Source organism: Bufo gargarizans, chromosome 11, assembly GCF_014858855.1.
Source record: "Bufo gargarizans isolate SCDJY-AF-19 chromosome 11, ASM1485885v1, whole genome shotgun sequence".
NCBI classification, from domain to species: domain Eukaryota; kingdom Metazoa; phylum Chordata; class Amphibia; order Anura; family Bufonidae; genus Bufo; species Bufo gargarizans.
In genome coordinates, this window is record NC_058090.1 from 65,805,415 (window position 1) to 65,866,362 (window position 60,948).

General features: G+C 44.5%; 2 protein-coding genes across 3 annotated transcripts; one reads left to right on the plus strand and one right to left on the minus strand.

Annotated features, from left to right (window-relative positions):
- Window positions 1-5,330: 5,330 nt before the first annotated feature.
- Window positions 5,331-48,067, minus strand: NUBPL (nucleotide binding protein like). 2 transcript variants are annotated; one of them, XM_044271178.1, is made up of 11 exons: window positions 47,904-48,067; window positions 32,555-32,702; window positions 31,502-31,536; window positions 29,436-29,526; window positions 29,116-29,155; window positions 20,312-20,402; window positions 20,116-20,209; window positions 16,829-16,914; window positions 15,450-15,570; window positions 7,137-7,219; window positions 5,331-6,475 (listed from the first exon to the last, which is right to left on the minus strand). In XM_044271178.1, the coding sequence occupies exons 1-11, from the start codon at window positions 48,009-48,011 to the stop codon at window positions 6,422-6,424; spliced, it is 951 nt and encodes a 316-aa protein (XP_044127113.1). In that variant the 5' UTR covers window positions 48,012-48,067; the 3' UTR covers window positions 5,331-6,421. The 2 variants fall into 2 exon arrangements, with proteins under 2 accessions (XP_044127113.1, XP_044127114.1); XM_044271179.1 differs by lacking the exons at window positions 29,116-29,155; window positions 29,436-29,526; window positions 31,502-31,536; window positions 32,555-32,702; window positions 47,904-48,067 and adding an exon at window positions 27,095-28,308.
- DTD2 (D-aminoacyl-tRNA deacylase 2) lies at window positions 48,050-59,444 on the plus strand. The gene is made up of 4 exons (XM_044271180.1): window positions 48,050-48,157; window positions 52,148-52,258; window positions 55,410-55,479; window positions 57,996-59,444. Exons 2-4 carry the CDS (start codon window positions 52,148-52,150, stop codon window positions 58,319-58,321), a joined length of 507 nt encoding a protein of 168 aa, XP_044127115.1. The 5' UTR covers window positions 48,050-48,157; the 3' UTR covers window positions 58,322-59,444.
- Window positions 59,445-60,948: the final 1,504 nt, after the last annotated feature.

Sequence of the window (60,948 nt, forward strand, 5' to 3'; positions counted from 1 at the left end):
CACACCACAAGTAATACTGCTCCTGATGAAGGGACATCGTCCCAAAACACGTTGAGCCAGATTTTATATACAAGAATAAAATAAATTTGAACAGAAGCTTCCTGACTGTGGCTGCCTCATCTTTCACCATCTTGAGGCGATCCTGGCTGGGGGGGAATTGGTTTACCCGTGTATTATGCTTATCCGAGTAACCCCCCCCCCCCTCCCCCTTGTGAAGTGAGTAGCATCTTAATGTTTCATACATACACAGAAGTGTGTGTGTGTGTATATATATATATATATATATATATATATACACTATATATACACACACACACACACACCTATTCCCCATGACCAGTGGTGATTTTTTTTGTTTTTACTATTTTCTTTTCTCTTTTTATATTCATTGATTTTAATCCTTACCATTGTTTTTTATTGTCCTTTATGATCTTATACTGTTCCCCATACCTTTTGTACCTTATTCCAACCCCCTTTCTGTTAATCCCAGCGGCCACCCCACCCAGTTGATTGGCGCTTTCCCAGGGTCACCTCTGAGGGACATTGGGAGTGTCCACACACCCAATTCCTACACCCTTTTTATTCATCTCCATTTACCTGCAGACTAGGCTGCAGGGTTGACCCTGCCTAGCAGCCTCTCCACAGCCCCCTACTTTTTTTTTCCTTCCATCACCTGGCGCCTCTAGTTACTTCAGATCCCTGGACACCCGCTCCATTGGATCCCTGTAACTCTTCCCCCCCCCCCCTCTCTCTCTCTCTCTCCCCCCCTCTCTCTCTCCCTCCCCCCTCTCTCTGGGGTATAGACTGGGGTATGATACCACAAACCCCACGATTAGAACCTTAAAACCTTTTAGTGCACTGGCGCTCTCTTTGGGTTATTGGAGTAGGTTGTATTGAGTGTTACCCCACCACTTTCCAACCCTCCTGTCTCCTCTATATACCTTGATTAGGTGAAGACATCTGTGTAAAAAAAAAAACACAGATGTAAGAACCAGGTATCTAATAAGATACAGTTAGGAAAGAGCATAGGCAGCGCTTGTGGCAGAAAATAAACATCTCAGTAATTCACCTTACTTACCTCAGTAAGCAGAGGGGATGGCAGAGCGTGCTAGCTGTAAAGCGTGCTGGAGGTTTATAGCCTGGGAAACCCCAGTGACGTGCGGCGTCTCTCTGCGCACGGCTCTGGCTCTCCTGGCCATACTGCGCATGCACCGGATTGCGAGCCTTCTCTTTGGCGCATTTGTGTGAGCTGTTTACAGGCTGGCATTTTACCAGTTTAACTGGAATATAAAAAAGGCACGGCTAAATAATGTGACCAAGGCCTCCATATATACTTACCGTAGATTCACTTGGTACACCTTCAGGCCAGGAAACACATGTATACAGCCTGAAATAAGTTTTTTTTTTTACGAGCAACGAACTGTTGGGCGTACAGGTTCGTTTGCTCTACCATCGGATTTACAAAGTGATCACTGAAAAAAAGACTAAAATAGTCATATTCAGTGAAGCCCACTGTGGAAATTTGGATTCCTGGTTGGCCTACAAAATCAGGAATCGTGGGCTCATAATGCTCTGGGGTACACCAGACAAGTTCACCGGAAAACTAGTACAAGCCCCAGAGCTGCTCGTACTAGTATGATCCACAGGGTCCCTAGCATGGCGGTCCCCTTGCTCCGCCGCCTTGGGGGCTCATCATCATCGCTAGATGATGAGGACACGGATGACAAAGTGGGGTCATCCTCATCCTCACTGGGGCTCTCGGACTCGGAGGCAAGCTGGGCGTATGCCTCCTTGGCCGAGAACATCCGGCGGGCCATAGGGGACTGTGTGTGTGCGTGTTAAACTTTATTTGGTGTGCGTGTGTGTGGGGGCACGGGTGTTCACGAACTTACCCTAAATCTAACAGACAAAAAATAAATAAATAACTGCTTGCGCCCCAAAAAGAGTTGGGGTGGGGGGGACAAGCTGCAGCCCCCCTGGGGGGTCTAGGGTCACACAGCTGTGCTGTGGACTCCATCACTCGATTTAGGGTGATGCAACAAAAACATTTATTTATTTATTTTTTCTCACTAACTTTCCCTGAATATCCCTGCCTAACCTAACCTTTCCCTAAATACCTTGGTGGTGCAGGGGGGCACAGATGGGGGTGCTGGCTCTGGAGATCGCCGTGCAGCTCTCCTCGGCTCCCTGACTGAAAAGGCGGTAGAGAGGAACACTGATGTAATTTGAACTGCCCGCCCGCCCAGCCGACCAATGAGAGCCGATCATGAGAGGTTTGTCACCATCACCTCTCAGGATCGTAGGATGGTGATCGGTGGTGTATTATCACACCACTGCTCACCATCCTGTTCCGGGTTATCGGGTCCCCAGAGACTAACCCAGAAATGCTGCGATCGCCAACATGGGGGGGGGGGGGGGGGTCACAGGACCCCCCGGCACATTGTCCCAGGGTGCCTGCTCTGAGCAGGCAATGATTTGAGCAGGCACCCAGTTCCGAACACCGCCCGCCGGGTGGCAGTGATCGGAACTACACATGACGTACTGGTACGTCATGTGTCCTTAAGTACTGGGACAACATGCCGTACCGGTACATCATGTATCCGAAACAGTTTAAAGATCCAACTTCTCATGCCGCCATTGGTATACCATTAGTAATGATCTCCTTGTGGTTCTGCACTTTAAATATCTGGAAATAGTTATTACCAAAGACACTTTTCATGTACACAATACTCACCCTGTATTATACTACTGCAGAGACAAATTTAGTTCATAGAAAGATCTGCCTCTGTCGGTCTCTGGTCGACTCAATCTCAATAAGATGATTCTATTACCCAAGTGTTTGTATGTTCTTGAACATGGCCCATATACAGGCGAAACTCGAAAATTTTGAATATCATGCAAATTTCATTTATTTCAGTATTGCAACTTAAAAGGTGAAACTAATATATGAGATAGACTCATTACATGCAAAGCAAGATATTTCAAGCCTTTATTTGTTATAATTTGGATGATTATGGCTTACAGCTTATGAAAACCCCAAAGTCACAATCTCAAGTACCCTTTGCTCAGGGGGTATGGATTAATTAGCTGACTAGAGTGTGACACTTTGAGCCTAGAATATTGAACCTTTTCACAATATTCTAATTTTAAGTTGCATTACTGAAAAAAATTAACTTTTGGATGATATTCTAATTTTTTGAGTTTCACCTGTAATGTCCTTAAATTATTTTTCCAACAGCTGCATTATCTTAAGACCTGGCTTTCCCCATATGAGCAACTCCCGAATTCAGAGGCCCATTTGGCCTGGTACCTGAATATTTAAATCTTTGTGGCCGATGCTGGAACAACCACATCTATTCCCTTAGGTACTCCTGCCTATACACAGGGGGGCTATACAGGTATGGGAGGCTAGTAAGGGCGTACATGACTTTTGGGGACATATGGCTGAAACCTCTTTGTGAGATAACGCAGTATTCTCTTCTCTACTGTCTCTCAAAAACTCTGGGTTTTGGAAAACCATGTGGTACAGTCCCTGGGGAATGTGTTTGCGAATAATTGCAGTCATTTATCAAGCTGGTGTAGAACTGGCTTAGTTGCCCATAGCAACCAATCATATTCCACCTTCCAAAGGAGGTGTCAAAAATGAAAGGAGGAATCTGATTGGTTGCTATGGACAACTAAACCAGTTCTACTTTACACCAGTTTGACAACTGACCCCAAAATGTTTTCTGCACCTTTGATGCCTTGTGGGAAACTTTTTCACTGCCTCGCAGTGGTGTCCCCAATTCATGAACACCATCACCACCCACCCGCACTCTACAGCGCTCTCTGCTCTATCTCAGTCTCCTCAAGCCAAAGCTCCAGCATTATAGCTAGTAACTGTCCCTCACACCAGTGGCAAGAGTACACTGCGTTATTATGGAGATACCATATGAAGACTTACCAAGGGTTCCTACACTAGTGCACTATTCATTGGGTTGGACCGCTTCCACTGCATCATCCTTGCTATGTTTCCACCAGGGCAACTTTCTATACCCTGTCCTTGGAGATGTACTGGAATAATAAGGCTCTGGTAGCTGCTTCCTAGAGGGTCTGGCAGGTTAAATCAAAGACGAGTTGACATATCAAGTCTGGATGACTTTCACTGTTGCCACTCGCACAGATCTATGCTTTAAAAAGTGTCTGAATGACCCTACTCGGGAGAGACCTTATTGAAGAACATATTGAACTACCGTATATAGAGTAAAGCGGTCTGAGAAGGAGCATCAGACAGCTTTGGCTATACTGTGGTGCTAGGGGCCATTATGTGAAGAAAAAAAGGCCCTCTGAACCTAGGAAACTTCAGCGCCTAGGGTTGAAAGGAGACAACATTAGGCGAAGATGATTACTGTGGTTCTCTCCTGCGGTAGCATCCTTTCCTCTAAACAAACCTTTTTGGACTCTTGTTCTGCAGACAACTTTCTGCATCTGGGCTTAAGTGCTTGATACCACAAATGCACTGTAACATAGTAACATAGTACATAAAGCCGGAAAAAGACATTTGTCCATCCAGTTCGGCCTGTCATCCTGCAAGTTGATCCAGAGGAAGGCAAAAAAAAACCTGTGAGGTAGAAGCCAATTTTCCTCACTTTAGGAGAATAAAAATTCCTTCCCGACTCCAATCAGGCAATCAGAATAAATCCCTGGATCAACGATCTCTCTCTAGTAGCTATAGCCTGTAATATTATTACACTCCAGAAATACATCCAGGCCCCTCTTGAATTCCTTTATTGTACTCACCATCACCACCTCCTCAGGCAGAGAGTTCCATAGTCTCACTGCTCTTACCGTAAAGAATCCTCTTCTATGTTTGTGTACGCATGGAGAAGTCTGACTGTGGCTTCAGTTAAAGGTATACCTCTTCCTGAACCAATTCTGTACTCTACAGTGCCCAAGGAAATCCAGGTGGTGGTTCTGCACAAGGCAAAGATCTCTATTTTCTCCCAAATCTAGTTCTCTACTGCTAGGATTGCCTTAGATATGACTCCATGCTCCTGTCAGCGATCAGAACACTAGACACAAGGCAAAGATCTCTATGCCAGTCAAATAGGCCATCTAATGTTCATCCTATCTAGAGGCCTCAATCCCTCAATGCAATACCTCCTTCTAACATAAAATATGCAGATCTATTCAACAAGGAGGCAAAAAACACTCTTCCAAACCACAGGGCCTATGACTCTCCCACTGACCTTCTAAGATAAAGTGCAACATGGATCAGCTCACCTGCATACAGTAGTATAATGGTGATGAAAACAGGGCTGACTTCCAGGCAAAGTGATCTATATGAATAGTTGCTCAGCACTGACATAAGTCTTTATTAATTCCTGGACACAAGGATAAAAACATTGCTGACACATTTCGAGTGGTAAGACCGCTCTTAATTAGAGCAAAATGTATTACAGTAAATGCAGCTGAACAGGAAAAGGAGGAGACACTTCAGGATGGGAACCAGGTGGAAGACGGTGGCATCAGTGGAGCCAGGGATGGGTAAGTACTATGTAAAAGACCTTCTTTTTAAAAGGTTAGTAACATCTTCCAAAGAATTAAGTGAAATGCCTGTACAACCCCTTTAAATGATTATATACATATACTTTATCTGGAGGGATATAACACATTGCTACTTCTTTAAAAACAACATGCTTAAACGAAAGTACCACATATGCTACCAGGTTCCAACATTGTTTATCTTGTAGTATTGTGGTTTTGGAAACTGAGACATTGTACAACTATGTTAGGTATTTTATTAATAAATATATTTTAGGTTTTCATATTATTATGGTGTTTATGCCTAGAGAGCCAAGCGTTTCTTGCCGTAGGAAATGGTAGAAAAAGGCGCTTAATTTTCAAGAAAACCTTTGATGGATAAAGTATGTTTCACCCACATAGTGTGAATGTGATTTTTAAAATCACATGCATTACAAGAGAGAGATAGTCCTTATCAAATAGATAATTGAATTATGCTTCTCCAGATTTTACTCTACTTGAGCTTGTCATGCAGCAGCCTACCAACAAAAATCATCAAAAAAAGTATTTTACCATGTGTCCAATAAGGTAACTACATCGTATCAAAAGTGGCAAATATGGATTTACTCCCTCGTTTTCTATTAACAAGTTAGTATACACTTCAATTTGGCCAAATAGCATAACAAATAATTTGTAAACATAGTGTGAATAAACCATGAAAGTCACAGAGAACATGCCATTCATAAAAGTCTTCCTCACAACAGAATAAAACACACTCCTTTTGTGTACACCTTTTTGGATTCATATTCATTGTACATTCATTTTCTGTCCCGGTCTTCACTTGCTACCGCATCTTGCCTGCCGAGTACCTGATAGACAGCTCTTTTTTGTAGATTTCCTTGAGGAGGACATTTGACCATCAGTTGGAGAGTCTTATTATTATTTCCTGCGCAATATCCACATACGCCTTGGCCTACGTTAAATAAACAAAAATATCAAGAAACAGAAAAGCACACCTTAATAATAGAGGGTGGTCCACGAAAAAGTAGCCCATCTCCAGCAAATAGTATGACAAGATGAACAAGCAGGTGGATTGTTTCTTTGTGTTTTTTTTTTCCATTACCCACAAGTCACAAAAGATGCTGAAAGTGGTTTTTGTTCGCGTCTATGCATCTTTGGGCACATCGGATTATGTAGGCTGATACGGCTTGTGATGCTGCAGATAGTGAGTGTGATGTTATCCTCGAGTTCATCCAGGGGATGTGGATTGTTAGTGTATACTCTTCTGTTTTAAATATCCCAACAGATAAAAATAGCACGTGGACAAGTCCGGGCAACGTGGTGGCCATAACCTTTTGCCCACAGTTCACTCCTCTGTAAACACTTCATGAACCCATGTCAATGAGCTCCGTGAGGTGCGGCATGTTGCCCCATCTTGTTGGAAAAAGCAGGACATTTTTTCTTCTGCAGCATCACTGTTGAAGAGTTGCAAGCAGTATCTGCCAACATAATCCGACCTGCCCAAAGATGCATAGACGGGACCACTTGCTTGTTAATCTTGTCATACTATCGCTGGAGGCTACTTTTTAATTGGCCACCCTGTAGAAGGCGACCAGATTTACACAAATACTCACCTCACTACTCTCTGGATCAGACACAACTACTGGTTTGCCCAAGTCGCAGGTTTCTCTAATGTTAATATGCAAAGGAATATCACCTGTATGAACATAGAAAAGTTTAATATGCTGTATATTGCTTTTTTGTACACATGCAAGATTAAAGTAGTTGTGTTTTTTTTTTACCATTACTGCAATCATGGCTGATTCAAAAGAAATCCAAAAGCACACAATGTCTTTTGTTTCTATTAAAAAAATTAATATACATAAAGTTATGGTCTTACAACTGTCCCATGCTGAAAACGGTTTTCAATTTGAGTTTTCCACCCATGCATTCTGAATGGAGAAGGATCCGCTCAGAATGCATCAGTTTGCCTCCTATCAGTCTCCATTCCGCTTTGGGGGCAGACGCCAAAACGCTGCCTGCAGCGTTTTGCTGTCCGCTTGACAAACTGATCTGTCCTGGCACACAATGTAATTCAATGGGGACGGGTCCATTTTCTCTGACTTTATTGAGAAAACTGATCCGTCTCCCATTGACTTTCAACAGAGGTCATGATTGACCCGTCTAGGCTATGTTACAGATAATACAAACGGATCAGTTCATGACGGATGCATGCGGTTGTATTACTGTAACGGATCAGTTTTTGCAGATCCATGACGGATCCGCCCAAAACGCGAGTGTAAAAGTAGCCTAAACTATCGGACATCAGTGCTGATAGTTTAATAATGCTTATTACCAGCTGTTTCCAGCATGTGTAGCTAGCAAATAGAGGCCAACCTGTTTAATTAGTTCTGCCAACCCTGTATGCCAAATTGCTTTTTTTAATACAATCTGGAAAAACTCCATTAACTCCTTCAGGACACAGATTTTCAATTTGAATCCATTTTTCCAGTAACAAAGCAAGGGTTAACAGAAACAAAAAAGGGATTTTTGTGAAACTCGCCTGTAAAATCTTTTTCTTGTCTTTTCCATTGGGGGACACAGACCATGGGTATAGCTTAGGCCATTACTAGGAGGAGACACTATGTAAATAATAAAAAACAGCACCTCCTCCACTGGCTATACCCCCATGCTCCAACAGGAGGACCTCAGTGCGTGCAAAAGCAGTAGGAGAAGGAGATCAGAGACCAAATATTAACAAAGAAAAGCAGAACCAAGGAACACCGGGCCGTTAACCATAAGGTCCCACTAGAATAGAACCAACCTCTCCTGCAACAGACAAGAACGGGTGGGAGCTGTGTCCCCCAATGGAAAAGACAAGAAAAAGATTTTACAGGTGAGTTTCACAAAAAATCTCCTTTTCTCACCCATTCCATTGGGGGACACAGACCATGGGACGTCCTAGAGCAGTCCATGGGGTGGGAAGACCAGCACCTCCAGAGGGAAAACGTCCAACGGTTAAACAGGAACCACAGGCTGCAATACCTTGCGCCCTAGGGCAGCATCAGCCGACGCCAAAGAGTGCAGCTGGTAGAACTTTGTAAAGGCATGAAAAGACTACCTGGTGGCCGCCCTACAAAGTTGTGATGTAGAAGTTCGATTGCGCCTGGCCCAAGAGGCCCCCACCACCCTGGTGGAGATGCGCGCTAACGCCCGCTGGGGGAACCCTACCCTGGGATCGATAGGCCATGGCAATAGTCGACCGAATCCACCGAGCTACAGTGACCTTGGAGGCCGCCAGACCCTTACGAGGCCCCTCAGGAACCACAATAAGGGAGTCCGAGCGGCGAAATGGGGCAGTAACTGACAGGTACACCCGTAAAGCACGGACAACATCCAGAGAATGAAGAGCGCTCCTTGGGGTTCGCCGGAGCGGGGCAAAAGGATGGCAGGACTAAGTCCTCATTAAGGTGGAAGGCGGAGACCACCTTGGGCAAAAAGGAATGGACAGGGCGCAGTACCACCTTGTCCTTGTGGAAGACCAAAAAGGGCTCCTTAGAGGAAAGGGCGGCCAGCTCCGATACCCTCCTGATAGAGGTGATGGCCACCAAAAAGACAACCTTCCAGGTGAGAAAACTCAGGGAAATGTCCCTCAGGGGCTCCAAAGGAGCCGCCTGGAGAGAAGACAGAACCAGGTTCAAATCCCAGGGGGGCAGAGGAGGGACATATGGAGAGACTGAATGCGCCAACCCCTGCAGGAAGGTCCTCACTGGACCTAGCAGCGCCAGAGCGGAGACCTGACCCTTCAGAGAGCTCAGGGATATTCCAATCTCAAGACCTGACTGGAGAAAGGAGAGGACCACCGGAACGGAGAAATGAAGGGGAAAAAATCCCATCTTCATACAAAAGGCAAGAAAGGCCTTCCAGGTACGATAGTATATCCGGGAGTAAGCCTGGAGTAGTTTCCTGGCTTTGATCATGGTCTTCACGACAGAGTCCGAGAAGCCCCTCTTCTTCAAGATGGTGTTCTCAACAGCCCCGCTGTTAAATGAAGTGGTTGTAAATTCTGGTGGAAGAGAGGTCCTTGAGACAGTAGGTCCTCCCTGAGAGGAAGAGGCCACGGAACGTCCGCCAGCATCCAAGTGACCTCCGAGAACCAGGCGCGGCGAGGCCAATCGGAGGCGATGAAGATGGTCGGGATTCCTCCTGCCGCGACCCTGCAAAGAACCTTTAGGAGTAGAGGCAATGGTGGGAAGACATAGAGGAGTGCGAAGTCTTGACACAGAGACACCAGAGCGTCCACCCCGTACGCCTCTGGATCCCGAGCTTGGGCCAGGAACATGGGAACCTTGTTGTTGAGCCTGGACGCCATTAAGTCCACGTCCAGGCGGCCCCAACGGCGTCAGAGGTCCTCGAATAGGTCCGGATGCACAGACCACTTTCCCAGATCCACCCTGTTGCGGCTGAGAAAATCCGCCGTCCGGTTTTCGACCCCTGTGATGTATACTGCAGACAATATTGGAACGTGAGCCTCCGCCCACTGGAGGATCCTCTTCACCTCCTGCATCACCGTCCGGCTGCGGGTTCCGCCCTGATGATTGATGTAGGCCACGGCTGTGGCATTGTCTGACTGGATCCTTACCGGGAGACCCGTTAGGAAGTGGGTCCAATGAGACAGAGAGAGGAAAATTGCTCCGAGCTCCAAAATGTTGATCGGAAGGCGGGCTTCCACTTCTGACCACACCCCCTGAACCATCCGAGCCTGGAGAACGCCGCCTCAACCCAGGAGACTGGCATCGGTGGTGACTACTGTCACGAGATTGGGAGGAAGGACAGCCACCACGGGAGTTCCATGCGAACCCGAGGAGGAAGGCAGATCCGAGAGTCCAGACCCCTCGATGTCCTGTCCCAGAAGGACAGGATCGCCTGCTGCAGAGGCCAAGTGTGAAACTGGGCAAAGGGGACTGCCTCGAAGGAGGCCACCATAAGCCCCAGAACCTGCATGCACTCCCGGATGGAGAGACACGGGGAATGTAGAAGGCGAGACACCGACTCCCGTATCTGTGAGAACTTGCAATCCGGGAGGAATACCCGGGCTGCAGTAGTGTCCATAATCATCCCCAAGAAAGTCACCCTCTGGGAAGGTTGGAGAGAGGACTTCGGGAAGTTGATCAGCCAGCCGAACTGTTGCAGAGTCTGAACAGAGATACTGACGCTGTCTTCGGCCTGGGGACAAGAGGGAGCCTTTATCAGAATGTCGTCCAGGTAGGGCAGCAGAGATATGCCCCTAGTACGGAGAAGCGCCATGATCGGTGCCAAGATCTTTGTGAATACCTGCGGGGCTGTCGCCAGCCCAAAGGGAAGGGCAACGAACTGATAATGATGGTCTCCAATGGCGAAGCGCAGGAACCTGTGGTGAGATTCTGCGATAGGGACATGTAGATAGGCGTCGCGGATGTCCACCGACGCGAGGAACTCCCCTGTAAGAAGAGAAGCAATAATGGAGCGGAGGGATTCCATCAGGAACCTCCGCACCCACAGGGACTTGTTTAATAGCTTCAGGTCTAGGACCGGACACACTGATCCCTCCTTCTTTGGCACTACAAAGAGATTAGAGTAGAAACCTGCCCCCTGTTCCTCCAGCGGAACTGGGACAACTACTCCCCTGACCAGAAGGGAAGAAACTGCTTGTAAAAGGGCCAAGGCCTGGGCCGGATCCCCCGGAACACGAGACTGAAAGAAACGTTCCGGAGGTCTGGAAACAAATTCTATCTTGTAACCGGAATTTACAATTTCCAGGGCCCAGGCGTCTTGAACGTGAGCTCTCCAGACGGAGGACTGTTTGGGAACCGCGGGGCGGGCAGAACTCCCCAGGAACCGTGCCCACGGGCGCCAGGAAGGTTGAGGCCTAAAGGAAGGCTTCTTGCGGGAGTCCTGAGAGCCGCCAGAGGAGGGGGCTGTCGCAGACCTGGAGGAGGAGGAGGAGAAGCGCCGAAAGGACTGGTTTCTAGAGCTAGAGGGGCGAGCTCTGAAGGCGCGCTTGGATCTAGATCGGGGCAGGTGTGTACTCTTACCCCCTGTAGCGTCAGAGATAATCTCATCCAGCTTAGCACTGAAGAGCCTGGAGCCTGCAAAGGGGAGGTTAATGAGGGAGCGTCGGCGTCCCAGACCTTCAACTAGACCTCACTGCGCTGCGTGACCGAGAGGGCAGAAATACGCGCAAAGAGAGTGCTGACATCCAATGAGGCCTCACAGAGGAATGTCGCCTGGGACATCTGGAAGATGAAGTTTAGTGTGTCTGCAGAGGCATCCTGCTCCACGAGGTCCTGATGATGGCGCTGCAACCACACCGAAAGTGCCCTGGCTACCCAGGCCGAGTCTAACGCAGACCTGTGCTCGCCAGAGAGAAGATGGCTTTGGAAAGAGAGTCCAAACGCCTGTCAACGGAGTCCTGTAGGGAGGACCCATCCAGGACTGGTATTGCCGTATTCTTAGCCAATCTGGCCACCGGCGGGTCGACCTTAAAAGGAGAAGACCACTGCTGCACATTATCTGCCGGGAAAGGATAAAGAGTATCCATGCGCCTTGTAGCAGAAAAACGGTGATTAGGGCGTTCCCAAGCCTTAGAAATGACCTTGGCGAACTCACCATGAATGGGGAATGTGACAGCCTCCAGTTTTCTGGAGTGGAAGAGGGGGAATTCCTGGCTACTAGTAGAAGAAGGTTCCCCCTGGATTTTAAAGGTGTCACGTACCGCCATGACCAAGTCTGCCACCATGGTGGAGAGCTTAGGTGAGGGTTCCAGCTCTGTTTCCTCGTCCGAGACGGTCCTTTCCCCTTTAGACCTGTAATCCCTGTGAGAGGGAGAGGCTGAACACGCCTCCAGGCGAGGGGGGGGAAGCAGAGACATCCGAGGAGGGATGTTGCTGCGTATGCTGCCTCTTAGTGGTCGAGCGTCCTCTGTGGGGGGCACTGGGAGGTGGAGCGGTGCTAACCACAGGCGGAGGATCAGTGGCCGTCATGCGTTCCATAAAGGCCATGGCCGCACGCGAGACTTGGGCCAAGTCCGCGGCCGCCCTAGCTATGGCAGAGGCCCAGGAGGGCTCCGAAGGGGCGGAGGAGGGACTGGGATAGTTTGGTGGAGGGGGAGGAGGCGGTGGATGATCCTGTCCCGAGGCAAGGCAAGAGTCACAGGAGCCTGTAATCGATAGTGGCAAGCAGCAGACCTTACAGGATCCCAGTGGGACCTGAAGTGTCGCTTTCGATTTTTGGGAGGCCCCAGGTCTTGGCATGGTGGCGGCAATCCGGGAGTCAGGGTCTCCTAAAGTTTTGCAGAACACTATCAGTCCTACCGTGACCTGTGAGGAGCTGGAGTAGCAGTCAAGCGTGGAGAGGCGCTGATGCAAAGCGAAAGCGTCGGAGCTGACGCGATAGTCTCCGCCCCCCAGTCGCAACAGGAATCACGGGGGGAAAAAATCGCGCAAAAAATATAAATAAAAATCGCACTGAAAAAACGAACGCGGGAATATGAAAAAAGGCAGACCCCGTCTCCGAAAATGGCACCCACCGTCAGGATACAGGGGACAAGAAGGAATACCTCCTCCCTCTCAACCAGCCGGCCCTCTCACAGGTAAGCCCTAAACAACCGTGTCACAGTGTGAGCACGGGGGGAGGGGGAGCTGCAGGAGAGCCGATGTACTTATCGGAGTCCTGCAGTCTTCACCCTCTGTTGCAGGGGGTCATCTCTTCAGTCATCTGGCACAAGGAGTGGCAGTGCACTGGATAGAGGGCAGGACTAGGTGACCCAGGATCTGGTAGGCCACCGAAGCTGCAGGTCGAGCCCGGTTCCACTTATCTTCTGGGGGAAAAGGAGGTAGCCGGGGACGGCCATTCGACCCCGGCGCTCGCTCCACTGAGAGACCAGGGACGCACCATGCGACCCTGCGTCCTCTGTTTAGAAAAAAAAACAAACAGGAGAAGAAAAAACTACAGGGACAACCATGCAGGAGCAGGAGTGTCAATTCCTTATCCGACACTAAGCTAAAAACTGAGGTCCTCCTGTTGGAGCATCCCATTTGTGATCATAAACTGCTGTATGGGGCAGATTTCACTGGGATAATTTTAAGTTTTAGTGTCTCCATATTCTGAAAGCCATAGTTTTTTTTTATTTTTTGAGCAACTGTCTTATATAGGGGCTCATTTTTTGCAGGATGAGGGTTTGATCCCTGTTTGTCACAACCAGACAGCTGAGAAGCTCTGACAGAAGCCTTTCAGAACCTCCTCCTTGAGTTTTCTTTGTTGTGGTGTTCAGTTCCTCATCTCGTTAGCCTCTCTCAGCTGTCATGTAGTTGGACTGATTGCATCCCTTTAAATTCCGCCCCATAATGCATTACTGGGCGGCTTATACTTCTTCCTGGAGTGTGTGTGCATGCTGATCCTGTTTCCCAGTCTTCTACAAAGTTAAGTGCTGTACATTTATCTGTTATTTTCTGTTTGCTGGATCCCAGGTGACCCCGACTCCCTCCGTGTCTGGTGTAGGGAGCCGGTGGTCGTGTCCCCTCACTATTGTAGGGTGTTCAGGGGCTATATAGTTGAGGTACGTGGATATGCAACCATCCACCTTTGGGATCTTTGCATAGGCTGAGCAGCCAGGGAAAGTGCCAGGTCTTGTGCAGGGGTCTCCCTTTTGGTTCCTTAGCTTTGGATCCAGTGAGTCATATATGCATGTTGCTTTGTCTTGTTTCCTGTACACCGTCCGTGACACTGTTTCAATTCAGTACAATACATTCTGTATTGTACTGAATTGAACTGTCAGCGTCTTAGGCTACTTTCACACTGGTGTTTTGGTTTCCGTTTGTGAGATCCGTTCAGGGCTCTCACAAGCGATCCAAAACGGATCAGTTTTGCCCTTAATGCATTCTGAATGGATAAGGGTCTGCTCAGAATGGATCAGTTTCGCTCCATTCCGCCTCCATAGCGATTTGGAGGCAGACACCAAAACGCTGCTGACACACAATGTAAGTCAATGGGGACTGATCCGTTTTCACTAACACAATCTGGCACAATAGAAAACGGATCCGTCCCTAATGACTTTCAATGGTGTTCAAGACGGATCTGTTTTGGCTATGTTAAAGATAATACAAACGGATCCATCTGAACAGATGCAGGCGGTTGTATTATCTGAACGGATGAGTTTGTCCAGATCGATGACAGATCCGCACCAAACGCGAGTGTGAAAGTAGCCTTACACAGTAAGACGCTGACAGTTGCCTAGAAGACCCAGCCCTCAGGCTGGATCTCCTGGGCTTCCGTAGCTGGCAGTCTCCGATGCCTGTCCAAGGCATTGGGGCTGCCATGGCAACTATCGGCCCCCTGCCAGCGCGGGGAGGCCGATAAAAATCAGAGGGAGCCCCCTTCCCTCTGTTAACCCTGCACGTGCCGCAGTCAGCGATGCCGGCGGATGCAGCAGGGGCCCGGCTATCAGTAACAGCCAAGCCCATGCTGCGGATCGGGCAGGTGCAGCTTCTGCACCGGCCCGATCACATCACGTACATGCACGTCGGAAAGTGGTAAGGCACCACCATTCCCTCACGTACATGAAAATGCGGGAAAGGGTTAAAAATGTACAGTTATGTACCATAATATTTCAAAAATAATAAACATTTTTCTTCTACATGGATACATTTCATAAATTAAATGAAAATTAAATTCATAATTCATTAATTTTTTGTTTTTTGCCTTACTCTGGATCCACTTGCAGGATAACAGGCTGAATTGGATAGACAGATGTCTTTTTTCAGCCTTGAAAAATATGTTACTATAATACATCCCTTTTCAAAGAACACTAAACCTAAAGTTCATGTGTAACCTGACCATGCAGTTGTGTTCCTCCCTGGGCAGAGAAATGGCTGTGGATGATTATGGTTGAAAACTAGATGGTTTTGTACCTAAAATATCAAGTCCCATAGTAGCAGCAAGTTGCCTTGCCCCATCTGCTCCAAAGATATGGGTCTCATGTTCACATTTTGGACAACGAAAAACACTCATGTTCTGTACAAGGCCCAGCACCTGTTAAGAGAAAACAAATCTATGTACAGCAAAGTAGTCAACATGTAAGGAAGAACTCCCTTCTGATTCTGGAGTGTAGCCTTTAGTCAACTGTAAATCCAAACTTCACAGGGGTCCCCCCTCCCTCACAGTAGCTGATCTGTAATAAGCTGCATTTTTTTCCATTTTGTTAGCATGTGCCAAATACATAGTTTCACATATGTAGCACACCTTCTGCTTATCTGATCTGTTCTACAAATAAAACAAAAAGAAAGCGCCTGTCTTGGACAGGTCAGTTGGGTTTCCGTTATGGTGTCTGCCATCCTGCTGGACAAAATATGGCTGCATGCTTTGTCCTGACTATTTCTAGAATCTGCAACAGATGAACCCAAGTGTGCTGCCACACACTACGGATTTCTGATGCAGTTTTTGAAGCCAAAATCAGGAGTGGATCATAAAAGGATAGAAAGCATTATGAGCAGATACTACTTTCCCTCCTTTTCGAATCCACTCCTGGTCTTGGCTTCAAAAACTGAACATGTGGCAGCACCCTAACTGAATTTGCTAGCCTGACACGCAATACAGATAAAGACGGACAGCCCTGTTCAATTATCAAATGAATCGATGCCAGGAGGGAGAGAAGGCTCTGCGGCAGGTTAAAGGTTCAAGCAATGTTTTTTTAGCTTTTGGGCACAGTTCCAGTTTTACATTTCACCTAAATGGCTACATAATCTATGCAATTAAAACATCATCAATATTCAAAAATGCATTAATTTGTTTACGATATAATTTGATGCAGCAGTAAATTGATGGTTTTAGATTTGGTTAATACAGCAAAAATGTGAAAATCTTTAAGGAGTTTTCTGGCAGAAAGGGATTACAGTGTAAACGTCTGATAGAGCTGTGCCCCACCGCTGCCCACTCCCCCACCACTCTCCGTTTCCTGGTTCCAACACAGCAGGTGATAGGTTGCAGTGGTTACTTGTCCCCGAGTCTGGACATCATTATTGGACCAAGTAGAAGAGAGTGGCGGAGCACCAAGCAGTGTCACTACAGGAGAGGCGGGAAATTTGTCAGTTTAGTACTGTTTTTTATGATTCTATAGCACCAATAATTTCTTTGTGCTGGAAAACCCCTTTAACAAAAACTGGATTAAACCACAGTTTCAGAATGCAACTGGAACCTCCTCTGTCAAAGGTGTAGCCAAACAAGTATCCATCAGTTTTCCTCCTCTATGATAAGGATAGAATAAGCAAGGCATAACAGAACTGCAACTTACAGGAACATTGACTTTCTGAAACATTTCAGCCCCCCTGCGAGCATCCAGCAATGCGATATCCTGAGGAGTTGAGACTATCACAGCCCCTGGGAAGATGAATCATTCAGTTATTCTGCTCCCACTCACTGACTGGAATGAGCCTCCTGCTAAGAACATGTAATGACCAACCCTAAAGGCCATGGGGCGGAGAGGACACAGTGAATATGTTCTGTAGTGATGCATGAAAACCCACGGCATTGTGATAGAACACAAACAGTTTAAGAACAAAAATGAAAATAAGATTCATACAATTTGGAGAACGTTATAAAGAGAAGATTTCAGAGGCACAGGTTGTACATTTTGCTGTATAATCATACTGTTTCTCCGATAGATAAGAGGAGCAAGGGGATCTGATAGTTAAAGATTGGGCACAAAGACCGCTAACACACAAATAGGGAAGGTAGCAGGAACCAGGGGTGAGTTGATTGCCAAAAATCTAACCAGATGAATGTCTAAATCGGTAGAGTAAGGCTAGGTTTCCAGGTTCAGGATTTTTATGCAGTTTTTGAGCAAACAGCTAAAGGAGAGGCTATGGGGAGACTGCCGTTACCATGTGCCAGTCTTGATTCCCCTGCGCTGACTTAAGATGCAGCTAATTTATTAAGAGGAAAATGTCTTCTGAAAAGTGTAGAGAAGCTCAAAAAGTCCAATTTATGTCGCAAATAGCTTACTTAAAGGGAATCTGTCATCTATTTTGACCATATAAAACTGTTAACATAGCAATGTGCAATAAAGTACCTTCATTCCTGCATGTGTCCTCTTTCTTTTATTCAACTTTTCATTCAGATGAAAAAGCAATTTTTCTGATATGCTAATTAAGCCTCAAGGTGCCCAGAGGGGCGTTATTACTCTGCTTTAGTGCCCAGTAACGCCCCCCGGCAGTGCCCAGCCCGCCTTTCTTTCAAGCCCAGCACGCCTCCTAAGAAATAAATGTACTCCCCCATACTTGCCGAACAGCGCCACCCCCTGCACTACCTCATGTAATTTATTCACCCCACCATCCTTGCGTCCTCCTCTCTTGGCCTCCGAAATCCCGCGCAGGCGCAGTATCGCTGAGTGCCTGCGCCTGTACGATACTCCGGCTCCTTAGAGCAACAGCCTCAATAGTGTCACTGGGCATGCGCAGAGCGCTGTTGCCTCAGAAGCCGGAGTATCGTACAGGCGCAGGCACTCAGCGATACTGCGCCTGCGCGGGATTTCGGAGGCCAAGAGAGGAGGACGCAAGGATGGTGGGGTGAATAAATTACATGAGGTAGTGGAGGGGGCAGCGCCGTTCGGCAAATATGTGGGAGTATATTTATTTCTTAGGGAGGCGTGCTGGGCTTGAAAGAAAGACGGGCTGGGCACTGCAGGGGGGTGTTACTGGGCACTAAAGCAGAGTAATAACACCCCTCTGGGCACCTTGAGGCTTAATTAGCATATCTGAAAAATCGCTTTTTCAACTGAATGAAAAGTTGAATAAAAGAAAAGAGGACACATGCAGGAATGAAGGTACTTTATTGCACATTGCTATGTTAACAGTTTTATATGGTCAAAATAGGTGACAGATTCCCTATAATGTCCCCATCTGTCTTCTCTCCCTTTTGAATCCACTCCTTGCTTTGGCAAGTATCAGGGAAATGTGAAAACAGAAAACCAGCCTAATGATTGATGGTTTTCTTCCTGCTACCTCTCCTAAAGCTAAGCTATAAATAAAACAGCCCAATTGCCGGGTTAACCTTGGCTAATGATCAGTCAATCTGGACAGGTTATAAGTGGCACCAAGAATTTCCGAGGCAGCTGTGATGTGCAAGTGTTCAAAAATCAATTACTGGTTGTAAATACATTTTCCCATCTTAAAAAACTGATCTCAGACAAAAATAGCTCAAACGGATGCCAAATGTGCATAACTGATGCACAGGATCCATTTATTTTATTTTTACAGGATCCAGTTGTCTTTTTGCTGTTCTTCTGATGGATCATCAGAATGGAAAAATAACACTGAAATCTCCCTTACTGATCTGTGCTCACTGTTCTGTAGACTATACCACGTTCCAAATTATTATGCAAATGTTATTTTCTCTGAATTTCTTAAACTGGTCAACCATTAGAGTATAAATGAAATTTTATTGAACAAACCTCCCAATGATAGTAATTTTTTCACAAATTAAAAAAATTCTAAAAGCTAACTATTCTGGTCATTTGTTGAACTTGCAGCATTAAGAGGTCACAGTTACTGAAATCAAAAGCTATTTCAATCAAAAACATCTTAACAGGCCAAGTTACATGTTATCATAGGACCTCTTCTTTGATATCACCTTCACAATTCTTGCATCCATTGAACTTGTGAGTTTTTGGAGAGTTTCTACTTGAATTTGATGTCAGAATAGCCTCCCAGAGCTGCTGTTTTGACGTGAAGGGTCTCCCACCCTCATAGATCACAACTCCAGTGGGAATTCGGGCCGTTACCACAGCATGCAGCGTTTGTGTCCGGCCGAAAATCCGCTGGATCTCCGCCCAACCACATTATACTTAAAATCTGTCACCAGGATAATGGCTATTGAAGTAAAGCCATAGCCTAGTAGCAGTAACTTCTTTCCAGATGTGCCTTTGTTTTAGCAATTTTGTTTCTATCTTCTAAAAATCCAGTTTATTTGATATGCAAATGAGCCAGTAAGGTGCCCAGAGGGGCGTCACTCTTGCAGGAAGGAGCCCAGACACACCTCCTGCTAGTGCCCAAGCCCACCCCCTCCTACATCACATTCAAGTCATAACTCCGCCCCCCCCCTCTACATCACATTCAAGTCATAACTCCGCCCCCCCCCCCCCGCTGTATTGCATTTCAGTCTTGTACATAGCAGTGCCTTCTTACTGGCTCATTTGCATACCAAATAAACTGGATTTTCAGAAGCTAAAAAACATCTATTGCTGATCCCTGCCAGCCCTCCAGCTGTTGAAAAACTACAACTCCCAGCATGCCAGGACAGCCTACAGCAGTGAATGATGGGAGCTGTAGTGTTACAACAGCTGAAGGGCCGCAGGTTGAGCATCCCTGGGCTATGGCTTTACTTCAATAGCGATTATCCTGGTGACAGATTGCCTTTAATGGGGTCGGCGGGCATTCTGTTGGCATCTGGCAGTGCCAGAACCGGTTAATTCAGCAGGCTGTTCTCTGCCGGGACAGCCTTCCAGAATTCACACCACAGGTGTGAAACTAGCCTTAGGCAGTCATAAACGGATAAGCATTTTAGATTGTGCTTCACTCATACCTGAGATGGGGACATTCTGGGAGATTGACAGCTGCACATCTCCAGTTCCAGGTGGCATGTCTATAACCAGGTAATCCAACTGCCCCCAGTCTACCTGCTCAAAGACACAAATATTACTACAAGGAAGACTTTAGAACAGATTTGTAGATCAATTACAACACCTGACAATAGTGGTAATATATTTACAGTGACCCACCTGTCTTAGTAATCGCTCAATTGCAGACATGACCATCAACCCTCTCCATACTATTGGATCAGTCTCTTCCACAAGGAAACCCATGGACATGCTGTCATAAAAGCACAGAAGAATCAGCTGCTGAGCAGCTCTTGCACTTAGACATTCGGCTAATGATTCAGTCTTTGTGCTGCATCTTAATAGAGAAGACCATATTAAGGGCATTCTGTCAGCGGTATGGGTATAATTTATTGTGTATTTATTCAATCCAATTAATCATTAACCTAACCTTTTATTACTTAATTTGTATTTCTATTTTGACAGGAACAAAGACCATAAAAAAAACATTAGTAAGTTGCACTAAAAATTCACCAGCTGCTTATGCATTTTGAGCGCAGAATTAAAATTTAATACAACTTAAAGGGGTTCTCTCACTTCAGCAAATGGCAGTTATGTAGTCAATGCTAATGCACTTACTAACGTATTGTGATTGTCCATATTGCCTCCTCTGCCGTCTTGATTCATTTTTCCTTCACATTATACACTGCTCATTTCCAGGGTTATGACCACCCTGCAGTCCAGCAGTGGTCACTGTACTTGCACACTATAGGAAAAAGCACCAGCCTATTTGAGCTCCCATGGTCCTGGCCACCAGTCCAGCACGGTTTCCTATAATGTGCAAGCATGACCACCGCTGATAGATTGCAGGGAGGTCATAAGCATGGAAACGAGCAGTGTATAATGTGATGGAAAAATGAACCAAGCCAGCAAAGGAAGCAATATGGACAATCGCAATACATTAGTAAGTGACTTGTATTCACTTTCTCTACATGATAAATGCCTCTTGCTGAACTGAGACAAACCCCTTTAATGTATCTTCACCATTTGAGTACAAACATGTTCTTGGATAAAGCTGTGCAGGCAAATACAACATAAACTGTTACAGCTAGCAAGCAATCCAACCTCATATTTACTAAAACACAGCCAATCTTATGCTTTGGGTGGAAATCCTTTTTATCCGTTTAATGAAGGGATTGCCCCACGAAAAATATTCAGCATTTTTCAAATCAGCATCTGACAACCTTTGTAACTGCGTGTAATTAGTTTAGGTACTGAGTTATTAAATAAAATGTATTTGCCACCTGCGGATTGCGCTTTTCTTTATTTCTCCATCCACTTCAGTAACATTGCTGAGATGGCACAAGTGCTCAATTCCATCCATCATAATGTACGTAAGGCACTGTACATGGGTCATACTACAGATCATCAGAGAACATAAAACTCTGAGAGAACAAATGTTTCCGCTGTATCCAGACATTTTAGGGATACACATAAGGCACCATTCACACAACCATATTTTTGATCTGCATCTGAGCCTTATTTTCTGTGGATTAAGTGCAGACCCATTCATTTCAACGGGTCTGCAAAAACTGCGGACAGAACTATGTGCTGTCCAGATCCGTATGTCTAGTCCACAGTCCGACAATAAAGATAGAACATGTTGTATTCTTGTCCATTTTGTGGACAATAGTAGACATTGTTACTATGGATTCGCAATAAACTGATGCAACACGGACGTCATCTGCATTTTTTGTAGATAGGCATTTTGTGGACCGCAAAATACATATGGTCGTGTGAATGAATCCTAAGGATGATTTTTCTACATTATCATTCGAAGGTATTGAACCTGTATATAGACCAATCAGTGGGAGAGATTATGTTATATCCCAGCCCTAAACTGGATAGGACTACATGTACGTCTAATGACACCTGCTGTGATGTGGTACACTGTGAGATGGACTTATCAAGGGAACTGAGTAATCCAGTGGCACTCTACTATATGTTTATATCATTAGCAGAAAGGGAAGTTCTAATACTGCTGTGCACTGCTCACCAATAGTCACATGGGCTGTGCTGCAGTGGTGACTGCTCACTGTGCCCCCCTTGGTGTGTCAAGTTACGTGTAAAAAAGGTGGTCAATGGAAAATCATCAATACTTCATTCTGAATTTGCAACAAAAATTTGCCTTTCAACTCATTTGTTGCATCTTTTTCCCCCCAAGTCTGTCATAAAAGGCACAAAACATGAAAATTGCGCAAACGCATATATGATGGATGCAAAAGTGATCATGTAATATACACTACTGAAAAATAAAAATAAAAAACACCTGGAAAACAATGATATTGAGAAAGTATAAACTGCTAGTGGTGCTTAGTCAATGATCACACAACTAAGGTGTGGCACTCTTTATTTTAGGTTCTGCAGCAGGATATACAGTCCTGATCATAAGTTTAAGACCACTTGAAAAATGGCAAAAAATCATATTTAGCATGGCTGGATCTTATCAAGGTGCCAAGTAGAGCTTCAACATGCAACAAGAAGAAATGAGAGTGAGACAAAACATTTTTTGAGTATTCAATTAATTGACAATAACGAATGATCTGAAACAGGCCGTTTTTCAGCTGATCCAAATTTTAGGATCACATGCCTTTAAAAGGCCAAATCTGTGCAAAGATGTGGATTCATTGTCATTTTCTGTCAGGTAGTCACACGTTGTGATGGCAAAGGCAAAAAAACTCTCCCTTTTTGAACGTGGTCGGGTTGTTGAACTGCATAAGCAGGGTCTCTCACAGCGCGCCATCGCTGCTGAGGTGGGACGCAGTAAGACAGTAATTTGGAATTTCTTAAATGATCCTGAGGGTTATGGAACAAAAAAGTCAAGTGGAAGACCCAAAAAAATTTCATCAGCACTGAGCCGGAGGATCCAATTGGCTGTCCGTCAAGAGACTGGACGATCCTCGACCCAAATTAAGGCCCTTATGGTGCTGACTGCAGCCCCATAACCATCAGACGGCATCTGAGACTGAAGGGCTTCAAAAACGTCTTCAAAGACCTTGTCTCCTTGAACGCCACAGAACTGCTTGTTTGGACTTTGCAAGAGAGCACCAGACATGGGACATTCAGGTGGAAGAAAGTTTTATTCTTGATGGTCCTGATGGTTTCCAACGTTACTGGCATGACAAGCAGATCCCACCTGAGATGTTTTCTACGCGCCACAGTGGAGGGAGCGCCATAATGGTCTGGGGTGCTTTTTCCTTCAGTGGAACATGGAGCTTCAGAAAGTGCAGGGGCGTCAAACGGCCACTGGCTATGTCCAGATGTTGCAGAGAGCATTCCTCATGACTAAGGCTGGGTTCACACTTGAGCGTTGCGCAAACGCGCGTTTTACGCGCGTTTTTGACGCGCATTTTTATGCGCGTTTTTGTAATAGTAAACGCGCGTTTGACGCGCGTTTGTGTGATTCACTACAGTGTCCTATGGCCACAAACGCCCCAAAAGTCGCTCATGTACTTTTTGGAGCGTCGGGCGTTTTACAGCGCGATCGTACGCGCTGTAAAACGCCCAAGTGTGAACCATTCCCATAGGGAATCATTGGTTTCTCCTTGTTGAGCGTTTTACAGCGCGTAGGAACGCGCTGTAAAACGCTCAGGTGTGAACCCAGCCTAAGGGCCCTCGTCTGTGTGGTAACGACTGGGTTTTTCAACAGGACAACGTTACAGTACACAGGGACTTCTTCCAGGCGAATAACATCACTCTTTTGGCCCATCCTGCGTGTTCCCCTGATCTAAATCCAATTGACAACTTTTGGGGATGGATGGCAAGGGAAGTTTACAAAAATGGACAACAGTTCCAGACAGTAGATGGCCTTCATGAGGCCGTCTTCACCACTGGGAGAAATGTTCCCACTCACCTCATGGAAACGCTTGCGTCAAGCCTCATTACTGAGTTCATGTTTGGAAGTTGGATTTCTGTTTTGGGGGGGGTTTAGTTTTTTTTGGGAGGTGTGGTCCTAAACTTTTGATCAGCTGAAAAACAGCCTGTTTCAGTTTAATCGTTGTTTTCATTAAATTAAATGCTCAAAAAATGCTAAATATGATTTTTTTCCATTTTTCAAGTGGTCCTAAACTTTTAATCAGGACTGTATGTGGAAGCGGGGTTATATTAACCCCTTCAGTGCAGAGCCACTTTTCACTTTAACCCTTTGGATACCAGAGGTTTTTTCCTGGTTTTTCTGGAGCCATAACTTTTTTTATTTTTCTGTTCACACATCCTAAGGCCTCTTTCACACTACAGTATGTTGAATTCAGTGTTTTGCGTTCCGTTTTTAACGGATCCGTTGTTCCGTTTTTTTTGGTTCCGTTGTGGTTCCGTTTCCGTTCTTCCGTATGGCATATACAGTATACAGTAATTACATAGAAAAAATTGGGCTGGGCATAACATTTTCAATAGATGGTTCAGAAAAAACGGAACGGATACGGAAGACATACGGATGCATTTCCATATGTGTTCCGTTTTTTTTTGCGGACCCATTGACTTGAACAGAGCCACGGACAGTGATTTGCGGCCAAATATAGGACATGTTCTATCTTTCAACGGAACGGAAAAACGGAAATACGGAAACGGAATGAATACGGAACACATTCCGTTTTTTTTGCGGAACCATTGAAATGAATGGTTCCGTATACGGAACGCAAAGAACGGACCGCAAAACGGAAAAAAAAAACAGTAGTGTGAAAGAGGCCTTAATGGCTTGTTTTTTGAGGGGCAAGTCCTGAACAGAATGCTCTCCATTCAGAATGCATTAGGATAAAACTGATCAGTTCTTTTCCAGTATTGAGCTCCTGTGACGGAACTCAATACCAGAAAACAAAAACGCTAGTGTGAAAGTACCCTTAGACAAGTAAACCACATTTATTCATACAGGTGCAATATCAAATCTATGCAAAATATTAAATTGAACCAAAACATGACTAAAATTATGAGACTCTAATCTTAAATTCACCAATATATCATCCCAATCATTTAATTGAATCATTGGGCAGTCGATTCCTTTTTGTCCAGGAGACCGTATATTATTTGATCGTGCTGTAAGTAAAACATTTATAGAGTTGAGAAAATATGAAAATATCTAAACCAAGATAAATTAAGTATATTTTCTCTTTGTGCTAACTCCAAAAACGGAAGTATAACCCCATTCTTAACCACCTGTGCAACATACAAAATATTATATTTTTGCCAGTACTGATCCGCAGCATCTAAGGCCTGTAAATGATAATGATACCAATCTCTGATAGTACTCCAGGACTTAGTAAATAGCTTCACCCGCCTATAGTCCTGTTGGAGATTAATTAATTAGCCAAATTCCAATAAAGTAAACATAGTGTCATCCGGAAATCTCCTCACCAAGGTTCTACAGAGAGGGCTTTTTCCCCATTCACAAAATAACCATAACTGAGAAGCTAAGAAATAGCTCTTGAAACAGGGAAGGCTGATTCCTTTCTGTTCCATGGACTTGTAGAAGTATTACAACTTAAGCCTTACGCGCTTTCTCCCCCAGAGTAAGGCCTCATGCACACAACCGCTGTTTTGGGCCACATCCGAGCTTTTTGCGGCTCGGATGCGGACCCATTCACTTTAATGGGGCCTCAAAAGATGCGGACAGCACTCCGTGTGCTATCCGCATCCGTTGCTCCGTTTCGTGGTACCCCCCCCAAAATATAACCTGTCCTATTCTTGTCCATTTTGCAGACAAGATTAGGCAGTAATATCATAGGCTGTCCGTGCCATTCCGCAAATTGCGGAACACACACGGATGCCATCCGTGTTTTACAGATACGCGATTTACAGACTGCAAAACACACAACGGTCGTGTGCATGAGGCCTAAATCATTAATAATTCTCTCAATTAATTTAAAGAACTTATCTTCAATCCATACTGGGAGATTCCTAAGGACAGAGTAATTGGAGCAAAATCACCATTTTCACCAAGGATAATCTGTTGGCTTTAGACAACGGAAGTCGAAGCCATATTGTTATCTTTGACCTCAATTTGCTTATCAATGGAATCAGATTTAACTGTAAAAAAATCTTCAGTCTTGGGAGATACTATCAAACCCAAATATTCAAATGAGTCAGAGATCTTAAAAGATACTTGAAGACACCTCACTGAGTTCTAGTCTATCTAGGGGCATAAAAGGAGTTAACAGTTTGAATAAGTTTAGGGAGTGTAGTGTTAGTTTGCAAAATATAGAATAAGACATCATCAGCATATAAAGAAATATGATCTTCTACTTCCGATATCCCAAACCCTTCAATCTGAGGATCCTCTCTAACCCTAGCAGCAAGAGGCTCAATATAAATATCAAATAATAACGGAGAAAGTGGACATTCTTGACGAGTATCTCTATTCAAAAGAAATACTCCTAGTCATGATCCCATTGATTTTCAATCTCACCTTAGGGGATTTATACAAAAGCCTAACCATGTTTATAAACCTAATACCCAAGCCTATGTTCTCTAACACCCTCCAGAGGAATCCCCACTTCAGCCTGTCAAAGGCCTTATAGGCATCTAAGGACAGGATGGAGCGAGAGATCCCTGGGAAGACTGTATATTGACAAACAGGCGATGCAGATTGTAACTCATTTCAGTGCCCTTATTCGGAATAAATCCATTTTGGTCAGGATGTATAATTGATGGAATAACCTTAGCCAACCTCGTAGTAAGAATCCTTGAGAGAAGATTAACATCCGTATTTAAAGAGAGATCGGCCTATATGACCCAATATCTTAAGGGTCCTTGCCTTTTTTCAATATTGCTATTATTACAGCTTCTGTCATTGATTCCGGGAGGCTACCGTCCTTTAGTGACCTTCAAAAGACGAGGGAGAATAACCTCCCTATATTTGCTATAAATTCCTATGGGAATCCATCCATTCCAGGAGAAGAGTTTCCCCACACAAACCTTTATTGCAGCCTCTAGCTCCTGCAGGGTGAACTCAGCCTCAAGAGAATATCTTTGTAAATCTGTAAGAACTGGAAGAGAGATTGAATCCAAATACCTCAATCACTTAATCAGAAACATCATTATCTGATTTATATAATTCCGAAGAAATAATTCACAAAGGTTTCTTTAATACCATCCTGATCTTCAATAATTTTACCTTTGGACGAGCGAATACTAACTATGTCTCTTTTTTGGTCCCGATTGAAAATCACCTTAGCCAACATTTTCCCTGGACGACCTGGAAATTCAGAAAAATATTTTTGTCCTCTAAAAAAAGAGCCTTTGCTTGGCCTTCTAGACATTCTTGATAAATTCTTTTCTCTGCAAAGTTTGTTTTAGCTCTGTGTGTTGTAGGGATCTGCCCCAATGGTAGCCTTCAGATAAGAACACTGTAGCCTTTTAGCGGTGAAAGCAAAGCAACGGTTGTCTTTTATTCTTGACAAAACAATAAGGCAGTAAACAGCACTGACCGGCTTGCTCCAGCCGGCGTTAAAAACCCCCAATAAAGTCCTGTATCTATAGTATCACACAGGTATGGTTTTGCACAGTACCATAACCCCACGAGTGTATGTGGAACTTGCTTTGTCCTCAGTCTTTCAGGCACAGAAACTCCAGCTCAGACTCTGATCCAGCCCTCCACAGTCAGAGAGGTAATCACCCCCACCTGACACTGCTGGCTGTTTTTTGTAGGCCAGTCAAAACCTGGCCTGGAACGTGGGGAGTAGTCACCCACCCAGCACTATGTCTACTCCTAGTAAGAGTCATCCCAGATCAGCTATTCACAGCTATACTAAATAAACAAAGTGTCAACGACCTAATGCCACATCTGAAAATACTGGCTCCGCCACGAACCTCGGTGACACATATCTACCATCAACGATGGTCCCTTGTGCCTTCCTACAGTGTATAACACATACTCCTAACGTATGCAACTGCATATTACAGAATTGTATAAGGTGCCCGGCCCCCAAGAAAAATATACCACAAGGATTTGTGAATTTACATATCCCTTTGTAATGAAAGGTGTAGTTGTCTGAGCAAAAAAGCCACATTGAGGATTATGGATATGGTTAGAGTAAGGCGTTTTAGTTTTCCGGTAATGAGGTCATAGGGGCTAAATACCGGAAAAAAACGCTTCAGTTTTGTCTCAATTCATTGTCAATGGGGACAAAACTAAACTGAACAGAATGGAATGCTCCAAAATGTATTCCGTTCCGTTTAGTTGTGTTCCCATATCGGAGAGCAAACCGCAACATGTTGTAGTTTGCTTTCAGTCATGGGATGCGGAGCAAGACGGATCCGGCATTACCCCAAATGCGTTTGCCACAATAGAAAACAGATCCGTCCCTCATTGACTTTCAATGGAGTTCATGACGGAACTGTCTTGGCAATGTTAAAGATAATACAACCGGATCCGTTCATAACGGATGCAGATGGTAGTATTATCAGTAACGGAAGCGTTTTTGCTGAACCCTGCCAGATCCAGTAAAAACGCTGGTGTGAAAGTAGCTTAAGAATTTTCTAGTGTTGTGTGACATAATTTGCAGGTAGAATTTTGGTATGTATACAGTGCCAAAATTACACTGGTGGCCATGTGGTGCCTGCCTCCCAATTTTCCTCTATGCTAAGCAGTGTTGCAGTTCATAGGCCTTCTTGCAGTGGTGTCCACTTGCGGTTTAGCTCCATTTAATGGAGCTAAGCCGCTAGGTGGTTTGCAAAGCTTACTATTAGCTGCAGCAGTGTCTGTTGCTCCGATTTTCTCTCATGCTGCTGGACATGCAGAGAATTCAGAGTGAATGAACTCTTTAGTAAGGGCAGAAGGAAAAGAGCTTCATAAGCAGATAAAAATGCCTTTTCTCTGATAAGATATATTACAAAGTCTCTTATATTCCTATATTGATTTGTGCAAAGATTATTGAAAGCGTAGGTCCAATTTTCCAAAGCTGACAGAAACATTTGTATTGTATATAATACCTTACCACTGAATTCCATAGTTGACGAGAGGAATCATCAAGTTCCCTGTAAACAGAGAATACATAGTTTCCAGATGTTTTTCACTGTCCTATAGTCAAATGTTTCTCAACATTCCTAAACCATGTACCCACTATTCAAATGGATTACAAGTATCCCAAGGCTACAATCATCCACTGCGCAACCTATTAAAGGTACAGCGTGAGGACAGTAATAATATAATTTAGTGGCCCAACATGTATCCCCCTATGTAAATCACAGATTAAGAACCTAGGCACAGTCTATTTAAACAATCTTTAGGGGAAATGGTTAAAACTGTTTCACTTACTGTCTGACAACGTTGGATTTCCTTTCAGATTCATCATTCGTGGAATAGATGGTCCATACACATCGGCATCCAGAAGACCCACTCCTTTTACCTTGATTAATAGATAACAGTTTCATCTCATGATTTATAGTATACAACCATAATATAATTAGATGCTGAACCTTAAAGAGGCTAGAAAAGCAGCAACTGCATATGTAGATTGCACTTTTGGGATCCAATCACACGTCCGTAGAATGGGTCCGCATCTGTTCAGCGAATTGCGGAACGGGTGCGGACCCATTCATTCTTTATGGAGCAGGATTGGAAGCGGACAGCAAACAGTGTGCTGTCCACATTTCCGGAGTGCGCCCCCGACCTTCCGGTCCCCCGTGTCCGGAAAAAAATTGAACAAATCCTATTCTTATCCGTAATTGCGGACAAGAATAGGCAGTTCTATGGTGGTTCCAGCCGGGTGTATTGCGGATCGGCAATTTGCAAATCCGCAATACACTACGGACGTGTAAATGGACTGTAAGACTACTTTCACACTGGCGTTTGGGCTTTCCGTTTGTGAGACACGTTCAGGGCTCTCACAAGCGGTCCAAAATGGATCAGTTTTGCCCTAATGCATTCTGAATAGAAAAGGATCCGCTCAGAATGCATCAGTTTGCCTCCGATCAGTCTCCGTCCGCTCTGGAGGCGGATACCAAAACGCTGCTTTGGGGACAGATCCGTTTTCACTAAAACAATCTGGCACAATACGGATCTGTCCTCCATTGACTTTCAATGGTGTTCAAGGCTATGTTAAAGATAACACAAATGGATCTGTTCTGAATGGATGCAGACGGTTGAATTATCTGAACGGATGCGTTTGTGCAGATCCATGACGGATCCGCATCAAACGCGAGTGTGAAAGTAGCCTTAGACATTCATCAGGGAAGCTATACAATGTTGTATATAGTGCAATAAAATTCTGGATATCTGGCATCCCCATGACTGGGCTTTTTACATTAACATAAGTACATGTAAATAATATATACACAAGTACTAATGGGTCTACAGTATATAGGCCTCAAGATGTTTCTTGGACACAGCATACTATTTATTAATACATCTGTCGGATGCTGTGCTGGAGGAGCATATAGAACCAAGGACTCACCTCCCAAATCTCAGATGGATTACCTGCTAATCTGGCATGGGTCATACAATAATAAAAAATAAAAAAATAAAAATGAATTCCACTACATAGTAGAGCATCACAAGAGCATACATACCGTTACTAAATCATACCTCAAACTAATGCTATGGCCATACCATATAGTCTATGGTCAGAAGTACATAATTCAATAATACTGTGTATGGGACATGACTACTGACAGTCCCATCAAATGGCTTATTGGGCTTTGTGGGGGTATACCAAAACATGAAACAATTGGCTATAGCCAAAATAATGTACCAAGTATACAAGGTAAGGGCTCATGCACGCAAACTTATTTTATTTCCGTGTCCGCTCCAGTTTCTTTTGCGGACCGTATGCAGAACCATTCACTTGAATTGGATCCGCAAAAAAAACTAAAGTTACTCCGTGTGCATCATTCCGTTTCCGTATGTTCGTATTTCCGTTCCGCAAAAAAATAGGACATGTCCTATTATTGTCCGCATTACGGCAAGGAGAGTCCTGTTCCATTAGGGGCCAGCTGTTCCGTTCCGCAAAATACGTAATGCACACGGACGTCAGCTGTATTTTTGGCGGATTGCAAAATACATACGGTTGTGTGCATGAGCCCTAACAGCCAGACACTGGATACGACCTTGGGCTACATTCACAAGTCAGTAAAAAAAAAAAAAAAAGTCTGTCCGTCCAGCAGAATATCCAGCCAACAAGGATAGGTATGAGTTTGTAATGAGGGAAATTCCCTTTAATTTTCTCAAGGGAGGGTCATGGAAAGTTTTATTTAGTTGTCTTTTGCAGACATGCAGTAAATTGCAATTTAGAAAGTGCCGACAGATCCTCAGGTGAAACTACAGGTATTTCCCCAGTCTTCAGCATTTCTGGATCACCCTGCATATGTTGGATATTTACTTACATCATCTCTCGCTGCAATTCCCAACGCCAGATTCACTGTTGAAAAGCAAATGTGTGTATAATGATGCCAGCAGTAAAAGATTCATATTAGATACCAGGTCGGTGGAGTCGGTAATCCAATGGCTCACGTAGAATAATTAATAATAAATAATTCTCTATTTAGGTAGTACATAAAATATGCGGTATTTGAATACAATTTCTGAACATTAAACTTTTCTAACTTGTGAATATGCACAATATGTATTCAGTAAATGGAAACAAAAGTTTGTCTTTTTTTTTTTTTTTTAAAGGAGACCTTCACTACTGGGTATGTGGACAGCATGAGAAGAAAACAAAGGAGAGGTGGCCTCAGCTAGATGGAACATAACATATTTATATGATTAAAAACTCTAAACTTTCCTGAATTCCTATGAAAGTAAGTATGCAACATGCTCTGCATTTAATAAGTCGCTTATACAATAACAATATATAATATTTTATGCCGGAGCAGGTACATTTCTACCGACTCCACAGCCCCGCAAATATCTGAAGGTGCATGCTAAGAGACTGTACATTTGTGTAACGCTTGTAATATACCTGAGCTACAGGTTGGCCATGTCTATGGGGGCTGACAAAGAGGGATCGGATTGGTTTCAACAATCCACTGGAAATAAGTATCTGCCAGAAGCCGAGTCCTATATAGCTAACTAAGAATCCATCTCAAGTGTCATTGGCTTCAGAAAATTCAGCTTAAAGGCTCTGGACAGCATTTCAATGATAATTTTTATTGTTTATTGCCTTCATAAATATAAAATTACCAACTGTCTAAATAGTCTTTAATATAAATGTTGTACCAGTTTGTGCAACTCCTCCACCTATCTGACTGTCCTGAAACAAAACTTGGCCAAGATAACCCCTATCCAAATGTCCATATTCTATATACTCCCCCATCAGAGTCGCTAGCAAAGAGCAGCTCTGGCGGACCTCGACCATTACTATAGTACGTGGAATCACCTCAGCTATAATCATAGTTTCACTGCCCTGATGCATAGTAATGTTTATGTGTCCATTATACCTGCAGTGGTGGATTTGCCCACACCTCCTTTGCCAGATGCAACCACCAAGACATGCTTCACACCAGGAATTGGCTTCCGCTTTGGCAAACCGCGTGACATCAGCTCAGCCTGCCTAATTTTCAACTTTTCTTCATGAGATCCAGTTGCCTTAAAATGAAAATGTAGAAGTAACTCAAAGTGTAAATAAGCATGTGGCCAATAAATAATTTGCACTATTTAAAAAGGTGCTAAACTGCTGACAGCACTAAGCTTAGGCTGAAGAGAGCAATACAAACATACTGTTTTTCTGGAGTTTCTATCATCAGGAGATGTGTGACTATGAAGTTTTGTTTTGCTAGATTCTGCTGGAGGAAGTGCACGGTTAAAGGGGTGTCTCACTTCTGTAAGTGGCATTTATCACGTAGATAAAGTTAATACCAGGCATTTATATGTACAGCGCTATGGAATGAATGGTGCTTTTAATAATACATAATAATAATTTATTAATATAGGTTTATTTTTCCATCACATTAACCACCTCAGCCCCCTAGCTGAAACACCCTTAATGACCAGAGCCACTTTTTACAATTCTGCACTACACTACTTTCACTGTTTATTGCTCGGTCATACAACTTACCACCCAAATGAATTTTACCTCCTTTTCTTCTCACTAATAGAGCTTTCATTTGGTGGTATTTCATTGCTGCTGACACTTTTTTGCTATTAATCGAAATTTACTGAAATCTTTGCAAAAAAAATGACATTTTTCACTTTCTGTTGTAAAGTGTTTTTTTTTAAACGACATCTATATATAAATTTTTCTCTAAATTTATTGTTCTACATGTCTGTGATAAAAAAAAAATGTTTGGGCAAAAGTTATAGCGTTTACAAACTATGATACAAAAATGTGAATTTCCGCTTTTTGAAGCAGTTCTGACTTTCTGAGCACCTGTCATGTTTCCTGAGGTTCTACAATGCCCAGACAGTAGAAAACCCCCACAAATGACCCCATTTCGGAAAGTAGACACCCTAAGGTATTCGCTGATGAGCATAGTGAGTTCATTGAACTTTTTATTTTTTGTCACAAGTTAGCGGAACTTTTCGCATTTTTTTTATACAAAGTTGGCATTTGACCAAGATATTTTTCTCACCCAGCATGGGTATATGTAAAATGACACCCCAAAACACATTGCCCAACTTCTCCTGAGTACGGCGATACCACATGTGTGACACTTTTTTGCAGCCTAGGTGGGCAAAGGGGCACACATTCCAAAGAGCTCCTTTAGGATTTCACAGGCCATTTTTTACAGATTTTGATTTCAAACTACTTCTCACGCATTAGGCCCCTAAAATGCCAGGGCAGTATAACTACCCTACAAGTGACCCTATTTTGGAAAGAAGACACCCCAAGGTATTTCGTGATGGGCATAGTGAGTTCATGGAAATTTTTTTTTTTTGTCACAAGTTAGCGGTATATGTAAAATGACACCCCAAAACACATTCCCCAACTTCTCCTGAGTATGGCGATACCACATGTGTGCCACTTTTTTGCAGCCTAGATGCGCAAAGGGGCCCAAATTCCTTTTAGGAAGGCATTTTTAGACATTTGGATCCCAGACTTCTTCTCATGCTTAAGGCCTCTTTCACACTTGCGTTCTTCTGTTCCGGCATAGAGTTCCGTCGTCGGGGCTCTATGCTGGAAGAATCCTGATCAGGATTATCCCCATGCATTCTGAATGGAGAGAAATCCGTTCAGGATGCATCAAGATGTCTTCAGTTCCGGACCGGAATGTTTTTTGGCCGGAGAAAATACTGCAGCATGCTGCGCTTTTTGCTCCGGCCAAAAATCCTAAACACTTGCCGCAAGGCCGGATCCGGAATGAATGCCCATTGAAAGGCGTTTATCCGGATCCGGCCTTAAGCTAAACGTCGTTTCGGCGCATTGCCGGATCCGACGTTTAAGTCCTGTTTGCCATGGTAAAGTGTAGTGAGGAGCGGGGGAGCAGTATACTTACCGTCCGTGCGGCTCCCGGGGCGCTCCAGAATGACGTCAGAGCGCCCCATGCGCATGGATGATCTGTCCATGCGATCACGTCATCCATGCGCGTGGGGCGCCCTGACGTCACTCTGGAGCGCCCCGGGAGCCGCACGGACGGTAAGTATACTGCTCCCCCGCTCCCCACTACTACTATGGCAACCAGGACTTTAATAGCGTCCTAGCTGCCATAGTAACACTGAACACATTTTGAAGACTGATCCATCTTGAAATGCGCAGTGTCGGTATAGTGTTCCTTCCCATTAAAGAGAGACCGAGAGGTGTAGGGTAAAAAAAATACATAAACCTCCTTATTGTATGTATACTAATGCCAGAAGCCTAACTAATAAAACTGGGGAGCTGGAATTACTGATGTGTGAGGAGGACTATGACATAGTGGGAATAACTGAGGGGGGGGGGGGTTAAACTGCCCCCCAGCATCTCATGTGCCCCCCAGCCTCTCCCTCTTATCAGCCCCCTCTGGTAACTCAAACCCACCCCCCCTCCCTCCCCAGTATTAATCATTGGTGGCAGTGGCCACAGGGTCCACCTCCCCCCCCCCCCCCATCATTGGTGGCAGTGGGCAGTTCCGATCTGAGTCCCAGCAGTGTAATGCTGGGGTTCCGACCAGTTACCATGGCAGCCAGGACGCTACTGAAGTCCTGGCTGCCATGGTATGTCAGTGAGCAGTCTCGCGAGATGACGCGCTATGCGGCCCGCGCATGCGCAGTTCGGGCCGGCATTTCGTCAGGGACCATTTCGTCATCAGCTTGTCAGCCAATGATCGCGGCTGGCAAGCTGATGATTTTCAAAAAAAACAATCACAGAGCCAGATAACAGATCATATTTGTAAATATGATCTGTTATATGGCTGCCTGCTCCTCTGCTGGTTCTTTTCGTCGGTTGGATCCAGCAGAGGAGCAGGCTACACAGTGAGTACACCAAACAGCACACTTTAGCCCCAGATCACCCCCCTGAACCCCAATTAACCCTTTGATCACCCCTTTGTCAATCACTAGTGAAAGGAAAAAAGTGATCAGTGCAAACTGTCACTTTTTTTTTTCACTGGTATTGACCGTGACATTTTAGGTATAGTTTAGGCCCCTTGGTTAGGTAGTTAGCGATCAGTTAGCGCCCAGCCCACCGCACCGCACCCCGTTATTCGCTGATTAGCGTATCGCTAATCAGCATTTGTACTTTTATAGTATCTGGAAGTGATCAAAACTGATCACGGTCAGATCTATAATAGTATTAGTGTCACTTTAGTTCGCCCTCCACCCAAAACGCAGTGTTTGCCCGATCAGGCCTGATCGGTCGCCCACACGTGCGTTCACCCACGCCCGCCCCACTGCAGTGACAAAAAATATTTTTTTTTTGATCACTGCACAATCACTTTACACGCACTGCGGCGATAAAAAAATCAGTTTTGATAATTTTTTTATCAACCGCAGCGGCCTCCGGTACTTCGCTAGCCTCCCCTGTAAGACAGGCTTGCTTTTTTTTTCTTGGGTTGTCTCAGGGAATACCCCTAAATTTAGTTGCCCAAAATGTCAAACAGGGGGTATTACTCTGAAGAGGCCTACAGGCTTCTGACCCAGTCGGATGAGGAGTGGGAACCCTCATCTGATGAATCCAGCGGGTCAGAATACGAACCTGTAGAAAGCAGTGGCTCTCTAACCCAAAGTTCGGACGAGGAGGCTGAGGTCCCTGATACCACCAGGCGTACCCGGCCCCGTGTCGCTAGACCACAGGTTGCGCAGGATCCGCTTCAAGAGAAGCAGAGTGGGGCTGGTGCTGTCGGATTACGTGGTGAGGCATACACCAGCAGCCCAGCCCTCCCTGGACCTAGTACCAGCACTGCCGTACAACCTGGTGAAGTAGCGAGCACCAGAAGGGCAGTTGAAGCTGGTACGGTGGCACGTGCAGTAGTGACCCCGTCGCAGCCACCGCAAAGACGTGCCCGTAGAGCCCCTAGAATCCCTGAGGTGCTGGCAAACCCTGATTGGCAGTCCCTAACTTCAGCCGCACCTGTAGTTTTCCCTTTCACTGCCCAGTCTGGAGTTCGGGTTGAGACAGCTCAGATCGGTTCGGCCCTGGGATTTTTTGAGCTGTTCTTGACTGCGGAGCTCTTAGACATAGTTGTGGCCGAAACAAACAGGTATGCCACACAATTTATCACCGCTAACCCGGGAAGCTTTTATGCCCAGCCTTTCCGGTGGAAACCAGTCCAAGTTTCCGAACTTAAAACTTTTCTGGGCCTCCTCCTCAACATGGGCCTGACAAAAAAGCATGAATTGCGGTCATATTGGTCCACGAACCCGATTCATCACATGCCCATGTTCTCTGCTGCTATGTCCAGGGCACGTTTTGAGGCCATCCTGCGTTTCCTGCACTTTAGTGACAACACCGCCTCCCGTCCCAGAGGCCACCCTGCTTTTGACCGGCTCCACAAAATTCGGCCCCTCATAGACCATTTCAACCAGAAATTTGCAGATTTGTATACCCCAGAGCAAAACATCTGCGTAGACGAGTCCCTGATACATTTTACCGGGCGCCTTGGCTTCAAACAATACATCCCAAGCAAGCGCGCCCGGTATGGGGTCAAATTGTATAAGCCCTGTGAAAGGGCCACAGGCTATACCCACAAATTTCGGATCTATGAGGGAAAAGATCAGACCCTGGAGCCGGTCGGTTGCCCTGACTACCTGGGGAGCAGTGGGAAGACAGTTTGGGACTTGGTGTCACCCTTATTCGGCAAGGGGTACCATCTTTATGTGGACAATTTTTACACAAGTGTGGCCCTCTTTAGGCATTTGTTTCTAGAACGGATTGGCGCCTGTGGTACCGCGCGAACTAGTCGCGCGGGCTTCCCCCAACGGCTCGTTACCACCCGTCTTGCAAGGGGGCAGAGGGCCGCACTGTGTAACGAAGAACTGCTCGCGGTGAAATGGAGAGACAAGCGTGACGTTTACATGCTCTCCTCCATTCACGCAGACACGACAATACAAATTGAGCGAGCAACCCGTGTCATTGAAAAGCCCCTCTCAGTCCACGACTATAACCTTCACATGGGAGGGGTGGACTTCAATGACCAGATGTTGTCTCCGTATTTAGTTTCCCGCAGAACCAGACGCTGGTATAAGAAGGTGTCTGTATATTTAATTCAATTGGCTCTGTATAATAGTTTTGTTCTCTACAGTAAGGCTGGGAGAACTGGATCCTTCCTCAAATTTCAGGAAGAGATAATCGAGAACCTCCTGTACCCAGGAGGTTCCGTGGCCCCATCCACCAGTGTAGTTAGCCGTCTACACGAGCGACATTTCCCCAATGTCGTTCCTGGTACCTCAACCCAACCGTCACCCCGAAAAAGATGTCGTGTCTGTAGCAGGAGTGGAATAAGGCGTGACACCCGCTAATTCTGTCCTGACCACCCTGCCCTATGCTTTGGAGAGTGTTTCCGGAAGTACCACTCACAGGTACACTATTAGCATAGGGATCATCTCACCAGGACAGGCACACAGGGCTATTAGGGCCCATTCACTCACACAGCTGCTGCAAACGTCTCCTTTCACATGGGACAAAGTGCATAACGCACTTCGCCACATCTTTGGGCGATTTGCGCTTTGCACATTGACCCATGGGGAAGGAGAGGTTTGTTCTATAAAGGTAAAAAAAAAAAAAAAAAAAAAAAAAAAACACCAGTAAGCAAAAAAGTTAATGTTCAGTTAAAAAAAGTTAAAGTTTATATGTTCTGTTGCAAAGTTAATAAAATTATTGCGTTGCGGCCTGGTTTTTTTTTTTTTTCTTTTTTTACCTTCCAGGTGGACCAACCGATCGATTAGCTGCAGCACTGATGTGCATTCTGACAGAAGCATTGCGCTGCTGTCAGATTACACGCAAGTCAGTGTATGCGGCGCTGCAAGACGAGATTTCTACTCTGCAGTAACAGATACGTTTGCCGATGCATACGAGCTGAGGAGGCGGCGGCGTTCCTATGCTTTGGCAAACACTTTGTATATATATATAAAAAAAATAAAAAAAATCCCGGCAATGATTTATTCACCCACATCGATTGATGTGAATGGAGAAATCTGGTTTGCCAGGGCATACGAGCTAAGTGGGTATGGATGTAGGGCGGAGCTCCTATGTCCTGGCAGACGGCTTTCCCCTCCATTTTTTTTTTTGGCAGAGATTTTTTCATCCACATTGATCGATGCGAATGAAGAAATCTGTGCCGTTCATTTTTTTCTTTCAGCCCAGAGGCTGAACGGAAAAAAAAAAATCTCATTACCTGTATGCTCAATATAAGGAGAATAGCAGAAACTCCTAATGCTGGCCATACATGTAATGATTGCGGAGACCCTCAAATGCCAGGGCAGTACAAACACCCCACAACTGACCCCATTTTGGAAAGAAGACACCCCAAGGTATTTGCTGAGGGGCATATTGAGTCCATGAAAGATTGAAATTTTTGTCCTAAGTTAGCGGAAAGTGAGACTTTGTGAGAAAAAAAAAATATATATAATTTCCGCTTACTTATGCGAAAAAAAATGATGATTACACTTACCGGTAATCGGATTTTCCTGACCCCACGACAGCACCACTGAGAGATGGCTCCGCCTCCATGGACAGGAAACCTGTAGCATAAAAAGGTGGAGCCGCTCTCCCACCTCAGTGGGTTTACAGAGCATGAGAGGGACTCCCCTTTTGGTTAATTCGACATATACACACACATTTTATTATATTTTTTTTTTTTTTTTTTTGCATCACACCACGTGAACTTCTTCACCAACCACCACCTTAGGGAGGGAATTAGACGGGTGCTGTCGTGGGGTCAGGAAAATCCGATTACCGGTAAGTGTAATCATCATTTTTCCCCTCCCCCACGACAGCACCACTGAGAGAGATTACATAGAACTTCAAGGGAGGGTGACCACTTCTAACACCTTAGTACCAAAAAGGAGGTCAGAAACAGAGTCGAGTTGAAGCCTATAGTGCTTATAAAAGGTAGAAGGAGAAGCCCATGTGGCCGCCCTGCAGATCTGGTCAATAGAAACATTGGACCTTTCTGCCCAGGAGGTAGACATTGCCCTGGTAGAGTGAGCCTTCAGGGACAGTGGAGGAGAAAGACCAGAACACGAATAGGCTAGAGAAATAAGTTCTCGTATCCATCTAGCAATAGTACTCTTAGAGGCCGTATTACCTTTCCGAGCCCCCGCAAATAATACAAACAAGGAAGAGGTTTTTCTCCAGTCTTTTGATCTTTCCAGATAATGGATCAGGCATCGTCTTACGTCCAATAAGTGCCATCTATCTTCCTCCTCAGTTTTTGGGTCTGGAAAAAAGACTGGCAAGACAATTTCCTGTACCCTATTAGTTCTAGAAGGTACTTTGGGGATAAACTTTGGATCTGGCCTAAGAATCACTCTATCTTCCCGTATGGACATAAACGTTGATGGACACTGCCTGAAGCTCGCTAACCCTACGAGCCGAAGTTAATGCTATTAGCATGACTAATTTTAGTGTAAGATTCCTAATAGAACTTTCCACCATAGGCTCAAAGGGGGGGCTGGTCAAAGCCTTTAAAACTAAGTTTAAATCCCAGGGGGGGAACCTGGGGCCCCTGACAGGTGCAACCCTATCTACTGCCCTAAAGAACCTGACTACCCAGGGATCCATAGCCAGACTCCTACCACTTAATGCTGAGAGGGCCGAAACCTGCACCTTCAAAGTGCTCTTGGCCAAACCTAACGACAGACCCCTCTGTAAGAATTCTAGGACCTGCCTGGTGGAGATTTTCTCAGGCCAGACCTCTGTGTCTATACCTGAAAAGGAAAGGAATCTCTTCCATATTCTCGCATAAATGGTATTAGTTACCCTCTTCCTACTACTAAGCATGGTGGAAGTCAAGGCTTCTGAGAAGCCTTTCCTAATCAGGTACACCCTCTCAATCTCCACGCCGTTAGATGTAAAGATCCTATCTCTGGATGCATTACTGGGCCCTGCCTCAGGAGATCCGGAAAGTCGGGAAGGACCCATGGTTCCGCTATCGACATGGATCTGAGTAGGGAGAACCAGGCTCTTTTTGGCCAAAAGGGGGCGATGACTATCATGTCCGACCTCTCTTCCCTTATCTTCCTGAGAACTCTGGGTAGGAGCTGTAGGGGGGGAAAGGCATAACCTAGGCGGAATGTCCAATCCAGGAGGAAGGCGTCTACCCCATAAGGGGATTCGCAGGGATTGAGGGAGCAAAACCTCTCTACCTGTCTGTTCTCCCTGGTGGCAAATAGATCTATTTCTGGCACCTCCCACCGATCCACAATCTTTGTGAATATGGCTGGATTCAGAGACCACTCCCCCTGTCTTAGACGATGACGGCTCAGGAAGTCGGCCTGGACATTTTCTTTCCCCCTTATATGTAGGGCGGATATGTGGATTAGCTCTTCCTCGAACTCTGAGAATATTATCTCTGCCTCCCTCATCAAAGATAGGGATCTGGTACCCCCTTGGCGGTTCAGATACGAAACCACTGTACCGTTGTCCGACATCACTCTGACATGTTGGTGCTGGAGTTCTGGCAGGGCTGTTCGTAAAGCCAGTAACACTGCCCTTAATTCCTTCCTGTTGGATGAAAACTGCCTCTGTACCGGGGACCATATTCCCTGCTCCAACCGACCCTGAAAATGTGCACCCCACCCCCAAGGACTGGCGTCCGTAGTGATTACTACTGGATTGGGGTAACTCCATGGAGTGCCCTGGTCTAAGTTTTTCACCTTTAGCCACCAATTGAGGGAGCTCAGTGTCCTCTGGCTGAGACATATCTGAGAGTCTAACATTATCTCTTTGCGTTTTGTCCAATTTAAAATCTCCCATTGTAACGTCCTTGAATGGAACTGAGCCCAACGGACTGCTGGGATACAGGCCGTCATTAATCCTAATAGAGACATTGCTTTCCTGACCGACATCTCTGGGTTCTGCTGAGCCTTGCGGGCTTCGTTCTGGATCTTCCCTATCTTCTCTGCTGGTAGGAAAGTCCTTTGTTGTAGAGAATCTAACCGAAGACCCAGAAATATTTGATTTGTGCTGGGTTCCAACCTTGATTTTTTGGAGTTGATCATCCACCCCAGCCTTCCCAGGATCTGAATTACTGTCTGGACTGATCTCTGACATATTTCCCGTGATCCCGCAATAATCAAGAGATCGTCCAAATAAGGAAGGAATAAGATGTTTTCTTTCCGAATGAAGGACGCTACCTCCGCCATTACCTTGGTAAAGGTTCTCGGGGCAGTTGCTAGGCCGAAAGGCATAGCCTGGAACTGAAGGTGTCTGATATTGGTACCCTCTGTCACTGCTACCCTTAGGAATTTTTGAAAAAGGGGATGCATCGGGATATGTAAGTATGCATCCTTTAGATCCACCACTGCCATAAAGCAGCCCTGGAACACCAAATGAATCGCAGATTTTATGGTCTCCATCTTGAACTTTTTTATTATTAGATGTTTGTTCAAATGCTTCAAATTTATAATTGTACGGTAAGATCCATCCGGTTTTTTGACTAAGAACAGTGTGGAATAGAAGCCTTTCCCCTGTTCTGTTTTTGGCACTGGGACTAACACCTTTTTCCCTATTAGCAGATCTACCTCTTCTGATAATCTCCTGGATTCCTTTGTCACTATAAATTTTTGAGGACGATGACCTAGAAACTGCAACCTTAAGCCCTCTGTTATGATGTTGCTCACCCATGCCCCTGCTACCTCTCTCCAGGCGGAGGGAAAGAACTTTAGTCTTCCCCCTACCTGCAATCTGGCGTCATTTCTTTGAAGGTTTATCCTTCTGGGAAGAAGAGGAACCTCCAAACATGAAACCTCTGTTCCCTGAACCCCTGGGCCTGGGAAACTGATCTCTATCTCCCGGCTGTCTTCTCCCCTGAGATCTGGGGCCGTACTGAAAGGGACGTCTATAGGGCCGAAACTGGGAAAAAGAGGACTCCTGAGGCATTCTCTTTTTCCTATCAGCCGCCTTCTCCAGAAGGGCATCTAATTCAGGCCCGAATAAAAACTGTCCCTGACAGGGGATGCCACATAAGCGCTGCTTTGAGGCCATGTCGCCCCCCCTCCAGTTTTTTAGCCAAAGGGCCCTACGGGCGGAATTAGAGGTGGACGCAGACCTGGCTGCTAAACGAACTGCCTCCACCGAGGCGTCTGATAGGAAATCTACAGCCTTCTGAAGGGTCGGTAGAGAGTTTAAAATCTGGTCTCTGGGGCATTTATCCCTCAACTGACCTTCTAACCTCTCTAACCATAAAGCTAGGGATCTGGCAGTAACTGTTGCTGCAATGTTGGGCCTAAAGGAGGCAGTGGATGCTTCCCAAGTATTCCTTAGGCAAGAGTCGATTTTTTTGTCCAACGGATCCTTCAAAAAACCCATGTCATCAAACGGCAATGAAGATTTCCTGGACACCTTGGAAATGGCCACGTCCAGCTTTGGCGCTTTATCCCATGAAGTGGAAGCCTCTTCCTCGAATGGGTATTTCCTTTTAAAATTTTTACTAACAAAGGCCTTCTTATCCGGCTTTTTCCACTCCCTTTCAATTAGGGCCGATATGCTTTTATGCAATGGAAAACATCTCCTCTTCTTTTCTCGCAATCCCTCAAAGACTGCATCTGCAACGGACCTATCTTCCCTGATATCCTCCAGCTCTAAAGTGGCCCTAATCGTTTTTAATAATTTCTCTGTGTCCGACACTGGGAACATGAATCTTTTCTCCTGTTCTTCCTCCGCAAATGATGAATCCTCGGACCGGTCATCTCTATCTTCTTCGCTAACCGAATCCGGTTCTGAATCTGTTTTATCTACCACCTTCTTAGATCTCTTTGACGTCTTAAGGGATTCCTTAACTTCTGTTTTAATGAGACTCCTAATGTCTCGCATAAGGTTGGGGGATTCCTCCGCCAGGGTCTTTTCAATACAGTCCTGGCATAACCTTTTACTATATGACGAGGCCAGGGGACATCTACATAAAGCACACTCTTTGTTCTTTTTCTTAGATGCGGCTTTCTTAGCTGCCATCTATAACCAATAACAGAACAAGGTACACATCAGAGACTTCATAAAACTTCAGTGCCTTACCCCATAGGAAGCCTGTCCTATACCGGCTGCTTTTCTGGTTCCGTCTCCTCTGGTCTCTTCTCTTCCTCCATGATAACCCTGGAGGTATAGGGAATAGAAGAGTCAATACAGCACAGGGAACAGCACCTCTCTTCTGAGAGTTCCGCATGTTCCCTGGGAGCGCCTCCAAGATGCTGCCAACCTCTCACTGCAAGGAAAAAGGGGAGTCTGGCCGAATTCTGGTCCTCCTCTGTCCAGCCGAGAGCACAGCTATCCTCCAACTGATCGCCGCTGTGTTCCGATCTGTTGGAACGCAAAACGCTTCCTATATCCGGCCCGGAACCGGAAGTCGCGTCAGTGGAACGCACGTCATAATCAACGTCATTCCTGCGACTTCCGGTTTGGCGCTCCGACACGCTCCACTGCCCGGCGTCTGCCCGCAGTCCCCGCTGGGTGCGCGCCAGGGATGTCTGCCCTCTGGCATGTTCCCCCTCGCCGCCTGCCTCGCGGCCACACTCGGGCCTCTCCTTTGAGGGACCGGTGTCTTCAGCCCCTAGGAGCAGCAGCTGGCCCGGACCAACTCCCGTCCCTCAGCAACGAACTGGTAAGGGCTGGCGTGACCCATGGCTCTCTAGGCTTTCCTAGGATTTCCAAGCCATGGGTCCCTGCAAGAAAATACTACAAGTCTCCTGCTCCAGGGACAGGAAACCTCACTGAGGTGGGAGAGCGGCTCCACCTTTTTATGCTACAGGTTTCCTGTCCATGGAGGCGGAGCCATCTCTCAGTGGTGCTGTCGTGGGGGAGGGGAAAAAAAAAATTCTATGAACTTGCCAGGCCCCTCATTGGATACCTTGGGGTGTCTTCTTTCCAAAGTGGGGTCACATGTGGGGTATTTATACTGCCCTGGCTTTTTAGGGGCCCTAAAGCGTGAGAAGAAGTCTGGGATCCAAATGTCTAAAAATGCCCTCCTAAAAGGAATTTGGGCACCTTTGCGCATCTAGGCTGCAAAAAAGTGTCACACATCTGGTATCGCCGTACTCAGGAGAAGTTGGGGAATGTGTTTTGGGGTGTCATTTTACATATACCCATGCTGGGTGAGAGAAATATCCTGGCAAAAGACAACTTTTCCAATTTTTTTATACAAAGTTGGCATTTGATCAAGATGTTTATCTCACCCAGCATGGGTATATGTAAAATGACACCCCAAAACACATTCCCCAACTTCTCCTGAGTACGGCGATACCAGATGTGTGACACTTTTTTGCAGCCAAGGTAGGCAAAGGGGCACATATTCCAAAGTGCACCTTTCGGATTTCGCAGGCCATTTTTTACACATTTTGATTGCAAAGTACTTCTCACACATTTGGGCCCCTAAATTGCCAGGGCAGTATAACTACCCCACAAGTGACCCCATTTTGGAAAGAAGAAACCCCAAGGTATTCCGTGAGGGGCACGGCGAGTTCCTAGAATTTTTTATTTTTTGTCGCAAGTTAGTGGAATATGAGACTTTGTAAGAAAAAATAAAAAATTTAAAATCATCATCATTTTCCGCTAACTTGTGACAAAAAATAAAAAGTTAACTCACTATGCCCATCAGCGAATACCTTAGGGTGTCTACTTTCCGAAATGGGGTCATTTGTGGGGTTTTTCTACTGTTTGGGCATTGTAGAACCTCAGGAAACATGACAGGTGCTCAGAAAGTCAGAGCTGTTTCAAAAAGCGGAAATTCACATTTTTGTACCATAGTGTGTAAACGCTATAACTTTTACCCAAACCATTTTTTTTTGCCCAAACATTTTTTTTTATCAAAGACATGTAGAACAATAAATTTAGCGAAAAATGTATATATGGATGTCGTTTTTTTTGCAAAATTTTACAGCTGAAAGTGAAAAATGTCATTTTTGGGCAAAAAAATCGTTACATTTTGATTAATAACAAAAAATGTAAAAATGTCAGCAGCAATAAAATACCACCAAATGAAAGCTCTATTAGTGAGAAGAAAAGGAGGTAAAATTCATTTGGGTGGTAAGTTGCATGACCGAGCGATAAACGGTGAAAGGAGTGTAGTGCCGAAGTGTAAAAAGTGCTCTGGTCATGAAGGGGGTTTCAGCTAGCGGGGCTGAAGTGGTTAAAGAGTAATGAGGGGGGAGTCGCAGAGAGCGACGAGGAGAAAGCAAAGCTGTTAAATATTTTTTCTCCAATGTATTCACTGAGGAAAATAAATGTCAGATGACATGCAGAATGTAAAAATAAATTCCCCATTAAAAAAGTGTCCTGTCTGACCCAGGAAGAAGTGCAACAGCGACTTAAAAATATTAAAATAGACAAATCGCCAGGACCGGATGGCATACACCCCCGTATCCTAAGGGAATTAAGTAATGTCATAGCCAGACCCTTTTTTCTGATATTTGCTGATTCTATATTGACAGGGAATGTCCCACAGGATTGGCGCATGGCAAATGTGGTGCCAATATTCAAAAAGGGTCCAAAAACAGAGCCTGGAAACTATAGGCCGGTAAGTTTAACATCTGTTGTGGGTAAACTGTTTGAAGGTTTTCCGAGAGATGTTATATTAGAGCATCTCAACGGAAATAAGCAAATAACGCCATATCAGCATGGCTTCGTGAGGGATCGGTCATGTCAAACTAATTTAATCAGTTTCTATGAGGCGGTAAGTTCTAGACTTGACAGCGGCAAATCAATGGATGTCGTAGTATCTGGACTTCTCCAAAGCATTTGACACTGTACCACATAAAAGGTTAGTATTAGAGATGAGCGAACCTCTGTTTTAAGTTCGGCGTCTAAAGTTCGGGTTTGGATTAGCAGAGAATCCCGATCTGGAACCGGATATGGATTCCGACTTCCGTTGTGATCCGTGGTAGCGGAATCAATAATGGCCGATTACCACGGACCACAACGGAAGTCGGAATCCATATCCGGTTCCAGATCGGGATTCTCCGCTAATCCAAACCCGAACTTTAGACGCCGAACTTAAAACAGAAGTTCGCTCATCTCTAGTTAGTATATAAAATGAGAATGCTCGGACTGGGAGAAAACGTCTGTATGTGGGTAAGTAACTGGCTCAATGATAGAAAACAGAGGGTGGTTATTAACGGTACATACTCAGATTGGGTCACTGTCACTAGTGGAGTACCTCAGGGGTCAGTATTGGGCCCTATCCTCTTCAATATATGTATTAATGATCTTGTAGAAGGCTTGCATAGTAAAATATCAATCTTCGCAGATGACACTAAACTGTGTAAAGTAATTAGCACTGAAGAGGACAGTATACTACTACAGAGGGATCTGGATAGATTGGAGGCTTGGGCAGATAAGTGGCAGATGAGGTTTAACACTGACAAATGTAAAGTTATGCACATGGGAAGGAATAATGCAAGTCACCCGTACATACTAAATGGTAAAACACTCAGTAACACTGACATGGAAAAGGATCTAGGAATTTTAAATAACGGCAAACTAAGCTGCAAAAACCAGTGTCAGGCAGCTGCTGCCAAGGCCAATAAGATAATGGGTTGCATCAAAAGGGGCATAGATGCCCGTGATAAGAACATAGTCCTACCACTTTACAAATCTTTCCGGTATGGAGCCCCTGTGACGGAACTCTATGCTGGAAAAGAAAAACGCTAGTGTGAAAGTCCCCCTAAGGCTTTGTCATGTCAGTCCCATTGACTTTAAAAAGTGTGTATTCACACATTAGTAGTTTTACCATGGACCATGCTTCTGTGGTGTCACCACTAGAGGTGAGCGAATTTCTGCTTATGAAACTCGTTTGCGATTCGTTTACTGGTAAAAGAAAAATTGCGTCATGGATTCTGTTACCACAGACAATAGCGCAATTCTATGTCGGAATGCATAATGGAATGCCTTTAGAGGCATTCTGTTATTCATTCCGTCATAATAGAAGTCTATGGGCTGCATAACGTATCCGTCCCGTTTCCATTATGCAGGAAATTCGCTCACCACAGACGCATGCCCTCTGTTTGTCCTCGATTATGGATCCCTCACACACATTACAGTTTATGGTTCCATGAAAACCACAGACACAACATGGATGTCAGCCCCACCTCTGTACTTATTACACTGGTGCTTACTTCTGAATGCCCAGTGTCAGTTATTCCTATGGCCTGTGCACATGTATTACAGAAGATACCCCGTGAAGCATGGAGAACCTGAACAACATGACAAGGTCTCTCGTGGACACCCACCGAGCTGAAGGAGACCGCAGGAAGAGGATCTCGCCGCCCACACTGCAGAAACGTCCTGGCCCGCAAAACATTCAGCCCGAGGCCTACTAGGCCCTTGGCGGCCGCCATTACTGTTACCTAGCAACGTGGTTTTCTCCTTAGCACGGCGAGAGAGGGCGGAAGTGTGCGTTCCACGCCTCTCTCTCGTCCTGTACTGACTGTAGCAGGAAGTGGACATGGCACGGTGATGACTGCAGGCTGCTGGTAGATGACAGGTAGAGCTGTTCCCCTGCTGCGGATCCTCTATGCAACGTTTACGTTGCTGGTCACACATTATATTATGTATTTGTAGAATCCTCACAAATATTTATTAATTGTTTAGTAATGTGCAACTGTTGGCTCTCCTTCTGTCAGAGCATGCTGAGAGTTGTAGTTTTACTGCAGCTGGATAGTCACAGGTTCCAGTACTGCAATGCATAGAAATAATGGGGTAGGGATCATTTTCGGTTTAGCTTGTTTTAGGGCTATTTAGCGCAGTCTAATCCAGCACTGCCGCGCCATCCTCTTTGCCCTGCTGTAGCCATTATGTCATGTTTTAGGTGCAGGGGTGACATGCCTGTATTCGGAACGTGACAGTTACAGCCAATCATTGGCCTCCGCATCCTTGTGCCGTTCATAAGACCAGTAGTCGTGCGGTCTGCGGAACATCACCGCTGCAACCAAAACATTGCATCACAGCTGCAGCCTGGTGAAGAGGACAGAGTGGAGGGGACTTTAGATGGGTTGGCCCATCTCACACTTTGGTGGCATATCGCTTGGATAAGCCACCAATGTCTGACAGCTACGGGTCCCACCTCTGGGACACTCACCTGTCTCTAAAATGGGGGCCCCAAAGCGAATGAGAGGGTATCGCGCATGTGTGGCGTGCTCCTCATTCACTTCTACAGGAGTTCCGAAAAGAGCTGAGCAACCGCACTTGGCTATTTCCGTAACTCCCATGGAATGAATGGAGAACACTAGGGATGAGCGAATTGACTTCGGATGAAACATCCGAAGTCGATTTGCATAAAACTTTGGTCCAATACTGTATGGAGTGAGCGCTCCGTACAGTATGAGAATGTATTGGTTCAGATGAGCTGAAATTATTACTTCGCGAAGTCTCTCGTGCCTTCGCGTAATAACTTCATAGATACATTTTTACTGTAAAAAAAACATTTCCCGAACTCTGGAAACTCATGGGCCTCCAGCTGTCGCAAAACTACAACTTCCATCGTGCTCAGACAGCCTACAGGTATCAGGGCATGTTGGGAGTTGTAGTTTTGAAACGGCTAATAGCCTAGGGTTGGTATAGAGCGGTAATAAGAAATTACAATATCACGTTTTTTTTTTTATTACCACAGTATTTTAGTGACTTCACAGCGCTGACCACTTCTAAAATGTCAGTACGCTGCACATGTAAGCACTCCCTGGCTGTAGCAGTACTGGAGTGGTGAGTGATGTGATAGCCTGTGTGTACAATGTGGGCTTATATGGTGCCCAGTGTCAGGAGGCTGCATTGTCAACCATAGAGGCTGCCTGGGTTTAAATATGGGGGCAGAAGGGGGACAAAGCCTGGGAGCAGACAGTATACTGATGATGTACACTATGCTGTACTCCATCTGTATACACTGACCCTGCAGCCAAATATACACTGTGCTGTACCCCATATAACTGTATACACTGACCCTGCAGCCAAATATACACTGTGCTGTACCCCATATAACTGTATACACTGTCCCTGCAGCCAAATATACACTGTGCTGTACCCCATACAACTGTATACACTAACCCTGCAGCCCATATAGACTGTGCTGTAGCCCATATAACTGTATACACTGACCCTGCACCCTGTATACATTGTGCTGTAGATGCTGGTGTTTGAAAGCCTTATTCGCCACTCACTCCCCGGACCATGCCTCATTACATGGTGTGGGGCAACAGTGAGGCATTATAGTGTATGGGGGCAACAATGAGACATTATAGTGTATGGGGGCAACAAGGAGGCATTATACTGTATGGGGGCAACAAGGAGGCATTATACTGTATGGGGGCAACAAGGAAGCATTATACAGTATGGAGGCAACAAGGGGGCATTCTACTGTATGGGGGCAACAAGGAGACATACTATATGGGGACAGCAAGGTGTCATTCTACTGTATGGGGACAACAAGGAGGCATTTTACTATATGGGGGCAACAAGGAGACATACTATATGGGGACAACAAGGTGTCATTGTACTGTATGGGGACAAAAAGAGGCATTTTACTATATGGGGGCCACAAGGAGACATTATAGTGTATGGGAACAACAAGGAGACATACTATATGGGGACAACAAGGTGACATTCTACTATATGGGGGCAGGCACAAGGAGACAATATACTGTATGGGGGCAACAAGGAGACAATATACTTTATGGGGACAGCAAGGAGACATTATACTGTATGGGGGCAACAAGGTGACATTATACTGTATGGGGCAACAAGGTGACATTATACTGTATGGGGGCAACAAGGAGACAATATACTGTGTGGGGGCAGGCACAAGGTGACATTATACTGTATGGGGGGCAACAAGGTGACATTATACTGTATGGGGGCAACAAGGAGACAATATACTGTATGGGGGCTACAACTTGTATAACTCATACAGTATAATGTCTCCTTGTAGCATTTCTAGGACAGCAATCCTGGCCCGGACAGCCCTGGCCTGCCTGAAGACCAGACAGGTCAGTTGAATTTGATGGGAGTCTACAACCAAATTTGCTTCATGTTTTGAGTGTTTTTTTTTCTTCCAAATAGGTATTTATCGCGATATATTGTTATTGCGATAAATGTATTAATATAGTTTTTGTGGGAACATTTTTTACATCGCCCAACCCCATTATGGCCGTCCCTCTAGTCGGGTCCTGAACCATTTAGTAAAGGTAATTGTCTTTAGTTATTGCCAAGAACCTGTTTCCTTTATGAGATGTACAGGTTTCAGTTTCCCAGTCTATATCTGGGTAGTTGAGATCCCCCCATAATAACCACCTCCTTATGAATTGCCGCCTTGTCTATCTCGTTTAGTAGTAGATTTTCTGTGGACTCTGGTATATTAGGTGGTTTATAGTAAACTCCTATTAGTATTTTATTATTGTTTCTGCCTCCATGTATCTCTACCCACAGTGCCTCCACATGTTCATGTCCCTCACTTATATCTTCCTGGACTGTGGGCTTTAGACAGGACTTTACATGTCAGGCAGACCCCTCCCCCTCTCCGGTTTTGGCGATCATGTCGAAACAGACTGTAACCCTGTACATTAACCGTCCAGTCATAGCTATCATCCAGCCATGTCTCAGTTATTCCCACTATTTGTACAAAAAAAAAAAGAGCAAGGATTTTTTCAAGGTAGAAAATCTCATTTTATTCAATATAAATCACATGATCATTACAGGTATCAGTTATTCCCACTATGTCATAGTCCTCCTCACACATCAGTAATTCCAGTTCCCCAGTTTTATTAGTCAGGCTTCTGGCATTAGTCTACATACACTGAGGAGGTTTTGGGATACACTACACCTTTCCTTATGACCTGTGCTAGTCCCTCCATTCGGACTGTCGTCCTCTTCTATAATGTAATTACCCTCCCCCCCAGTCCCTAGTTTAAACACTTCCTACAACCTTCTAGCGATCTTCTCCCCCAACACAGATGCCCCTTCCCCATCCCTACAATAGAGCCTGTAGCTAATAGAGAAGTCGGCCCAGTTCTCCAGAAACCCAAACCCCTCCTTCCTACACCAGTTCTTCAGCCACTTGTTTACCGCCCTAATTTCCCGCTGCCTTTCCTGTGTGGTTGGTGGTACTTCATCAAAATACTATCTTTGAGGGTCTTGCCCAGTGACACGCCACTTGGGGACATGTCACCACTCAAGTCAGTTATTGGCTGCAGCGGTGCACATAGCTTTTCTCTACCCTGGCTGGAAGTAAACCGGGACCCAGAAGATTTCCGAATGGAGCCGGGACATGAGAGCGGCAGGGAGCAGGTGAGGATGATTCTTTCATTAGGAACCACATGCTAGGGGGCTCAATTAAAAAGAGGCTATGTACACTTGCAGTATACTGTGCTAGAACTATTGGCTGATGCAACACTATACAGGACAGAACCTGACGGTTTATGCCGGATGCAAACGTTTTAACGACAGTACATTGGTCAGTCATTGACTTCTGCTTTAACTGTTATTACAGATGGCGACAATAGACAGAGAGGTTGCTGCCCGGGTGGTGCTTCAGCAGTGTCTACACGCCAGGTTGCAGGTTAGACCTCAGGATGAAGACTCTGATGCTGAATGGGTGGAAGTGAGTTACATAGTTTGTGGGTTGCACACTTTTTAAAGAGGTTATGTGATCTCAAACATTGGTGGCATATATTAAAAGGGGTTTCCAGGAATTCAACATTGATGAGCTATTCTTAGGATAGGCCATCATTATCATATTCCTGGCACCCCACACAGCAGGTGTATGAAGGGACTGCAGCACCCAAGAGCCATGGCCACTTTCAACAGCTAGTCGTCAGGGGTGCCGGGGGACAGACATCCACTATTTAGATATTGGGGAAATATCTTGAGCATAGGTCATCAATATTAAAGTCCCAGACAATTCCTTTAAGTCATGTTTTTCATTACCAGTTTCTGTGGGAGCATATGCCATACAGTTTGGACAATAAAATGACCCATTTGTATTTTGAGTCTAGATTTTCTTCTTCCTTTTGCTATAACTAGTGTATGTTGACGCTGTGGTTCTGGATGAACTGCAAATTATATAGACAATAAGTTTGTTTTAATACTAGAAATTGGGGATACTTGTTGTTTTAATACTAGAAATTGGGGGTAATTTGGGGATATAACTGTGACAAACATGCAACTAATGTGCATAACTATATAACAAATACTTGCAAAATACAATTGTCTGGCTCACAGTAATTTATTTGCGACTTTTATTAAATCCCCCCTATACATGCAAAAGTCTATAAGTTCTAAACATTCCTACACAAGGAATACTATACAATTCATAGATCATTAAAACCTTTATATATATAAAATGTAATACACTAGATGATCCAGGTCCCTAAATGCGGAGCTCTCACATTATTAGTATAAAATAAAACTACAAGCGGCTATAAAGTTAGTGGGATATATCCTTGTGAACAGAGTTCTGCTTATATCTTTCAGATATATTCCTTTTCGTTATAAATGGCTCAGAGCCGTATATTTAGCACAGCTACACCTCTGCTCCTGCTCTCTGTGTCCTTACTATATAACGTCTGTCCACATATAGTGACATGGTAGACGCTGGATTAGTGCCGTAGTATCCTCTCAGTTGTTTGCCGTCCATGAGAGAGAGATCTGATCAGCGCACCTTTTGAAGTTCTTTTGAAGTATTTTCTGTGGTCTAAATGTATTTTTTTTATTTTATTTCAAATATATGGAATATTTGCAATATACTGGAAGACAAAGATTGATATAAAATATCCATAGGCTGTAAATTTGGCCCACACTGATCTGTATGGTATTTTCAAATATCAACAAGATACCATATTTAATAGGACCTTCTAGATAAATAACATACCGCACCATGTGAATACTGTCTAAAAAGAACTAGACATGGCATATTTCCCCCCACACCAATCACATTCACCTGGGATGGATTAGTCAGTAATTCGTATGTGAATGACATTTTACTGAAATCCACATGGTGAATGACACCAACTGTAGTAAATACAGTTTGTAAGATGATCCAGTGGTTTGATATGATCCAAAAGGGTTTAAAAAGAACCCAACATGAAGTCCCAGTTAATCCATTGGTTTTATACCACTGAGGAAGGAACACTGTTCCGAAACGCGTCTGGTGGCGGCAAAATGTGGATACTGTGAACAGCAACCTATTTATGAACTTTTATCCGTATTTATTCTGCTTATTGGAACACTGAGTGCATCTAAGAACTGCATGAACTTCACTGGAGCTGCTGCGGTCGGATATCGTGACCACAGGCTGTAAGCAACTGAGACGACCGTGAGTAATGACCAAAGGATCACACGTGGCACTAACCCAGTGTGTTTGTAGCTCAGTGTTCAGTACTTCAGCATCACTTACACCTTGATCACAATATATCTGAAGCGTGTGAATTTTGCTGGAGGTGCGGCGGTCAGATATCTCTCTAATGGACAGCAAACTGAGAGGATACTACGGCACTAATCCAGCGTCTACCATGTCACTATATGTGGACAGGCGTTATATAGTAAGGACACAGAGAGCAGAAGCAGAGGTGTAGCTGTGCTAAATATACAGCTCTGAGCCATTTATAGCATTCAGATATGTCTAGCATATCTGAAAATGTATATATCTGAAATATATAAGCAGAACTCTGTTCACAAGGATATATCCCACTAACTTTATAGCCGCTTGTAGTTTTATTTTATACTAATAATGTGAGAGCTCCGCATTTAGGGACCTGGTTCATCTAATGTATTACATTTTATATATAAGGTTTTAAAGGGCTTCTGTCACCCCACTAAAGTGATATTATTTTTTTGGGCTAGTTAAATTCCTTATACTGCGATATATGAATATATAATGCTCTTACTTACTTTCCTTCAACAGTTTCTTCAAAAAACAAACTTTTATAATATGTAAATGAGCTCTCTACCAGCAAGTAGGGCGTCTACTTGCTGGTAACCGCCGCAAAAAAACACCCCATCATCTTGTTGATTGCCAGGGCCAGCAGCGATCTCCTCCTCCGGCCGGCCCTGTCTGCATTTCAAAAATCGCGCCCGTCTTGATTCGGCGCAGGCTCTCTGAGATAAGGAGGCTCGCCTCCTCAGCACTCCCTCAGTGCGCCTGCGCCAATGACATCTTCTCTTTCGGTGAAGTCATCGGCGCAGGCGCACTGAGGCAGTGCTGAGGAGGCAAGCCTCCTTATCTCAGAGCGCCTGCGCCGAATCAAGACAGGCGCGCGATTTTTGAAATGCAGACAGGGCCAGCCGGAGGAGGAGATCGCTGCTGGCCCTGTCAATCAACAGGAGGAGGGGGTGGTTTTTTGCAGCGGCTACCAGCAAGTAGCCGCCCTACTTGCTGGTAGAGAGCTCATTTACATATTATAAAAGTTTATTTTTTTGAAGAAACTGCTAATGGAAAGTAAGTAAGAGCATTATATATTCATGCAGTATAAGGAATTTAACTAGCCAAAAAAATAAAAATCACTTTAGTGGGGTGACAGAAGCCCTTTAATAATATATGAATTGTATAGTATTCCTTGTGTAGAAATGTTTAGAACTTATAGGCTTTTATATGTATAGAGGGGATTTAATAAAAGTCGCAAATAAATTACTGTGAGCCAGCCAATTGTATTTTGTGATCAGCGGGCCAGGCTCCAGTACAGCTGGTGAGCATCCTCAAGTCTAGTGTTCCAGTATGTTTTTTTACATAACTATATATGCCTGTTTCCTTTCAGATACAAAGGGGTATGGTTGTGTATGTCTGCTTTTTTAAAGGATCAACAAAAGATTTAATTCCAAAAATGGGTAAGTTGCCATGTATATATGTAGCCTTTTTTCTGTATAAGCCACACTTGTACAGGCAGCCTTTTTTTTGTTCAAACCAACATTCAAAACAGAGGTGGTTGTGCTGGGGGCAGCTTTCCAACTGCAGTAGATCATGTCCCTAGGCAGGTCTTTGTAGTTCCTTTTGTGGTTACCTTCTTGTCTTGATGGGTTGTTATTGGGGTATGTTGTTATATATATATAAGTGGACTTTTTGCCATTTGGGATTTTTTATCATACTAACATTGCATGCCTTAATTACCCTTCGGTATGAGTCCTTGAAGTGGATATTACATCTTGGAGCTACATTCACACCAGACTATCTTGACATAAATCCCTGCTGTTGGGCCATGCGCCCCCTGCAGATTTTCTGTATCCATTTTCCATCTTGTATTTCTTCCCATTGATTAATTTATTTTGTGATCTGAATTAATAAAAAAAAAAAAAAGAAAGTTATTATATATTTTTATATGATTATGGTCCTATGGTTTTCTTTGGTGCTGTGTGGTGATGTTATTTATCCATGGGCATTTTTTCATTTATTGTGAGGTTGTTGTAAGTTTTCATGTAATATTATTACACTCCAGAAATACATCCAGGCTGCTCCACCTCCTCAGAGGTTCCATAGTCTCACTGCTCTTACCGTAAAGAATCCTCTTCTATGTTTGTGTACAAACCTTCTTTCCTCCAGACGCAGAGGATGTCCCCTCGTCACAGTCCTGGGGATAAATAGCTGATGGGAGAGATCTCTGTACTGACCCCTGATATATTTATACATAGTAATTAGATCTCCTCTCAGTCGTATTTTTCTAAAGTGAATAACCCTAACATTGATAATCTTTCAGGGTACTGTAGTTCCCTCATTCCAGTTATTACTTTAGTTTCCCTCCTCTGAACCCTCTCCAGCTCTGCTATGTCTGCCTTGTTCACAGGAGCTCAGAACTGTACACAGTACTCCATGTTAGAGTTGTTGTGATACCAATTTTTTTTATTCGGTTTCGATACCATAAAAAAGTATTGCAATACTCTATACCATTCGATACCACGCGAAAAAAATAAACCAAAAAAGCCACGTGCATTCCGCATTTTAAAAATTGGCGAATCACACAGTTTTTATTTATTTTTTCTGTTTCGGTGTTCACCGCATAGATTGATTTTATTTATATTTTAATAGTTTGGACTTTTCTGACGTGGCGATATGTAATATGTTTATTTATTGTTTATACATTTTATATGCGAAATTGGAAAAGGCTAGTGGGCGTTCCTTCTCCCTAGCTGTAGCGCTGTCCAATCGCAGCGCAGGGAGAAGGAACGCCCACTAAAGAAGCTGATGTCTCCTCCCCATTGCTCTGTTAGTAATTGGCATATGGAGCAGGAGAGGACACAGTAATGGGGCACAGTGTAGGAAAAGTTGTATCATTGGTGGCACAGTGCGCCAGCCCCTCTCTCCGTTCATTGGTGGCAGCAGCAGCACAGGGGGAGGGAGAGACTGCTTCCTTCTCCCCTGTGCTGCTGAGGGAACATGAGCGCGCTGACAGCAGCGTGCTCATGTTCAGAGATACTAGACTGCGCAGCAGTGCAGCCCAGTATCGACAAAATGGAAATCCCGGTTTCGTATCGATTGGGTATTGAAATTTCGATACCCGCAGCAACCCTACTCCATGTGTGGTCTGACTAGTGATTTGCCTCTATATCATGCCACTCCGCATCAAATTGTAATATTGTGAAAAGGAAAAACGGGTAGGTCTACATTCACATATCTTCCTGACATCATTAAAACTGAAGAAACCAAAAATATCTGCCTTACAGATGCTGGTAAGCATTTGAGTCATGGTGTCAACAAATGGCAGAGAAAGTGATAAGGTATCTTCATCCTCTCAGCCCTAAAACTAAATGTGACAATAATACCCTTCTCTACACAGAACCAAAAAGTTAAAATATAACATAAGTGCTGCTCTCCATGTATGATGTAGCAGGCCTCTGTTCAAAAATAGTATGTAGGCCCCTTGCTGTTTAACAATCAATTCATCAAGACTGAGGGCCTTGTCCCTTACTATTACTTTCTAGTCAATCCTTCATTTAATGGATTACAATCTATCAGAAGCTTTGAGCCATGGGAACCTAGGTGTCCTTTTTTATAGAGTGATATACCAACCCCTTGTCTACAAAGTCTGTGTGAAGCTGCATAGGTTGCACTAATGGCATGTTCATTAGCTGGAGCATGGAGCCTGGAGTTATTTGAAGGCCAAGCTTTAGCCCTTATATTCTCATTGAGGGACACTGTTTTCACTTCACTGGAGGGAGATGTGCCTAATTTATTAAGAGGCAGATGCCTGATGACAAATTCCCTTTAAGACCTGTGTCCGAACCACTAGTCTTAATGAATATTCCCCAATGTGTATGCAGTTGTAAATTTTCATTTGTAATGCAGGTCTAGATAAAGAGGTTGTTCGGGCATGGCATTATTCTTTTTTTTTTTTTTTTTTTTTTTTTTGCAGTGAGCTCTCTACTAAATGTGAAATTGAGCGAATCTGATTCTGGAAAACGCGTGTCCATCACAGAACTCCCAGGAGATGTACTCATTGTTCCTCAGGCTACACTTGGAGGAAAGTCAAAGGGCCGCTGCATGCAGTATCATTCAAATGCAGACAAGGAGCTAGGCATGGAGTTATATGCCCTTCTCATAGCTCAGTACCAGAAGGAACTAGAAGCTCATCCCCAATGGTCAGAGTCTGGTACTGTGCTGCGTTATGGAACTTATGGAAACAGGCAGGTTTTGACGCTTGACACTAATGGACCCTATACACACTTACTGGAATTCTGAATATTTACTAACACAATATTGAAACAGCACGTAACTTATATAAGGGAACAGTCGCACAACAGATTTTACAGTGGAATTTTGGTGCGGACTGCCACGCTGAAAAACCACCTGCAGCATTGTCCTGTCTGCCTCCCATACATCTCAATCGGAGGCAGCTCTGATATATCCCTTCTTGGTGAGGCTGGGCCTTAAAGAGAACCTTTCATCAATTTAGCCCTAGTCTAATTATGGTCTTACCTTTTATAGGGCGGCCCCAACTGATGCCATGGCACTTAATTTTTTTTCCCAAAGACCCCCCACCCTGTTCATCTGCCGTTGGCTGCGTTGATTTCCGCTCTTTATATTATAAGGAGTTGACTCTTATATTCTCCCTGTGCTCTTCTCCCTGGCTGTGAGTACATCCAATCAGAGCGCACCGCTCTTAGCCAGGGAGAATGAGCTTCCTCCCTGGCTAAGAGCGATGTGCTCTGATTGGATGCGCTTCTACCTGCGTAAGAGCGGCCAGCAGCGGACGAACGGGGGGGTCTTTTGAAAAAAATAAAAAGTGCATCAGTGGGGCAGCCCTATAAGATAAGACCATAATTAGACTAGGGCTAAACTGATGATAGGTCCTCTTTAAGCTGCCACTCCGCAATCCTCAGTGATGCTTCCCATTGAAATGAATGGGAGTCAGAAAGGCCATTGCGTCATTCTGGCGGAATTTCACTGCGGCTATCTGCTCCAGAATTCCGCTGTAAAATCTCGTGTGAATGTCCCCTAACAGTGTAACATGAAGACCTATGGTAAATAAGTATTTATTTAGATAAATATCTAACTTTACCTCCCAGGTATCATAACATACTTCTAGTCTGTTATATCTAATAATTATGCATTCATGAATGTTTAAACTGGTTTTCCAGGACCTAGGATAGGTCATCAATGTCTGATCTTTAGAATTTAGGGGTTTTAGCAGTGTGCCTTGCACTGCAGCTCAGTCTGATTTAGCTCCATTCACTAGTCTGCAATTCAGTTCTGCATTTTGCGGAACAGAATTGTGGACCCATTCATTTCTATGGGGCCGCACTATGTGCTGCCTGGATCCGCACTTCCGGGTCTGCAATTCCGTTCCCGAAAAAAATAGAACATGTCCTATTCTTGTCCTCAATTGTGGAGAAGATTAGGCATTTTCTATTAAGTGCTGGTGATGTGTGGTCCGCAAAATGCGGAACGCACATTGCCGGTGTCCGTGTTTTGTGGATACGGAAAACACACACGGACGTGTGAATGGAGCCTTAAAGAGAACCTGTCACCACAAAATGCAGTGTAGTCTGCCAGCATCATGTTATAGAGCAGAGGAAACTGGACAGATTGATATATAGTTTTGTGTGTAAAGTTTTAAAACCATTATCAGAAATTGATAGCATTCTCTGCGTAATTGTGTATACATAGATAACTGTCAGTCACTCATCAGCTCCTGTGTACAATTGAGCTCAAAAAGACTAAAATATATAAATTACAAGTTTTTCTGAATCTTTTCCCAGAAAACTATATAGTAATCTGCTCAGCTCCTCCTGCTCTATAACATGCAGATTGCACTACATTCCGTGGTGACTGGTTCTGGTTAAGTGAATGAGACTTATATGTTCCGTGGTTTGCCTCTGTTAACAATGAAAGCAGCGTGCTACTTGCTGGTGTTTGGTGGTCTAACAGTGTGACTCTCCACTGATGTAACATTGATAGCCTATCCTAAGTTAAGGTTATGATTTTTAAAAGGGGTTGTCCATGAGTCTATAAACATGGCTTCTTCTCCAGAAACATCTCCACACCTACCCATGGGTTGTGTCTGGTAACTCAGCTCCATAGAAGGTAAAAGGATTGATCTGTAATATCACTCAACCTGAGGACGGATGTGGTACTGGTTTTTGGAAGAAAGCAGCCATGTTTTTCTAATCCAGGACAAACCTTTTAAAGGTGACCTGTCAGCACTTCTGATGTGTCTGTTTTAGTAAAACATATATCTATCCTAAGCTAAAAAATAAAAAGGGAAAAAATAAATGGACAGACTAGATGGGTCATGTGGTCTTTTTCTGCCATCCTTCTATGTTTCTATGCCCGATAACCATAAAACAACAATCTGTTCTGATAACTCTTGTTTTGTGCCATTCCTCTGTTTTTCCACTTAGACCTTTATGATGAATTGGCGGTTGGATGTTACCATTCCTCTTGTTAAAGGGTTATGTCCTTTCACAATCTGATACTGTCCACATTGATTGGACAATGTCAAACTGTGTTGGGACTCGCCCACAAATGTTAAATGTGTTAATTTATTCTTAAGTATTCAGGAGGAGTAACACGGAAATTTCACAACATAGAGATTTGAGAAAAGAATCTCTAGAATTGTAATGTCATGGGGGATACAAACTAAGAGACATGCCAGGGAAACTGGCAGATCTGGTTTAAAGCTAGATTCACACATACAGTTTTTGGTTCAGAATTTGGTGCAGTTTTTAAGACTGACACAGTATATTGGATGCAAAACTGAGATGTGAAAGTCTTCCCAATATACTTTTCACTACTTTTGCAACTAATCCTGTCAAGCTAGAAATGGATAAAAATGTGAATCCACCACCAGTCATCAGATTGATGAA

Excerpts from the sequence above, each read along its gene's own strand:
- NUBPL (XM_044271178.1), bottom strand. The coding sequence starts at position 48,011 with ATGGCGGCCGCCAAGGGCCTAGTAGGCCTCGGGCTGAATGTTTTGCGG. Across the intron at positions 32,703-47,903 it reads CTGCGGTCTCCTTCAGCTCG|GCAACTGGATCTCATGAAGA; the intron begins GTGGGTGTCCAC and ends TTTCATTTTAAG. Across the intron at positions 15,571-16,828 it reads TTCAGAAAGTCAATGTTCCT|GTGCTGGGCCTTGTACAGAA; the intron begins GTAAGTTGCAGT and ends TTCTCTTAACAG.
- DTD2 (XM_044271180.1), top strand. The coding sequence starts at position 52,148 with ATGGCGACAATAGACAGAGAGGTTGCTGCCCGGGTGGTGCTTCAGCAG. Across the intron at positions 52,259-55,409 it reads CTGATGCTGAATGGGTGGAA|ATACAAAGGGGTATGGTTGT; the intron begins GTGAGTTACATA and ends GTTTCCTTTCAG. Across the intron at positions 55,480-57,995 it reads AGATTTAATTCCAAAAATGG|TGAGCTCTCTACTAAATGTG; the intron begins GTAAGTTGCCAT and ends TTTTTTTTGCAG.